This window comes from Pinus tabuliformis, chromosome 1_1 (genome assembly GCF_031772625.1).
Source record: "Pinus tabuliformis cultivar Carrire ecotype Pingquan chromosome 1_1, CPIR1, whole genome shotgun sequence".
Taxonomy (NCBI): domain Eukaryota; kingdom Viridiplantae; phylum Streptophyta; class Pinopsida; order Pinales; family Pinaceae; genus Pinus; species Pinus tabuliformis.
This window is the reverse complement of record NC_142297.1, coordinates 323194672-323266760: the sequence shown is the minus strand read 5'-3', so window position 1 is coordinate 323266760 and position 72089 is coordinate 323194672. Positions and strand designations below refer to the sequence as shown.

Genomic DNA, 72089 nt, shown 5'->3' with positions numbered 1-72089 from the left:
TAATTTCTAGGTAAGATTTATTTTCTTAGGAGATTTATCTCAAATCTAGTAGAGTTAATTAGGGAGTTAAATAACATGCTAAGAAAGGACTCATTAAATAAATGGACATTGGAGGCCAAAAAATCCTTCGAAGCTATTAAGGAAGAATTAACCAAGACTCCAGTCCTCATTAGTCCTGACTTTAGTAAGGATTTTATTATTTTTTCACTTGCTTCAGAACGTACCATTGCAACAGTCTTGCTGCAAAAGAACAATCAATGATATGAACAACCAATAGCATTCTTTAGTAAATCCTTGAGAGATGCCACCCTAAAATACAATATCATGGAAAAATAGGCATTAGCTTTGGTTAAATCTATCAAATATTTCAAAGTATACATTATGTACTCTCACATCATTGCTTATGTTCCAAACTCTGTAGTTAAGGACATTTTGACTCAAAATGGGCCTGAAGGAAAACGAGGCAAGTGGATTGCCACAATATTGGAATATGACATAGAGATAAAACCCACCAAGCTCATCAAAGGCCAAGGTTTAGCCAAACTCATGGCTGAATCGAACTATCAGGCCCTTGATATCAACTTCATTAGTGCTTTGGATGATCAGGAGGAGATGGCGACTCCACAGATTAGTGAATCCTTTACTGAATCACCATGGTATGCAGATATTACATTTGTATTACTAAATTTACAAGCTCCTCCTAGACTAATAAGAACCAAATCTAGATTCTTAAAAATCACGTCATTGAGATATTACATTATAGATAATTCATTGTTTAGGAAGGACAATAGTGGTATTCCCTTAACATGTTTATTAATAGATGAGGGTGACAAAATTTTCCAAGAGTTTCATGCAGGGGAATGTGTACGACACTTATACTGGAAGAGCACTACTGATAAGATTCTGAGGGCTGGTTTCTACTGGCCTACTTTGTTTGCAGATGTCAAAAAACATGTGACATCCTGTCACAAATGCTATATTTTTGAGGGAAAGAGGAAACTATTACCCTTGCCTCTTAAACCAATTTCCACTAAGATTCCATTTCAACAATAGACTTCATTGGAGAAATACACCCCCCTTCCTCAGCTCAACATAAGTGGATTCTAACAGCCGCAGACTATTTTACCAAATGGATAGAGGCCATACCTTCTAGGCAAGCCACAAACATTGTCATAATCACCTTCCTAGAGAGTAATATCCTTTCAAGATTTGGATGTCCACAGAATCTCATTATTGATAATGCAGTAGCCTTTAAGTCCAAAAGAATGATAGACTTCTGTAATAAATACCATATCACCCTTGGCCATTCCACAACGTATTGCCCTCAAGGTAATGGACTAGCAGAGTCATCCAACAAAACCCTGGTTAGTATTATCAAAACGTTAATGGAGGATACTAAAAAGACATGGAACAAGAAGTTAGTTAACGCCTTATGGGTAAATAGACTGTCTACTAAGAAGTCCATTAGAACATCACCCTATCAGCTGGTTTATGGGATGGATGCAGTTTTCCCATCATCCTTGGGAGTGTCAGTCATGAAAATCCTTCAGGAACAACAGCTGGAGCCGAATGACATTCAAAGAAGAATAAACCAAACTATACACCTGCAATAGACCAGAGAAGAGGTTTATGTAAAAACACAGATAATTGAGGAAAAAATCAAGAAAATATTTGATAAAAAGACTAAAGCAAATGATTTTCACATAGGAGACCAAGTCCTCAAGTGGGATTCAAGGAGGGAAGATAAAGGAAAGCATGGGAAATTTGATTTTCTATGGCAGGGGCCTTATGTCATTTTTGGCTACAGAGGCAAAAATTCCCTTTTCTTGAAAAACATAGATGGATCAGATCTACCAGGAGGGCCTGCTAATGGTATGATGCTGAAGCACTACTTATTCACTGACTTACAATAGTTCACTTTTTTTCCATCATTGTACATAACATTGCAGTGTGTAGATTGGATTGGATCGTAATCCTTTGAAGTTGAAGCCCAGACAGAAGGCCCTAAGCTTTAAAATATTTACTGTCATAGGTATCAATAATGCAGATTCACAAAGGACACTTTGCAAGGTAACTTCAGCCACAATTCAAAGGCTATTGATCTTTAGAGTTCTTCACATTTCACTAGGAAATGCGACCCCCAAGTGAAGCCATTGTTAGAGTCCTATAGTGATAGGATTCATAAATTTGAATTGGCTAAGTTTGAGTCTTGTAATATTGTACATACCTTTGCTTTCTACAAAATTTTTCCATATTAAAAATTTAAAAAATGTAAAGAATGTATGTCCTAAAAGAAATATCAAAGGACAAAAAGAATAAGAAAATATCAAAAAATGAAAATATGTGAACCCCAAAAACAAAACCAGATCATGAAAGTGTGCAAGTCTAAATTCCACCACTATTTTACTACTTTATTGTCCTAAATAATGGTTGTGTGTAGCTTGTCATACATGCCACAACCCATGGTAGTCAAACTATTTAATCTTGGTTATTTCATGCTTTGAATTTTATGTTTATAGGTAGAGAATAAAATTTGACCAAATAGTTTAATCTTGGCAGATCATTAAAGAGGTAGAGGAAATAAAAGGAGCTCACCAGTTTAATCTGAGCCCTTGGATGATATAAGGTTAGAATTAGATAGTTTACTTTTCAAAATAAAAAAGAATGGTAAAGGTTTGCTAGTCTAAATGCACCCAAATAAAATGAAGAAAAAATGGTAGGGTAAGTAATGGGTAAGTAGAATAAAGATTGTTGAAGTATAAAGTTGATTGGGTAAAAGCACATTTATCATGCTTGACTATATGTTTCAATGTGCATGAGTAGTTAAGAAGGCAAAAACGATGGTTTAAAAGTTCGTTTCATTAACTCACCTTCATACTTTTCACCCCTTTACTTACTAATTTCCCCATCCACAAGTAAGTTCTAATACTTAAATCCTTCAAGTCATAAAGGCTCAGAGCATTTCTCTGAATTTTGATGTGACCAAACCCTCGGCTTAATGACTTATGGACATCAAGTGTTAGAATTCGCTCCATAAACTTCATTTAACCTCATTACCTTAATAAATCCTCTTTTCATAAGGTTACTCTCAATTTGCCTATGAAAATTAAATAACCCCAAGTTAAAATTCCATTTCATTGAAAAACCCACAAAAAGTGTTTTATCCTAAGTGTAAGTGTATGTGAAGAAAGTGCATCAATGTTACATTTTGCTTAGTGGTATGTTCACTCTGCACATCCATTTCGTATTAATTTTTTAACTTAATTATATAAATCTCGATATATCTTTTCTTGTATATTAAATAAATCCCCTATATGAATATCCCAACCCTTAGTTTAGTTATAAATTATATTTTACCCCATATTCCCGACTTAGTTTACCAATTTTTGGTAAAGTTAAAATAACCCCTCATTAAGCCCTTCCCGATCATTTAATCCCATGATTAAATCCTAACTAATCCCAAACCACCAAAGATTAAAGCCCTGCACCCCCCTGACACCTCGGCTGATATCATCCATGCATATCCCATGCTCGACTACCATCCAATCATCATCGTCCTCATTCGACGGTCCATAGCCATATCGGCTTCACTCACTGTCCGACCTTTACTCGCCCGATAAGGTGGTTTTCCCCGACCCCAAAATTGCTATGTGTCGAGTGGTGGCATACATCGGGTGACCCCTCCTAAATACCACTCCCTCCATGAAAGCAGTGCGATGGCTTGGGAAACCATCTCCTCACTCAACCCAAAAAATTGCCCACTGTTCATGTGTAAAATTACCCGCCAAAATGTGACCGTTGCTCAATAAAAAGGTCGAGAAGCCATTTTTCACCTTTTTTTTCATTTTGTTTGTAAACCTCTGCAAACTAGTGAGACTCTTGCAAGCGCTGAATTCACCAATTGAACTCCAAATTCACAACTGAAGAAGCTGCAGAGACCCCAATCAACCTCTTAGTCCGTACCAGAGCCATTCAAACTTCTGTAGTGGCCAAGAACACTGAATTTGAAGCTAATTCACCCAATTTCAGGTATTTGAAGATGAATTTCCCAGACAACCCTTTTAATTTGAAAATTTTTAGTTTGTAAAGTGTTTTAATTAAGTAAAATTAATTGAAATTACCTTAAACGTTAGACTCTATGCCCAAACCCTTATGAAAGCTTCTAGTTTCCTTCAAAACCACTAAATAAACATGTGAAAGTTAGATTCAAATCCACAAGAACTGCATTATGGCTGCCCTTGTTACCATGGATGTTAGACCTATCACAACTCTGCATTTGGACCTGGACCACCTTGCCCTAGCATACAGGGATTTTCAAATCAAAGATATAAGTGCTTATGAAGTCCTGCTAAAAATTCATTATTTGAGAAAAGACAGATATATGAACCATTATGATGACATTGACCTTTGGGACTCCAATTTTCCTAAATATCAATTTCCCCAAGTACATATTTTCCTAAAATTGTACGTATATGCCATGCCTGTTACATTCACAGCCAAAGAGCTATAATGTCCCCTAACCGAAAATATTTTGTTCATAATTACATTTGAATCAATTAATGAGATGTTGCAAGTCCAATCAGGTCAAAACCTAACCTCACTCTCCATTGGGGATTTGTTAGACCTGTACACCAAGTTTGGTCCCTCTAGACCGGCCCAAATATTTCAAACTTTCATTATAAAAGAGAAGCACATTCCTAAAGATGCCCCTCCATATGTTTCTGCCATTTTCTGTGAAAGGGGAAAGCATATTGTGACTATGATATTATGTATTTTGGGATGTACCACTAATGAATTTGTTGGTGAGCTCATCCTGGCCTTCATTTCCATTTTTACCCCACGAAAGCCTCTTGCTACTTTGTACAATTATGGCAAGTTCATAGCTAAAAGGATGCATGAACAATTTAATAGAATGCACAATGAGAGAGTATTCAAATACTCATCTGTACTATACTATATGTTTTTGTATTATTAGTTAGACAGATTCCCTTCACCCTCCAGAAGCTTGATACTAGAGGCCAGTCGAGGTTTGTTATATTTTGGACACCACTTTTCCACGAATATTCATCACCATACACCTATACATACTTCATTAACTCTTTTTTCCATCTAGTCATGACCATGATGATAGGAAGTCCTCCACCTAGAATAAGCCAAGATATCAAAAGAGTCCTCCAATTTTCCAAACAAAGTAAGGTGGGATATTGGTACCTCTACCAAAACCACATTGAGATAAGAATCTATGGGGGCCAGCTTGCCCCATACAAACTACCAAAATACCTCCCCATGAGGTTATTTGCTCTAGAGTATTATAGGCGAATAATGAATTATGATGAAGTCAATTTTGTCTTAGCCAAGAAAATAACTCAGTTCAAAGTCAAAAATCAGTTAGGCCCTTTTATTTGCAATTCTAGAGAAGCAGGGCAAGAAGCAAATCATATTCTTCAACAAATTAAATTCCAAAACTGTTTCATGTCGAGGTACGACCCTCAAGGTTTTATGACCAAACTTAGACAAAAGGTCAAATTGGGGCCTTACATTCATCACCCCATAGCAGAGATAGAAAGTATGCTAATCAATCTGAGTGTTTGGAAAACACTCTTGTAGACAGGGACAATACAAATGTAGATGTAGAAAATACCTTGTGTGATTTAGAAAGACAGCTTGATCAAAGCTCATTCCTGTAGGTACCACAGCAAGAAGTAGCCATGAGTAACCCTTCTGTTTTACAGACTCCTTAGAATTAGGAAAAGAATCCCAAGAGGTTAGAGAGGGAGCCTCTAGTTCAGGCATGGACACATCCAATGTGCAGTATGAAGCCAGCCAGAGCAAAAGGCCAAGGCTTAATCCTGTTTCAGAATAGGAAGGCATAGAAGTCTCAATAGAAATAACAAATACTGAGTTAGGTATGAACAAGAGCACAACTCTATCTAGAAAATCGCATGAGCCATCTACGTCACACACACAAATGTTAGAAAGGCATCTCAATGTAGAAGTCTCCTCATTCATTAGGCCTGCGGATAAAGATAAGGACATTAAGGAAAGGTTTAAAGGAATCAAAATGAGAAATGAGAAACTGAAGTTACAATCTTATGCCCAATATCTCAAGCTTACACATACTATCAAACTAGGCTGATGTCAGCTTTTGACATCGAGGAGGGAAAGATGCAAATTTCCTTCATAAAGACAATTGTACAATAGCCAAGGACATCAGCAAATTACAAAAAGATTGATTTTGAGGTATTGGCAAGGGATATTCATCCCATTTACCAAAATGAATTTCAAAAACAGGTTTGAGAAATGACTTACTCCACCCTTACTAGAAAGGCCATAGCTTCCCATCAGTTGCAAAATTCATTGAACAATATTTCAGCCTAGTATCAGTTGGAGAAGGCCTCTTCACAGGTGAAGGACACCAGAATCAAGTCTTTGGATGACTTAGTGATTGAATTCGGACATAATCCCAAAGACATAAAAGCTACTGAACAACTGATAAAGAAAAATAATGATGACATTGCAACACATAAAAAGCAATTGAATATACCTCAGTTGCAGCATCCCCAGACATAGGAAGTCTTGGAAATCAAGCTAGTTATGAAGAGTTGATGGACTTAGTCCTAAAAGTAAATGATTACTTAAGGGAGACAAATAAGGAATTGGACAGTTTACTCCAATTGAATCAAAGTGATCTTGGCACTACATCAATGAATGTCATCCCAATAGTCTCAACAATTGTTCCTTCCACATTGGCAGCCTCATTGTCTCCCATAGCTCCTATGCCCACAACACAACAACTTTCAACAGAGTCTACATCAGTAGTAGGCACATCAGGTGAAGAAGCATCAAAGTTAGTTAAAGCTATGGAAGATATGTCCATACATGCAATAGAGATGAATATGCTGAAAGAGAAGTTGAGAAGCTTGGAAACTGATTACAAACTTGCCAAAATCATGCACAAAGAAGAAGTGCAAAAAGCTACCAGAGTGAGTGAGAGATTAAAAGCCATGGAGAAGGACCTAACACTGAAAGAACCCCTTGGGAAAGCTAAGGAAATACTATGGGCCATTATCATTGACTCTGTCAATGATATTTGGCCATCTATTCAGGGAATTTTTGAGCAGATAGATTTAATAAAGATGGCTACAGAGGCCATCCAAAGAGTAAAAGAAGAATTAGGAGAAATTCCAGAAGATGCTACTAGAATTATCCAGTTCCTTAAGAGTAAAAATAAGTATGAGCTTCAAGAATTGGAAATAAAGGTCAGAATAGAGGGAATTTTGGAGGTGAGAAAAAGTCCTTTCCAAGAGAACTTAATGATAAACTTGGAGGACAAGTGTCAGAATATGTAGGTAGCCATTGATATATTTACGACCAGGTTTCAAATTTTGAGAGAGAAAAGGTTACCCAGTCCCTTAGTAATAAATGACAAGCTCATGACACAACAGGATTATAACAACAAAATCAGAGAGATAGCAAAGGAATAGGTCAATACATCATCAGTCAAGGCATTGCCAACAAGAAAAGTACTTTATGAGACATTTGAAAACTTGTTTTACCTCCAGCATGAGGTAAAACACTTGCTTATCAATAAGCCTACATTTTCCAAGTACACTGAGGCATATGAAATATATAGGAGGATGCTAAAGATCCAATTACCTGATGCCGAAACATGGGAGAAATTGATTGATTTACTGTGAGAAATATGTAATAAAAAGGTTAATGTACAGGAAAAAAGTAAAATAACCAGGTAAAAGGATGAAGACGGTGTATTAGTGTCAAAGTGTAACAGATCAAAGCCAAAAGTAAATGAAGCTTCCAGCGTGAAAGATCAAACAACAAAGTGCATAAAGGGATAAAACCAAACCATAAAAGCCAGTAGTACCACAATAAAAGGGACAACATGAAGCAGTTCAATATTTGTCTCTATCTTCTTGCAAGAAAATATTTTTATTTCCTAGATTAAATCTCAAGTTATTTTGAGATATTTTGTAATAAAATTTTGTATAAATACTTCACAATTCGAAGTATATAGGGTGGACTATATTAGAAATTTCTATAAACTTTTTAATCAAGAAGAACTAGAAGGTTATTGTATCAGTTGATGAGCCAGCAAGCTGGATTGATTAATAATGATCAGACTGTTCCAAGGATTCATGTGTTGAGCAAATATTAGACAAGTATTTTCATGTGTCTTTGTCAATTTCTCAAAGTTATTCACAATCTTATATGTGTTTCAATCTAAATGCTATAACTGGAAATATATTTCAGAAATTGTTTAAATCACACTATGTTTTAACAGTTAAGCATTTGAATGTTTTATTCTGATATTTAAATTAAATAATTCTTAATTTCTCTTTAGTTTAAATTGATTTCATAAATAATTCAAATTAAAGGATTCTTAACTACCCTTTGATTTCGATTACCCCTGTCTTCCTCATTCATTATCCAGGTTTGAGAACCCTTAACTTCTCTCTCACCCCAAGTGAAACCCTTTCACCCCTCTGTCTCAAACATCTGAAATACACTCTATTATCTTGTCCTTGGAACATCCCCTTTAGTGAGGTTATCCAACATTTCTTCCTTATCAGTTGACTCCATAGCCCAATGGTCTGAAAGACATCAATTTATCCATCTGTTTAAGAGATCCCACCACACAAAGCAAAATCAAAACCCTTTGAACAATCATAGCTAGCCTAAAACATATTAACTAAAACAATGTTAAATCTTAGAGAGAGATCGCTCTCTAAGCATCAGGAAGGTTAGGTCCTGATCTCCAAAAGTGGATAGTGGTTACCTTTGGTTTTTCCTTCTTCTTACTTCAAAGGAATTATCAGAGTGATAACAACTTCCATAACATTAAAAATTACTCTTGGATATTTCTCCTGTATAAAAGCTAAAGGGAAAGATATTGTCCTTGTTCTTACTAAATAGAATCAACAGAAATATATGCCTGATGTTTATTATGTTCCAAATTTGAAGCATCACATCATTAGTGTAGGTCAATTGATGGAACATGGTTATGATGTAATATTCCAAGAGACGACATGTTATATTTATGAAAAACCTCCAAATAGAAGACTAATAGCAAAGGTTGAAAAAACCAAGAATAGGATGCTTCCCTTGTTTCTTAGAAGTTGAAATCTCTCATAGTTTTTCCCACAATGTGTCAAGAATAGATGAGTTTCAACTATGGAATTCTAGATATGGGAATATTCCATTCAAGAGTCTAAGTATTCTTTTGAAACATTCAATGGTCATCGGTCTCCTTCTTATGAATGGAAAAAATTGTAACCGTGAAATATGTATTCTAGCAAAGCACAAAGAGATAGCTTTTTGACATCTTCCACTAGATCAAAAAAGCCTCTAGAGCTAGTCCGTACAAATATGTGTGGCCAAATGTAAACACAATCTATTGGTGGAAATATTTATTTTCTTACATTCATTGATGATCATAGCACGAAGATATGGGTTTATTTTTTTAAAAATAAATCAGATACTTTCTCAAGATTAAAAAATTCAAAGAAGAAGCAGAAAAGTAGAGTGGAAATCCTTTGAAAGTACTCTAGTCCTACTGAGGATGAGAATACAACTCCAGTGACTTCAAAGATTTTTCTCAACAATAAGGAATCATCATGTAAAGCACAACAAGATATACTCCATATTAGAATGGAGTAGCAAAAGGGGAAAACAGGGCAATCATGAGTGTGGCCATATTTATACTACGTGAGAAGAAGTTTTCTAATGACTATTGGGTTGAAGCAGTTTCAACAATAATATATGTTCTCAATAGATCTCCAACACCATTCTCCAAGATGCAGTACCTCAAGAAGCATGGGATGGTAAGAATGTGAATGTATCTCACTTAAGAATTGTTTGATCTCTAGCATTTGCACATGTTCCTAAATAACTATGAAAGAAGCTTGATGATAGGAGTGAAAGATGTATTTTCATAGGCTATAGTGACCAATCAAAGGCCTATAGGCTTTACAACCCAGTTACTAAGAATTTTGTTTTAAGAAAATATGTTAACATTTTTGAAAATAAATCTTGGTCTGAGAATATTGATGAAGCTTTAAATCAGCATGTTTATCCACTAGTGCTACAAATATTGCAAGTTTAAGAAGATCCATACCACTATGAAAATGGTACCTCTTCATGGAGTGAATCCACTAGTGATTCAACATTTTCATAAGACAATCAGAAAACAAGAAGCATCAAAGAAATATATGAGCATGATCACAAGTTTGATCAACATAATATGTTTTCCTTCCTTTCATCTCAACCGAACCATTTTGAAGATGCAGTTACAAAAAAGCATTGGGTTGGTGAAATGAATCAAGAAATTGTTGCCATAAAGAAGAACCAAAATTGGGAATTAGTTGATCTCCCTAGAGATAAAACCATAACTAGTTTAGAATGGGTATATAAGAGCAAGCTGAATGAAAAAGTGGAAATTGAAAAACATAAGGTAAGGCTAGTTGCCAAAGGATTCTCACAACAATTTGGTGTCGACTATGATGAAACCTTTGCTCGAATAGCAAGGTTGGACATTTTTAGAACTTTTTTATCCACAATAGCTCAACAAAAATGGAAAGTCTTTCAACTTGATGTAAAATATTATTTCTTAAATGTTATATTGCAGGAAGAAGTTTACGTGGAGTGACTTCCTAGTTTTGAAGTTCCAAGACAAGAGCATAAGGTGTATAAGTTGAAGAAAGATTTGTATGGCTTGAAGAAAGCTCTCCCATCCTGGTACAGTCACATCAACACATATGTCATAAAAAAAATGATTTTTGCAGAAGCAGTCATGAGCCAATGTTGTATACCAAAACTAATGAAGGTAAAATTCTCATTGTATGGCTTTAAGTTGATGATGTTACTTATATATGCAGTATGATGTTAGAATACATCAAAGAAACAATGCAAATAAAGTTTGGTATGATTGATCTATAGGTCGTGAAATACTTCTTAGGCATTGAAATTCAAAAATCTGTTAACGGCATTTTTGCTGGTCAACAAATATATGCCATTGACATCCTCCAGATGTTTAGAATGACTAATTGCAAACTAGATGATACACCAATTTCTCGAGGCACCAAGCTAAGAAAATAAGATGTCGCACCATCAGTTGATTCCACATTATATAAAAGTATAGTTGGTAGTCTCTTATATCTCACTGCAACTAGACCTGATATCATGTTTAGAACTAGTTTTGTCTTCAGGTTTATGCAATCACCCAAGATTTCTCATTGGAAGGTTCTAAAAAGAATTTTAAGATATATTGCAGGGACACTAGAATATGGTTTTTTCTACACACATTTTGAAGATTGATCACTTTCAGGTTATACAGAAAGCGATTATGCAAGAAGTTTAGATGATCACAAAACCACCTCAATGTATGTTTTTATCTGGGAACCAATCTGATTTCATGGGCATCCAACAAACAACCAATCATTTCAATGTCTTCAGCAAAGGCTAAGTATGTAGTTGCCACTTCAGTGGCTTTTCAAGTTGCGTGGCTTAGAAGACTCTTGGAAGATATTTCAAATGTATAGAAGGAGCCAACTCCTATTTCCTGGGATAATAGTTATGCAATTTCTTTATAAAAAGTATGTCTTTCACAAAAACAAGCACATTGACACACATTTTCATTTCATCTATTAGTTTTTAATGATGGAGACACATTACTTTCTTTTTGTGGTTCAAGATATAAACTTCCAGATATTTTCACAAAGTCATTGGGCAAAAATATATTTGAATTTGAAAGAGAGAGACTCGACATTGTAAGGGCCACTACTTGTAGCAATTGAGATTAGGAGGAACTGTTGAGATATTAATCTCACTCTCTGCTAGGTGTCATGATATTTAATTCTATTGTTTGCTAGGTTTCATAGTCGGTTTTGATTCTCTTGAGTTTAGCTGAGTTTAGTCGAGTTTAGTTGGAACTTCTCAAGTCATTTATTGTTGCTTGTTTCCTCGTCTCTTATGTAGTTTTATTTAACTGATTTTGAGGATGAGAAGAGTTGATCGCTCCATTCCAGTTTGGAGTTCTTTCTCTTTCTATTTCCTCCCTTTGCATTATTTGTCACGGTGGACCGGTAAGGACCACAAGATGGTGATGCGGCATTACCAAAATGGACAAGCTTCATGAAATGGACTTCCCAAGGGTTGAAGGCTTCCACGGAGGCACCATCTAGGTCCAAATGGGTGCCAAGTGGTAGCACAATGCTAACTTGGCAAGAATGAATCGTGTGATTGTAAATGCCTATATTTAGTGATTTGGATGTTAGTTTAAAAGAAAAATTTATTGTGAAGTCAAACTCAATGGTGATGTCTCTTTTAAGTTTCATGAAATTTAAAAAATGATGAAATTCTAAAACCTCATTTCCATAACCATGCTTTGGAAATCTGGTTGATAATAATATGTTCTTTTACCCTCAATAGATTCTATTTGGTGGATGAAGGTGTTAAAAAATGATTAAAAGAATGAAAATTGGAATGGTTCATACACGTACAAATCTTTTTAAAATAAAATAGACACCTCAATAAATGTGTAAGCCTTTATTGATTTAAGCTCTCCTAGCTCAAAATAAATCCAAAATTAAGATGAATATTTTATATAAATATGGATCGGTGTCCCTATTTCCAATGAAATGTTTCTAACTATATGCATTGATATATCTCTTACTTTTTTCAGAAGAAAAAAAACCAAATAGATTATATTAAGGAAATATAATGGTCTTGTATTGGGCCGGGTCGATGCTCCATGTGTCTCTCGGATCATGAGACCAATGTTCACATGTTCTTCCAATGTGCTCAGACACTGAAAATCTGGTATGAATTGTCTATATCCTTTTGTTTTCCTTACCGCGTTGTTGCTTCTGTACAGGAGGGCTATAGGTGGTGGAGTGAGCAATGCTTGTCCCTACGCTCTATGTTTGTCACGGTCATCTGGCTTATATGGAAGTGGAGAAATAATTGTATTTTTCAAGATCTCAGAACTCCCCTTGCTTCTATCTTGCTGCGGATAACAGATTCAACTGTCCCTCCTGATATGTAGGGATCTCTCTCCAACAGTTTCTTGATGTGGTCGTTGTTGCTGCGCATCAATGGTTTTTGGATCTTTCTGCTTATGGAGCTCTCGCTCTATCTGGTGCATTATGGTTTACAAGGCTCATATGGAGTTATTTTGGCTTTTTTGCCTCTTTCTGGTGTGAGACTAATCTCTCCACCCATCTGGTCATCTGTAAATCATACACAATTCTCTCTTATATGGTGTTAATTCTGTTTTTGCTGCGGGCCTCCTGATATATCTCTTACTTAGCAAATGAAATGTTTTAAGTGCGAGTTAGGGTTTGATGGGTTTACAGGGTCGTTTACAATAGCGATAGAAAAAGCGTTCTGACAGCTTCGATTGGCTGAGAAAAAGTCTTTGAATCTCCCTCATATTCAACAACAAGCCAATGATATGTTTTAACAAGGAGTTGCGATAAAGCGTTCTGAGGGCTTGAAGTTGCTGAGAATAAGTCTTTGAATCTTCATAAATCATGCCTCAACATTTGAAATCAGAACGGTTAAGCTGATGCGAAGCCATGTTCTATCTCTAAACGCAGAGTGGCATATTTCTCAGGAATAGACCCATGGATGACCATCGGCATCAAAGAAACTTCTGAAACCTTAAGAACACCACCTAACAGTGTCGGGAGTCCAGAAGCTTCCTCAGTGAGATCCGATGGTCCATATGGCGAGTCCACTGCAGTGAGATCCGATGGTCCATATGGCGAGTCCACTGCCCGGCTATGTAGACGAGATATCTCCGGACCTGCCCCGAGATTCGAGAATAATGCTATATTTCCTTTTAATAATTTTTTAATACACGAATTTCAAGGTTCTACTCTTTTTTTGGTAATTATCACGTCAATGATTATACAATTGTTCATGAAATTTGGTTTTACGATAGTTGATAAGATTTTTAAAATCGTCATTCTAAATATACAAATGCATTTGGTATCTTAAAAATCCTTAAGATAAATTCACATCAGATCATAGTGTATAATCTCTAACAATTTAAATCTATGATACCATCATATATGAAAAAAACGATAAAAATTTAAAACAAGGCTCCTCCTTGCAGCGACTAAATAAAATTACACTTGTAATCGAACCATAACAAATCTACATGGTGAGAATCGTTAATGGAATACTAATGCTAAAAGTGGGGCGTATTTAATGAAAATTCAGAAGAAAGTACATCGTGAGAATCGTAAATGGAATTCTATTGATAAAGGTAGGGTGTTTTTTTTAAATGAAAATTTAGGAGAAAGTATATCTTTACTGTGATTTTTTGGATTTTTTGGTGCTGGAATCTCGCGAATATTTTTTAGTGAAATTTTGATGATTTGTGTTATTTAAATTGGTTTTTTGATTATATATATGGATTCAACACCTTATATTTTGATTGTGCGAAGGTTACCTATCAAGCTTGTAATTTCAATAACTTCTTACCAGATTCTAAAGAAAATAGACTATAAAAATTCACTGGAAAAACCTTAAAAAGTCTCACTAAACACAACTTGACTAGAAAATAGTATGAAATAAGTGTACATAAAAAACTGTTATAGATTGGATTAGGGAGGTGTACATTGGAAAAAATCTATTAGATGTTAAAGTTTTTAAAGTGTGTAATGAAGATTTAATTAAAAAAATTATACATTGAAAAAAAATTGTTATGGATTGGGTTAGGTGGGTGTACATTGGGAAAGAAAAAGTTGTTAGATGTTAGAGTATTTAAAGTGTGTATTGAAGATTTGATTAAAAAAAATATTACAAAAATTCTTATTGATTAGATTAAATTTATTAAGTTGAATTTGATATTAATAATGGTAAAATTTACCAAGTTGAATTTGAAATTACTTAGGGTAAGATAAGATAAGATGCGGGGATCATTGTTTTTGGTTTGACAAATGCAATCCCGTTTCGTGTGAAGGACGATGTAGACTCTTTGAATGGTTGTAACACGGCGAAACAAGAACGTCACGCATTCGTTCGATTGATTCAGAGGTTGAATGAATGTATGAACAAGGGAGTTTTGGTTGGAATTTGGGTAAACGTTGTTTTGATTTTTTCGGGTTATTTATTTTAAATGTATAAATATGTTGGGGGAATATGTTTTAAAATTGTTTTTTAGGTGAGGGTTAGTTTATTTAGGACATAAAAAAGAATTTTATCATACCAAAAGCAAGTTTATTTAAAAATTACAATAAATAATTTTAAGTGATATAATTTTTTTCATTAATGAAATGTGATAATGAGTCAACCTGCATTTTTTAATATTAACTCAGAAACTAACCACTAAAATATCCTAAATTTTATTACTATATAAATAAAAATTTAACTACCTAAAAACACTCCAAATACTAAAAAACTAGCACTCCAAATATTTGAATAACGCTCAAAACCCTTTCAATTATAACACTCCAAATATTTGAATAACACTCAAAACCCTTTCAATTATGCAAAATAAAAATCAAACTTACTTGCAAATGAAATTTAAATAAATGCAAAGGTAAAATAATCCCCCAAGAAACCTCCAAACATTTAACTCCGGTCAAACGATATCGGATCGTATCGTGGATTGATTTTTAGATACCCGTTATAAAGTGGGTTTCTCTTTGATGTTTATCTGGAAATATGGGACGTCAAATGTCGTCGTAGCACTCTTGAGTTGATGATATGATACTCCAAATCTTTTAGAGATTGATTTTGGCTTTATCTTCCTTCGGGTTAGAAAATTCAACGTGATAAGTACATTTTATCATTATATAGAACATACATTATTGTGACTCGAAGTCGGTGGAAATAGGCAGAGGAGTCACGTTTTTGTGAGATCAAAGTTTAAAAAATTTATATAGCAAAATTAAAAATTAATATTAGTATATAGTAAAATTAGTAAATGTGATTGATATAAATTTATAGGTGTTTTTTTATATATTAATTGGTGTATAGAAGGTGGAAAACGATTTTGATTAATATATATCAACCATTATTTACTAATGTATATAGTTGTGATAGTTGATGGTATGGTCGGCATGTATAACGAGAAATAGTAGGGGATGGTTAATTATAGCTAAATATGTTCAAGTTACAATCAAAGAGAGTTTTTTACGGTCAATATAGAGTTGACTATAGATGACCATGATTTTTCACAACTACTTATAGTTGAAATAATCAGTGTAGCTTCATAAAGTTTACTATGGAACGTGAAATCAATGAGACTCTGCCTTTTCTTGATGTCCTTATTTGGAAGAAGGACGATGGATCATTCTCACACCAGGTCTTTCGGAAGAAAACTCACACAGAGCAGTATCTTCATGCTAAGTCCCATCATTTTCTAGCTCAAAAGCTCGGTGTTCTCAACACTTTGGGCAATTGTGTGTTTAGAGTTTTTTATGAATGTCACCTTGAAGATGAGAAAACCCATCTCATCAAGGTTTTCAGAAATAATGGTTATAATAAGCTCCAATGTCTTGGGACTTTCCTTAAAGTTGGCAGGGGTTCCAAGATTAAAAAAGAACCCAATGGTCGGTTCTCTAGGGTGCGTATTCCTTTTATACAAGGGACCACCGACAAGATTGCAAGGATCCTAGGAAAGCACGAGGTTCTCTCAACCTGTAGACCCCTTAGCACCATTCAAAGTTCCCTAAGATCTGTAAAAGACCCAGTGGACCCTAAGAATATGAAAGATGTTTATGTCATCCCATGTTCATGCGATACACCCTATGTTGGTGAAACTGGCTGCTCTATAAATAAGAGGATTCAGGAATATACGACAGACATCAAACATGGGAGGACCCGCTCCTCGTTATTAGCCGAACATGCGGAAAAGACAAAACACCACATCTACATTGAAGATGCTCGGATCATTACTAGGATAGATCATTACCATCAGTGTAAGTTTAGGGAGGCTATAGAGACTGAAAGGAAGGAAAGCAATCTAAATAGAGACGATGGATGGAAAATTAACAATTATTGGATCCCTCTCATTTCCTCTTAAGATTTTATTTATTTCCTTTATCTTTATTTATTTATTTTATTTTTCTAATTTCTTAATTTTTATTATTTATTTGTATTTTTGAATTTCACTCCAATAAACTATTAATTTCTTTATTTTCTTCTTTATTGATTTATTTATTTAGTTATTCATTTAATTTAATTTAATTAATTAATTAATTAATTTTTATTTATTTATTTATTTTAATTTTTTAAAAGTTTGAACATTTATTATTTTTAAGTTTTTAGAATTAATTGTTTTGATTATTTAAGTTTGACCTAATTATTACTTTTATTTTTTAGTGTTTTGATTATTTAGGTTTGACTCAAATATTTCTATTTAAGTTTGACCATTATTAATATTATTATTTAATTGATTATTTAAGTTTGACCCAGATATTATTGTTATTTTATTGGATAGATAATGATTAGGTGCTATGTTAAGACACTCCTTGATGTGAAGTCACCGGTTCAATTCCCCGCCTCGATCGATGATGTATTGGACATGATGAATTTGTGTGTCATGGTTAGATGAGATTTTCTCCATGTGATTTTTATTGAAAATTTTGTCAAACATATTATGGATCACAAAAGCTTGAATTCAATAATTGTTTTATAGTTTTGATTATTTAGATTCGAACAAAATATTATTTTTATGTTAGATATTCATTTCATTAAAATTTTCATTTTGATTAATTATTTTTCTTAATTCAATATTAACTACTATATTCTAACAATTGTTTCCTTATATTTAAATATTATTTATCAATAAATAATATTTAGAGTCAAATCTAACTCTTATATTATAATGGATAAAAAAAAAATTCTCTTCATTTATTTAACTTGATGTGAGAATCTTGTTCTTCATCTTGTCCTGATGATGAACCACACTGAATGGTTCGAAACGCGATGAAAACACTCCGATGACGTGATTTGTATCAAAAAATTTCTTACTTTTCAGGCTATGGTTAATGATGGTCAACCATGGTTCTTCATGTTCGAAAATGGTAGACCATGGTTTACCATTATTTTCTGTCATAGATTATAATTAACTATGATTGACCACATTGATTCTTGTTGAGAACAAATAATTATGATTGACCATGGTTGACTATGGTTACTATGGTTAATCGAATGTGTTCATGGTTTCTTACAGTCGACTCAGGACAATAATGGTTGACCATGGTTATCTATATGTTGACTATGGTTGATTGAAGATGACCATGTTTTCTCATGGTTGACTATATTACTCATGGTTGGCTATGATTCATGAAGATTGACATAGATTACTATGGCCAACTATGGTACAGTTTAATTATCGACGATTAACCATACATTGATTTATGTTTATTGCATTACAATGTTGAATATTAGATAAACCCTTGAACCTTTCTAAATATAAATATTAAACCTTATTCACGAACCCTAACGTTAATATAATCAAATTTAATATTAGTATGGTTAATAATAATAATAATAATAATATTATTATTATTAATAGACAACTTTATTAATATTAATATTCTTTTATTTATTTTGTAATTCGGTTGAGCCTAGTCGGGGGTCAACTTGATTATTGGTTGGAAGAAGATTGATCTACCCATGATGGGATGCTTATCACGAGGATTGTGCAAGACTTGGTTGAGCCTGCAAACCTCTTGGGAAGTTTAATTCCCCCAAAGTGGCTTTCATTCCTCAACCCCTCCCCATGAGGTTTGAACCTGTGACTTGGAAAGAACTAAACCCCATGCAAACCAAATAGTCTACACCTCATAGGTTACTAATATTAATATTTTTATTATTAAACATTTTTAAACTTTGACTATGATTGATCAAGGTTGACCTTGGGTTTATAAGGTTGACGAAGGTTGATCTTTGTTAACTTTGGCCAACCATTTTCAAGATGACTATGAGTGAATAATGTTGACTATTATTAACTATAATAAACATAAGTTTGACCATGTTTAATCATGATTAACTATTAATATTATATTGAATTATATAATAATAATAATATAGTCAACATTATTATTATCGTTAGTTGTTAAGTTTATTAATATTAATATTTTTAAACACTATTAAATATTAGACTTTATTCACTAATCCTAATGTTAATGTTATTGTTAAATCTTATTAATATTAATACGTATTAATTAATATAGTCAACCTTAGTTGTAATAATAATATAATTACTATTAGTGTTATTAGTAATATATTCAATCATATAACAACAACAAGAATAATAATAATATAGCTGGCCTTATTATTATTAGTAGTCGTCAATTGTATTATTATTATTATTATTATTATTTTTTCCTTGACTAAGGTTGATTATAGTTTATCATGGTTGACTTAGCCTAACTATGGTTGATTATAGTCAACCAATGCAACTATAGTTGAACATGATTTACTAAGTTTGACTGATGATTATTGAGATTGACTAAGGTTGACTATATAAAGGTTGGCTATATTTTATTTGGTCATCATGTTGTAACATTGTTATTTCTTCATCGCAGTGTGGGACCATTTTTTTGTTCGTCACATTGTAATTTTGATTTTTTGTTTGTCATAATGTTACATTGATTTTTTGTTATTATTATTTAATATTTTTATTAATAGTATTAAACATTTTTAATGCCTCACTGAGGTTGACTAAAGTTAACTATAGTTGATAATGGTTGAGTAAGGTTGACTATGGTTTCATATGGTCAACCAAGGTTAACTATAATTGAATATAGTTTACTAAGCTTGACTAAGGGCGACTAAGATTGACCATGGTTGACACTCTAAATGTTTACTATAAAGGTTGACTATGTTTGACTATGTCATCATGTTGTGATATTGTTATTTGTTCGTCATATTGTGATGTTGATTTTGGTTCATTGTATTGAAAAGTTGATTTTTTGATTGTCACAATGTGACGTTGACACATTTCTTGTCATATTGCAACATTGATTTTTTATTTTTCATATTGAAACCTATTTTTTTCATCATTATGTGATGAGAATCATTTTCCTTTTGGATTATGTTCAATTTCATCTTCATGTTGTGACATTGTTGTTTATTCGTCGTACTCTGAGATCATTAGTTTTTTTCATTGCATTGCTATGTTGTTTTTCGTTCATTATATTGAAATGTTGATTTTCTGTTTGTCACAATGAGACATTAATTTTTTGTTTGTCAAATTGCAACATTAATTTTTTATTTGTCATATTGTAATGCTTATTTTTCCTTATCACAATGCACACAATTTTTATTGCCATATTAGATAGGCTTTCAATATTAAAAAATGTTATAAAATTTATATTAAAATTAAATATTATAAAAACTTAAATATTAATTAAACCTTAAACCTTATCTAATACAAACCCTTAAACTTATTAAATATAAATTTAAAGCTTATTAAATATAAACCTTAATATTAATATTATTAATAAACATTATTATTACACTTTACTACTAATATTGAGAGTAGTGTTAAACCTTTTTAAACCTACATATTAGATAAATCTTAAATTTAGTAAAATATAAATCTTAAACCTTATCGAAGAACATTAATAATATACTTTAGACATTTTTAATCATTCATTAAGGTTAACTAAAGTTGACTGATCATTGTTCACTATGACTAACTATAGCTAATTACACTCAATCAAGTATAATTATAGTTGAATATGGTTTATAAAGCTTGACTAAGTATGACTATGGTTAATTATGGTTACTATGGTCAACATATGGTTAGCTATGACTAATTAAGGTTAATTAAGGTAGATTATGGTTAACTATGGTCAATTGTAGTTCACTATGGGTGAACCTAGGTCAAATTAGTAAACCTAACTTAAAGGTTGATTAATAATACTTATGGTTGACTATCATTTTGGATACCATAGGATATATTTAGTATGTGTGAACATTGTTAATCATGGTTATCAATATTTAATATTAAACCTAATAATCCTAGGCCAACCTAGTAAATCTAAGTTAACTTACTAAATCTAGGTCAAAGGTTGACTAAGGATACCTTCTTAATTTTGTATACCTTAAAGGTTGACTATGGTTGACCATGGTTGACTAAGGTCAACCAATATGGACTATAGTTGAATATGACTAAATAAGATTAAGGATGACTAAAGTCAGCTATAGATGAATAAGGTTTAGTATGGTTTGGTTAGATGAATAAGGTTAAGTATGGTTTGGTTAACATATGGTTGTTTGTGGTTACTTGTGGTCAATTATGGTTTGCTCTCGTTGAATATTGTTGACCGTGGTTAACTAAAGTTAAAGATGGTTGACTAAAATTAACTATGTTTGACTAAACTTAATGACGTGCATTGGTTTCTATTTTACATTAATTCAACCATAAATAAAATACTTGAATTATCATTTTAAATAAGATATTCACTTACGTGAAACTTTTTCTACTTGAAATTGTAAATTATTTGTAATTGATTACATTTTTATTATCCCATTTTCCATCATTCAACATTGCTAGTCACTTTGCATTCAAATGAAGTAATAGAAACAAAAGTCACAATGATGGACTTTGGATAAAATTACTATTAATATTGGAGAGCAAGAGAGACAAGGTATGATGTTTACTACAATAGCTCGAGTTAAATATTTGAATGGTCTATTATTTCAACGACTCTTTTCATATGATTGATATGAAAAGATGGAAAAATTATAGATGTGACAATACGAACAATAGAATAAAATAGTTTGAGATTGGTCACAATGAAGACTGTTTGTAATTGACTACATTCTTATTATTCACATTTCTTATCATTCAACATTGTTACATTGTCACTTTTCATTCAAACTTTTTATTTTATCATTTTTCATCATTCATGTGAGTAATAGTATATATCATCTTAACAAACTGAGTAACTAAGAAAAGTTAAAATTAAATGACCAAATTGCTCTTAGACAGATTTTGTGTGACCATGCACAATTTAAACCAGCCTAAGTCCATTTTATCCCCACAACAAAAGGGTTGAAATCTATGGAGGTGTAAACATTTCATCCCATTTTTACTCAAAAAAAGGGATTGCACCTCAAGAGATTTGATTGATCCATAAATGGATAAGGTAATATAAGAGTTTCAATGTTTTACATTTTTCTTAACGATTATCCTTGTAATGGTTACACAATAATTTATGATTGCAATAGCTATACAATTGTTTGTAAAATTTATTCTTAAAAAGATTAATGAATTTTAATTTAATTTTTTTAATTCTTGTTTTAAATATATAAATGAATTTTAAATAAACTATAATTTTTATTTTAAATATATAAATAAATATAAAATTTAAAAATATAGATAAAATTTTGTAATTTTAACCATTTAAATTTATAATAACAACCTGATGGTAAAGAATATGCACTTGTAATCTATTCGTAACCTATACTTGAGTGTGAGAATGGTTAAGATAAATGATGGAAGCAGACGGTAAAGGCATCTTTTAGATCTTGCTTTGCTAAACACCAAAATGGAGACAATCTATGAATCCTAGACTTTGCGTATTGGCACTGGGTTCTCAACCATTTTGATGTCACGTTAAGGTGGTGTACTGGGTTCTCAACGATTGATGCCATGTTCAGGGGTTTATATCATAGTTACTGCATTTGGCCGAATGGGTTCGAATAATTCAACAATTCGATGTGATTCGGCCATTAATTCGCCAAAATTCGGTTCGGTATATATCAGGGTCTCTCAAATTTGATTTTTAAATTCGGTTCGGTATATATCAGGGTCTCTCAAATTTGATTTTTAAATTTTCTTTAATTTGTACTTTTCCAGAAGTCGCGGTCCATTTTTTGCGCATCAGTTTCCAGAAGTCGTCCATTTGATAATTACAGAGTAGTTGTGGCCTTCAATTATTTTGTTTATGCTGATGTTTACGAATATTGACGGGTTGAAACATAATTTATATTGGCGGATGTATTGAGTCAGAGGCAATACTGAATAATATGATGTGGATGTAGTGAGTCAGACAATACTGAAGAATGAGGCCACAAGAGTTTCTAATCGCATATTCAGAAAACAGAAAACTTGTTATTGACGGTTTGTTCTACAATATAGCAAATTGATTAAAATTTTCATAGCTATCCATCATGTGTTATGTTATTAAAATGTTAATATAGAAAAGTAATAAACAGGTGTGATATTAAATTTCCATTTTCACACTAAAAAAATATTTTTGGTTAGTTTTCTTAAATTTTAAACTCTTTTTCATATTGGTGTGATATTAAATTTCCATTTTCACACTAAAAAAATATTTTTGGTTAGTTTTCTTAAATTTTAAACTCTTTTTCATATAATAATTTTTTTTAATCTGTGAATAAGGAAATTTGAACTATATATTTATAATAAAATTTGAAATAGTTTTTTTTTTAAGAATTAGAAAGATATCATATTAATTCTAATTAGATGTTTTTTATCTATATTTTATAAAGTTAATAATTAGAAAATTATCCAAAAATCCTTACAAGGAACAATTTATTGGCTACTATTTTTTGATTGATCAATTAGCAATTTTAAGAATATAAGACATGTATATTTTTTATTTGTGCTAAAAATATTGTTCTTCTCATTGCATCTCATTCACTTCCATTGAAAAGTTCTTTTTACTAATCTCTTTATTTAATTTTATTTGCAACTTTTATAATATAATTGAAAATAATTTTTGAGAAGTATTTGAGATTTTGAATGTAAAAATTGTTAATTTAAATCATTCAAAATTAAAAAAAAATGATTAATAATAACAATAAAATATATATTGCCAAATTTTTTCCCATATTTTTTTTAAGTATCAAAACTAATTCAACTAATTTTATAACACAATTGGAAATGTTCTTATACATAAAAATGATAAATAAAAATGAATTTGTGATGAGTTATCAAGGTTACATCTAGATGAATTTGTGATCAACGAAAATATTACAAAAGCTAAGTAAATCTCATAGTTATGGCAGAATTTTCAATATTTTGAAAATTTGAGAGTCAAAGCTAATCAGAGAAATTAACTATTTGACTTTACTCTCTCAAATTTCCTAATTATTTATAAACTTGCAATTGAATTACTCAAAATTAAATTACCATTTCCAAAATATTTTGCAGTTTTCGAAATTGACAAGACAAAAATCTAAAGGACTTGGTTAACAGAGAAAATACGATGAAAATATCATTGAATGGGTTTTAGAAAAGAAATATTTCACCTGGAATGCATTGGCAACCTGCAATGATATCCCCAAAAGAAGCCCAGCTATATCATTTTCCTAAATGAATCCTCCCATATCCGCTATTTTATATTAATGTTTACATCGGTTTACATTGCAGTTTAAGGTGATGCTGACAGAAATCAGCGACATCAATGCTTATATCAACTCCAATATCTTGTCCGACTCCATATTTGGTACCATGGAATCCTTGTTTCCCAAAACAGAAGTTACATATTCAAAAGCCACTCTCTCACAGGGAATGGTAAGTCCCATCAGGTGATGGAATCCATACTCTTCCTCGGCCTTCTTGAGCAGCGCTTGAAAGAGAGGATGATTCAAATAAGTTATAGGAACTATAAACCGAGCGCGCTCGCTCCCAACGTACAATGCAAAATATCCCTTGGGAACATCTATCGAATTGCTGCCATTGATATACTCAAATTCATTACAGTTTCCTGTGAAATAACTCATTCTCTTTTTTCTTGGACAGCAGCTGCATCCCAGTGCCTTACTGGCAATGGCAAACCTATATAATTTTGTTGTTATTTTCTTGGGAAACACTACATGAGCTATTGTGTTTCCCATGGAAACAATTCTCAGCGGAGCAGACGATTCATACATGGGCATGGAAATTGGCTTTTTATTATGTAAGACCATGGGAAAGTGGGAGAGCACATGAGTTTGTTGAATTCAAGCATGGAATCGTAGAGGCAGAGCGTAGTGCGTGTGCTGACGCGAACGCTGGTCTATTTTTTAGGTTGATGTCAGTTACTGTTATTAGGTAAGATAAGATGCGAGGGATCATTGTTTTTGCTTTGACAAATGCACTCCCCTTTTTAATTTGGAGGACAGTGGAGCCTCTTTGAATGGTCGTAACAGGGCGAAAGGAAAACGTCACGCTTTCGTTTGAATTTAGAGGTTCAATGTGTGAACAATACTTATCAAGTTCAAATTCGAATTTAGATTCGGATTTAATTGGACCAAAAAAAATTATTGCAATATATATCTTAAAATTGAAATGAAAAAGAAAAATTATGAATTCTCTGACATTTACTTCTCTGTTCAAGATGTTATAGACATTTTCTGTTTACAATAATTTATATTAAATTTATTAGTATTATGAAATGCTAAAAATATAAAATTTGATAATATTAATAATAAAATTTTAAAATTAGAGTATAATGTAAAGAATGAAATCATAAAGGTCTACAGTATGTTTTAAAATTGTTTCGGCTTGGTTAAGAGAGCTTGTTTTCTTAGGACGTAAAGAAACAGGTGAATGGTCCAAGACTCAAAAGCATTTGGTGGGAGCGAAACACTACCCAGTTACAGACCACGAGCAGGTTTTCCTTGAATAACATTGATGAGTCAACCTGCATTCGCTGATAACAGCTAGAAATAACTGTCTTCACTACTAGTTTAACAACTAAGTTATGATAAATTTTCTCACATGTAAAAAAAACATAATAGTTTTAGTATACTATTTTTTTTCACCCATAAAACAAATCCAAACCTGAATAATACGAAGTCCGTCTCCCTCTGCATACATAACAATCTAGTTATCAAATTCAAATCTAATCAATAATAACAATATTGGGATCAACTAACTAACGATTCTTGTTATTATCCAACTAGATTGGAATCAATAAACTAACCCTTCTTATTATGATCCATTGAAAATGGAACGCGCTAATTAAATCCCACACCGTACTCAGACAGGCAAATGGTAATAGTCATCTTCCAAAAACATGTTCCGCTAAACAGGTAGAGGAATTTTATAGTTGTATCGTTTTTTTTTTTTGACAAATCACCTCTTTTACAATTTTTTAAAGACAAAATATTAATCAATTCAGTACTCATGCTGAACTGAAACTAGCATATCTATCGTTGAAAATTCTTATTTTTAGGCCCATTTGGTCAAATTCGGTGCAAATTCCCTCCTTTTATATATTTTTAGAGACAAAATATTAATCAATTCAATATTCATACTGAACTGAAACTAGCATATTAATCTGTGAATATAATCGAATCATTGAAAAGCATATTAATCTGTGAATATAATGGAGTCATTGAAAATTCTTATTTTTTGGGCCAATTTGGTAGAATTGATAACTATGGTGTGAAAAAAAAAATTATATTATTATTTTTAATTACATTTTGATATATAAATGGATTCCTAACTTGAAAATTGTGAAGAAATTAAATTAAACTTATAATTTCGGAAAAAAATTCAATTAAATTTAAATAAAAATGAATGAAAAACAAAATTTATATTTATATTTATAATTAATTTTTATATATAAATAGATTCTTAACTTGAAAACATTAGATAACACTAACAACGCTTAAATTATGTGAACAAATCAAATTAAACTTATAATTTCGAAAAAAAAATCAACTAAATTTAAATAAAAGTGAAGGAAAAACAAAATTTTATATTATTATTTTTATAAATAGATTCTTAACTTGAAAACATTATATAACACTAACAACGATTAAATTACGCGAACCAATCAAATTAAACTTATAATTCCGAAATTTTTCCAACTAAATTTAGATAAATGTGAAGGAAAAATAAGCCAAGAAAAAACTCCAAACATTTAACCATGGTCAAACGATATAGTATCCTGCATTGATTTTTAGATACCTATTATAAAGTGGCATTCTTTTTAATGTTTATCTGGAAATATGTGACGTCAAATGTCGTCGCACTTTTGAGTTGATTCGATGATTATCCCTTTGATCTTCTTTCCCCTTAAAAAATTCCACGCGATAAATGCATTTTATCATTATTAGAACATTATTGTGTCTCGAGGTCCTCCTTTCCACATTGTAAGTGGAAGTAGGTAGAGCCTAGAGGTGTCACATTCATGACGCATCAAAGTTTCACAAAGCCATACCACAGTATTTGTTGTTAATTTCCAATTAAAGATATAATTGGAAAGGAATTAAATTCTATAAATCACATTTATAAAGATTATAGGTTTAAGATTTTCACACTATGCATGATATATATTATTAATTAATTTTATTATTGTAAGGCATTCATATGGAGATGAGAATGATATGATTTAATTTTACTGTGTCAAATTATGGTATTCCCTTTTATTAATGGGTTGATTACATGGAAAAATGACCTAATGTACATTAATATGCTTATATGTTTAATTACCTGGTGTGTAGTTAATGTAATATTTAAAATAAAAAATGATATGATATTACGCAATAATTTAAATCATGATTAAAAAATGGTATAATATAAGTATATAATAGTAATTATTGAGTGGAGAGGTATATTTTTGGGTTGAGAGGTTCATTCTACAACCTAGTATGATGTGTAACTTTGTCCGTCTATAACCAAAGTTGAATCATGGCAAAAAAAAAAAACTCTAAAAATAAAATAAATAAATAACTATACAAAACATTTAAATAATGGACCATTACATGCGGCTTGGTAGGTGGCACATTACATACACACCTCCAAAATAATCACTTGGAACTCTATCAGTTTGGCCATTTTCAGTTTGGCTTTGTTTGCCCAAATAGAAATTGATTTTAACCGATTAACATAGAATCATCAACCACTCATAACTTTGAAGAGAAATGTGACCCATACCCTCAAAATTTGATCATTGTTTGAACTGGAAAACCTTCATTTGGGAAAACAATGAATTATTGAAAAATTTTCCTTACAAAGAATCCCTACAACCTCTACTCCACTGCGGCATTAACTTCATATGCTCTCAAAACTCTTCATACATGCAATTCAGAAAGGAAGGTTTGGTAGAAGCCTCAAAGAAAGCCGAATGCTTTTCGGCTTGCCATAATGAAAGTCTCTGCAAGTGGTGGCAGTCAGTCCTAGCAAGTATAATTGAATCCTCTAGTGCACAACATGCTTCTTGTCCAAGATTTGCCATCATGGGATGCCATGCATCTCCTGCTAGTGCAACACCTCCTAATGTTGACTTTGGACCCACAACAGGCCACAACCATCTGTCCACTAAAGGGGTCCTCACAAAGTTTCCAGCTAGTGTATTCTCAATAGTCTCAACAAGTTCCTTAGGCCAGTTCTGAACAAGTTGAAGAGCTTCCCTCTTCAAAATATTTGGGTTTGTTATCTTTGGAGTTGCCCAATCAAAATTGGGAATTAAAACCTAAAAATAAGCAAACAAAAAATATTGGAACATTTTAATTTTTTTTTATTTTACTGAAGGCTAATCACCAAATGTCAATCTTGTGTTGAGCATGTAATATGAACCCATTAATTTGTAATGTCGATTGCACTGAAATAAAGAAGCAATGCTAGAATGTTATCTATCAATGTCCTTCGATTTTCAAGACAAGGGTACTATATGCAGAGCTTTTGATGAATTTGGGAAATTGACCTGGAGAATGGTTCTTGAAGACAATAAACCAATAGAATTTAGTAGAAGAAAGAGGCACATAGCTAGCACAGATTCCCTTTCCATAGATGTCATGCACTTTTTGCTCGTAAGGTTGTCCACTGGCATTAACTCCCAATCCACGATAAGCAGAATGTCCAACACAACGAGGTTCTGAGAAGCCCATCCATTTTGCCACCACTGAGTGGACACCATCACAAACTATAAGAGCTTGTACAAATCAAACCCAGATTTGCTCTAAGGGACTAAAAGGAAAAGCGTTCAACAATGTGAATCTGCAAACAATATCTGACTTATAAAATGTATGTTATAACCCAAATATCATATTTTTGTGAGAAGATGCAAAAGCTCTCAATTTAGAACTGTACTGAATTCTACAAGGTTGAATCAAAATACTTTAATTATGATATCTATCAAGTACTCTGAATGCCCTACGTTTATAAGAAGATTATGTTTTTTATTGGAATTTAAGAAATATTTAGAAACTTGCAATTAACAGACTTTTCAGTGCTCTAATCACCTAAGAAATAGGTAAAGACATGAGAAAGGAAGAAAGAAATTAATTTACATTGATGTCCTAATTACCATAATAGGTTAATAGGACTCTAAAGTAGACAGCCACAGTGGAAATGTGATAGTGCCAAAGGCATCTCCTAAATATTCAAATAAAGTAATAGCAAAAATAGAATTAAAATAACAAGTACCAAGGGGTAGACCTATGAGGTCAACCTAGACAAAGAAGAAGAGACTAACCCTGTGCAAGAAGAGAGACTTTAATCTTACTGAAATCAAAAGAGAAACTAGCACCATTGTTAAGGTACCAATGCAGAGCCAGAGAATGTCTTCAGCGTAATGGCCTGGGATAAGAGGGCCGAGTTGGGTTATCTTGGGGAAGCTTTCGTAACATCCAAGGCCAATGAATCCCTAGTACAAACAAGAAACTGATGAATCACAATTGTTTCTTTCAAATTCTGACAATTTCAAATCCCATTGTGGCCGTTGGAAAGGTGACTATATCACGAGGACACCATTACTCCCCCCTAGCTCAATCAAGAAATAATCAGTGCCCCAAGTGTTGATTGGCAGATACTCCTCCCTCAACTTAATTCCCAGCTTTTGGACTCAATTAAATGTTTCTTTAGAAGTCATAACTTTCACAGGCTCTCAAACAGTTCAGACCTAATACTAGAAGTCTTCAATATTTCTACTTTTTCTGTTGTCCTATTTTTCTTTATGCATTACTAATTGAAAAGGAAGACATTAAAATTGAAAAGGAAGGCACCCGGCCTCATTCCTTTTGACATGTCATTAGAATGGGGCAGACCACAGAAAGAATGGAGCTTGGTCGATGGCTCAATATTTTCAACCACACAAGTGAACTAAGGCCCTGCTAGAGTTCCTTTGACTTAGATGCCAAAATCTAGAGTTTCTTTGACTTAGATGCCAAAATCTAGTCTGCCAAAGTCACTTAGGAACTACACCAGGCCTCATCTTATAAGAAGTCAATGCATACAATCCACTTCCAAGGTAGAAACTCCTTTTACAATAAATACAATGCAAGACAAGATATGATGGCCGTGAGACTAGGTACCCTTGTTATATATATTGGAGACAAAGGGTAGAGTAATAACACTCCACCAATCTAAGGTAGACTCTACAGCTATCTTTGGGTGATAAATGTTAAATGTTTATTAAATATATGAGGATCTTTTTATATGTCAAAATTACTGAGGTTCAAGAATTTTTCTTTTATGTAAAAGATTAACATAGCTCATTTATGTTGTCACTTGTATTGCTTACAATTCTACATTATGCAACCTGTACAATCATCTAATATACTGTTCAAAAATGGAATTTCTATTACATTAAAGGATGAGATCTCTTACCTAATTCTCGGGCATGATCTAGGAAGTCAATTTCATGTTGCAAATTGCAGTGCCAATTTATATGAAATCGTGAGGCTTTTGCATGTTATGTTTGGTAATATATTGCCCCTGAACAAAATTTGGCAAGAGCTCTCACTAAATTTCTATCACTATATGCATAAACTTGCTTCAAGGACAATCAGAGAAGGAATTCCTAGAATTTTGTAGCAAGAATGTTTACAACATTGATCCAGACAAAAATATCCAACTCTTTGTTGCAAGCAATTCCAATAAAGTGGTGATTGCTAGATGTGTTTTTTGTAGAATAGTTGCCAATATTGAAAGTGTTGCAGTGTAAATGAACACAAATTATCTGATTTTTTGAATTATATATTATTGAAAAACATGTTGAGTATTAGGAAATAGATAATTGTCTACTTGTTTAACACGAATTGATTGTTATCTTGTTTTTTAGGTTTTTGAAGCGTAAAAAATGGTGCAAAAGTGGTGTTTATGCATTGAAGTGTCCTGCCTTCCAAATCTAGGTCGAGCAGTTATTAAATTTGTCCTTTACAATATGGAAACAAATCATTTATTCATGGAAAGAGAGAAGTTCCTGGAATGACGAAAAACAATGAGGCATATTACATTGCCCTTGTTGAAGGGTTAAAAGAGGCAAAACAACATGATGTCAATGATATTGAAGTCTTCACCAACTCAGAGTTGATATGTAATCAGATGAAAGGCATCTATCGGGTTCGGAAGGACAATTTAGAACCTCTTCATAAGGAAGCAATAAATTGGAGTTGTCAATTTCAACATTTTACCATCAATTGCTCTACAAATATAGAAAATATGTCCACTGATATAATGTCCAGAGCATTTTCAAGCACATATGTATATGTCAAATATGACATAGGATCACCATCCACTGCAACAGAAATAATTGATCACCATCAATATAAATCCCCATTGTGCGAATGGGTTGTTGTTATCATTTTTCTGGGGTCTATCATAGCATGGTTCTTTCACTAAAGAAGAACCTATTAATGTTTTATTTTTCCCCAACAAGCAATGATTACAGTTTTTTGTATGGTAGAAAACTTTATGGACAAATGTAATATATTCCATGTACATGGCCAAATGTATTTTTAGAAAAGTAACTGGTTCATGGTTTTGTGATTATCATTAATACATTATGATTTTGTTTGATTCTTCCAAACACCTTCTCAGATCTTTTTTTCTGGAGAGATATTGATATGCTATGTGATTTGTTCGTTGGTTGTTGATCAGTGATGAAAGGTTTCTTTACTATGTTTATAAGGAATTTATTCTTAATAACACTTATTTCTCAATCACCCAGACACTCTTCCCGTCTCCACCTTGGATTTCATCCCAATAGTTTTCCCAGATCCCAACTCTATTTTTGCTTGACTTCTCTATATTTCAGTTCTTGTGCTTGTGGATTTATCATGATAGTAAGGACCTAGTCTTTTTAAATCAAAGCAAATATTGTTCATGCTCAATCTGTCATAAGTAAGGAAATGTCAATATTTCTCCAAGAAATCACATCGATGATAATGGTCTACTATGCTACATCTCCCATATGACCACTCCACTTCCTCCAAATCTTGCACTAGTTTTTCCTCTACAGAGGGATTCTTAGATAAAAACTAGAAAATATGCAGTTGGTGTTCTGGCTGTTCTTGTAAGAGAGCTAAGAGGATTACTTGTAGTTAGCAAAACCTCTGCAATCCCTCTAATAGTCAACCATTTAAAATTGGGTTCATCTTCAACTAAATGCAAGGAAAATTTATTTCTATTTTTCTATCATTGTGTTGCAGTGGAAGTGACATAATTGTAAATAGTTTGTTGAAGTTTCCATCATTAATGCCTTTTTTGTATAATCTTCTCACATTTGGTACTCCTAAAGCAAAAAAGAAAGCTCGTTCTCTTCTTAGAATCCTTCACAGTTGGGACTCTTCAAGAACTGCTCAACCATTCTCTTGTCTGAGACTGGAAATTCAGTCACTTCAACATGCTAGTGAAGCAGCTGCTAGTTTTCCACCAATTCATTCAGGGGCCTGGCTTTTAGTTTTACAAATATTCCTTGGCAGACAAGAATCAAAACAAATGCAAATATCTTTGTTATTCGATAGGATTTTGTTTTGTACAATATTTAATCAGTCACAAAGAAGATGGATGACATAGAAATTCGTGGTGTCCAACTCACCTCTGTAATTTACCCTTCTAGGAGATGCCTAATTGCTCCCACATGGTCATTGTAGCTTGATGTACCTTTGGGTCCCATTGACCTGATTTGATCGTTTGTGTAATTGATATAAAATTTCTATCTTATCAAACATATATATTTGAGTTGTACTAGCTTAATTGATATGTGCCCACTTTTGCTAAACAATACACATTTTATGTCTGGAATCTAGATTAGATATTCTCACACACAACCATCATACCATTATCAGCAAGGTCATGACATTTGTTGTTTACATTTTACTCCTTATCAGTAAATCTATGTTTAGGTTTTACCCTCTACTTTTGTTAGTGAATAGATTGAGGAATGTGATTGCACAATCTTGCTAGAATATTTCTTTCAACATGTATGTTTTTTGTTTTTTGTTTTTGTTTTTTTGTTTTGTTTTGTTTTTTGTTTTGTGTTTTTTTTTTTTACTAGAGGAATCGGCAACGGCGGTGGTATCGTACTCACGTTACACGGGGTCGAGTCCCATCAGCTACCTCTATAACCTCTAGGAGGGCCGTAATAGCCCGCCTGAACATCCCCCGAGTAATCTTGGGGTTTGAATTCGTGACTTGCATAGTTGCACGAACGACTTAGCAAATCGTTCGCTTGCTAATAGACCATACCCCTGTGGGCCCTCAACATGTATGTTAACCCAAATAAAAGGTTACAATTCATAAGAGTTAACATATTTCATGCATAGTATGAAAATTTATTAATATAAATGTTTTTGCATATATGTAGTTTTGGCCTAATTAAATTATCTCATACAATATTTTGGAATGGGAAATTTCCCACCAATGTTTCTAAATTTTTTTTGTTTAGTCAATGGTTGTGAAGGAGGATTTTGTTTCTAAATCCTTTTTGGCTGAACAATGTGAACATATGTAATATGTAATGTTTTGCTAACCTTAAAAAAATAAATGTAACAATTGTAATAGTAAGGTAGCTATTCTGGCTGCTGAGATGTGGAAATATTGATGGTTCTCATTTTACATAGGAGCAGATGGAATAGAACTGATTGCTGTAAATTCTCTCTGGTTTATTTGAAATAAATTGAGTTGTGCAATTTACATTGAACATTACCAATGGTATGATGCTATGAGTGGATGATATCTAAACTAATACTAAACCAGAAATAATTTGAGTTGCACAATTTACATTGAACATTACCAATGGTGTGATGCATTGGATGGTTGTTTTGTTTGGTAAATACCATTCATTTTTCAGATAAATTTCTTGGCAAAGTCACAATTTGCATAGTCACAAAGCAATTGAGATTGAAAATCTTGAGATTGAATGCTTGTTGTTTTTTTTAAATAACATTTTTTTAAGATAAACATCTTGGCAAAGACTATCCAACATGTAAAATTTGCAGCAATCGAGGTTGAAATTGCATGCCTCCCCTCCCCTCGGATGGATGGGTGCAAATTCAGCATGGCAAATAATCTTTGATCATGGCAATTGTGATCATGTCATCTTTAATAATATATGCTAGTCTTCCATAACATTTTTGATCATGTCATCTTTAGTAATATCCCTACCAAGTTTCTTACATAGATAATCGTGGGAAAGCTTTTGTATTTAAGGACTTTTGAACATTTCTTATAAAATTCTTAAAGATTGATTTCTCCTTCTACTTTGCCACATCTATCCCTTAATCTGTAAAGTTGGTTAGTCTAAAAAATCCATTGGTAAAGGCATTAATTGTGGTTGTGGGTTTTGCTATTGCCGTGTAGTTGTTGCTGGCCACTTGCAATAAGTTGTGGTCTTCTATGAGCTAGTAAATGAGTAGGTGCTTCTCCAAGAGCTGAAAGAAGTCCTTGTGGATTTTTGATCTTGGTGTACTCTGGATTGACTTGGAAATTGACATTGGAGTTTGATTCTTGAAAGGAAATAAGATTCATACTGCATCTTACCCTTGGGAAAACCATGACCATCGATTGGCCCAACCTATCCATGTTTGATAGCAACAAATAGTGCCCACTATAGCATGAATAAGAAAACGAAGATTAGGATATCTGAACTTTTTTATTATACTACTTGCAGATGTGTCTCAGATGTTTTTAGCCCTTGAACAGTTATGGCATGTGCTTAATTGTCCCACACATAGCAAGGGCAAAGTCACCCCCACAGGATTTGAATATGGGTTGATGGGAGTAAATACAGGATTTGAAAATGGATGGATGGAACTAAATCGATGTGCATGGATTTTTTTAAGGGTTGAATTTCGGGGATTAACTGATTTTTTTTATATAAATATCCTTGTAAAAAAATGTGTCATTTTCAGAACCATCCATTAATTTCACATAAAAGATATCATCTATATTGCAATTCTAAAAAAAAAAGTTTCAATCAATTTTCAAAGCTTGTGAGTATGGCAGGAAGCCAAATGAAGTTAATTTGAAGTCTGACAATATTTTAACTTGAAGGCTGACCAATTTTAATCATGATTAACTATTAATAATATATTCAATTATATAATAATAATATAGTCAACCTTAATATTATTATTATTAGTTATGAACCTTATTAATATTAATATTAATATTGTAACATTATTGAATATTGGACTTTATTCACTAGTCGTAATATTAATGTTATCGTTAAATATTATTAATATTAATGCATATTAATTAATATAGTCAACCTTAATAGTAATAATAATATAATTATTGTTAATGGTATTAATAATATATTCAATCATATAATGAAAACCACAATAATAATAATATAGTCAATCTTATTATTAGTAGAAGTCATCAATCTTTATTATTATTATTATTATTTTATCCTTGACTAAGGTTGATTATAGTTGATCATGGTTGACTTATGCTAACTATTGTTGATTATGGTCAACTAGGGTTAACTATAGTTGAACATTGTTTACCAAGCTTGACTGAAGATTATTGAGATTGACTATGGTTTACTATATAAAGGTTGACTATATTTGATTTGGTTATCATGTTGTAACATTGTGATTTCTTCATCGCAGTGTGAGATCATTTTTTTGTTCGTCACATTGTCATGTTGTTCTTTTTTTCACAGTGTTACATTGATTTTTTGTTATTATTATTTAACATTTTTATTAACATTAATATTGATATTATTAAATCTTTTTAATCCCTCACTAAGGTTGACTAAAGTTAACTCTTGTTGATCATGGTTGAGGAGGGTTGAGTATGGTTGATTATGGTCAACCAAGGTTAACTATAGTTGAATATAGTTTACTAAACTTGACTAAGGAAGACTAAGATTGACCATGGTTGGCTATATAAATGTTTACTATAAAGGTTGACTATGTCATCATGTTGTGACATTGTTATTTTTTCGTCACGGTGTGAGATCATTATTTTTGTTCATCACATTGTGATGTTGATTTTGGTTCATTGTATTGAAATGTTGATTTTTTGTTTGTCATAATGTGACATTGACTCATTGCTTGTCACATTGCAACATTGGTTTTTTATTTGTTGTATAGAAACCCATTTTTTCCATCACAATGTGATGAGAATAATTTCCATTTTCGATTAGTTTAACTCTGTCTTCATGTTGTGACATTATTGTTTGTGTGTCGCCGTCTGATATCATTAGTTTTATTCATTGCATTGCTATGTTGCTTTTCGTTCATTATATTGAAATGTTGATTTTTTGTTTGTCAAAATGGGACATTGATTTTTTGTTTGTCAAATTGCAACATTAATTTTCTGTTTTTCGTATTGTAACGCTTATATTTTTCATCACGATGCACAAAATTTATATTGCCATGTTCAATATGCTTTCACTATTGAAAAATGTTATAAAATTTATATTAAAATTAAATATATAAAAGCTTAAATATTAATTAAACCTTAAACCTTATCTAATACAAACCCTTAAACTTATCAAATATAAAGTTTATTAAATATAAACTTTAATATTAATATTATTAATAAACATTATTATTACACTTTACTACTACATAGTAGTGTTAAACCTTTTTAAACTTACATATTAAATAAATCTTAAATTTGGTAAAATATAAATCCTAAACCTTATTAAGAGAATTAATAATAATATTAATAATATACTTTATCATATTCATATTATTAGACATTTTAAATCCTTAATTAAGGTTGACTAAAGTTGACTAATCATTGTTGATTAAGACTAACTATAGCTAATTATGCTCAACCAAGTCTAATTATAGTGGAATATGATTTACAAATATTGACTAAGGATGACCAAGCCTTATTATGGTTAACCATGGTCAACATATAGTTAGCTCTGACTAACTAAGGTTAAATAAGGTAGATTATAGTTAACTATGGTCAATTGTAGTTCATTATGGGTGAACCTAGATCAAATTAGTAAGCCTAACTCAAAGGTTGGCTAAGAATACCTATGATTGACTATCATTTTGGATACCATAGGATATATTTAGTATGCATGAACATTGCTAATCATGGTTATCAATATTTAATATTAAACATAATAATCCTACACCAACCTAGTAAATCTAAGTTAACTTACTAAATCTAGATCAAAGGTCGACTAAGGATACCTTCTTAATTTTGTATGCCTTAAAGGTTGAGATTTTGAAGGTCAAAATTGTTAATTTAAATCATTCAAAATTAAAAAAAAAAATTAATTAATAATAACAATAAGATATATATTGCCAAATTTTTTCCCATGATTTTTTTTGGGTATCAAATCTAATTCAATTAATTTTATAACAAAATTGGAAATGTTCTTACACATAAAAATGATAAATAAAAATGAATTTGTTATGAGTTATCAAGGCTACATCTAGATGAATTTGTGATCAACGAAAATATTACAAAAGCTAAGCAAATCTCATAGTTATTGCAGAATTTTCAATATTTTGAAAATTTGAGAGTCAAAGCTAATCAGAGAAATTAACTATTTGACTTCACTCTCTCAAATGTCCTAATTATTTATAAACTTGCAATTGAATTACTCAAAATTAAATTACCGTTTCCAAAATATTTTGCAGTTTTCGAAATTGACCAGACAAAAATCCGAAGGACTTGGTTAACAGAAAAAATACCATGAAAATATCATTGAATGGGTTTTATAAAAGAAATATTCCACCTGGAATGCATTGGCAACATGCAATGATATCCCCAAAAGAAGCCCAGCTATATCATTTTCCTAAATGAATCCTCCCACATCCGCTATTTTATATTAATGTTTACATCAGTTTGCATTGGAGTTTAAGGTGATGCTGACAGAAATCAACTACATCACTGCTTATATCAACTCCAGTATCTTTTCCGACTCCATATTTGGTACCATGGAATACTTGTTTCCCAAAATAGAAGTTACATATTCAAAAGCAACTCTCTCACAGGGAATGGTAAGTCCCATCAGGTGATGGAATCCATACTGATGCAGGAGCATCCAGCTCCGAGGAGACTAATGACTATTGACGACTCACGGGAGAACAGAAACAAGTCAGAGGCTACAGGATTGGGTGGACAGACCACCGAGTTGGTTATTGTTTTTTTAACTATTGTTTTATTTCCTTTTATCTCATAGCATTTTAGATTACAAAGTTGTTTAGGCCCAGGAAGGGAAAACTGTTTAGTTAAGTTTTTGTTAAAGAATAACTAAAATGACAGTTAGAATTCAGGTAGAGCAGTTTATCAATTAGTTATGTATCCATGTAGATTAAAAAGGAAAATAAACATTTGTACAGGGACTTCTTCCCTTCATGAAAAGCAAAAGAAATAGAAACGAGAACAAGAAACCCTCTGTACAGAACTACTGTTATTTTATCTGAGATAATCTATTGCTAACGACTCTTTTCATTATTATGCACATAACTGTTACTGTGTATTACTGTATCTAAAAGCAAATTAAAATAGGAGAAATTGTTGAAATGCAAGAGCGTTACAGACTTTGAATCAAGACCATAATATTACCAGAACCAGCATACAAAACGAGACAGAGTAAGGCGGTCACAGCACAGCGTATGAGCAAGGTGGATTTATTAACAGCGTAAAGTTGCAGAAGAAATACAAGAACGAGAGCATTACAGGCATTCAAGGAAAGTCAGAATGCAACTGTAATAACCAGAACCCGTATGCCAAGCACGAGGAGAATGAGGTCTCACAAAGTCCATATACAAGATTACAAAAAAGGTACCAAACCAACCATACTGTGTCCATTTAACTTAAATTAAATATTTCATAGTCATTGTGTACAGTAAGGACGAAAGCCTTACAACTTCATGTAACAAACCTCGGCATCGCTGTAAAGAAACACAAGTTCGAAACCCTTGCTATATGACAACCATCGACTGACACAAAAGAGCAGAGTACAGAGATTGCAAACGCCGGCAGAAGGCACGGCCAAACCCTAACAACCCAAACAAACTAAGATCTACAGCCACGGTCATAGTAAACACACTACAGGCAACTGTAACAGGAATAGACCCTACCCGTTTGCAAAGGGTACGAGGCCTGGAAAGATGTGAAGACTGCACAGCTCGGAACCCTCGTGAGCCAGCCCTCGGTTCAAACCTGTACACAGAAGCAACGAGAGGTTAGAACCACCAACAGCATACAGAAAACGAAGGAACAGACAAATGCAAGCGTGAAGGAACTCACCCACAGGTCGACGGAGAGCTGTCGAGGCAGAAACCCATTCCATAAACTGTAAACGGCACAGAACCTGTAAGTGTCGATAAAAGACAACCAAACCGGGTGAATCATAGCACGAAAGTTTACCTTCAAGGGCGGGAAGAGATTGGAAGAGCGGCAGCTTCAAGGACGTAGCTACCTGTACAAAGAATATAGCTCAGTGACAGAGAATGCAAACACTTATACAGTGAACCCACAAGACATAAAGCAGCTTACCATAACTTCAGAACAGAAACCCTGAGCTATACAGGCCCACACAAATCAACAGACAGCATCGAAGATAGAGGAATAGCTCCTCAACAGAAACTGCAACCAGTGTAGCCATTGACTGAATGTAGAGTTCATCTGCTGGATGTCACAGTGACCAGGGTTCGAAACCGGAAGCATCGCCACAGGATTACAGAAAGAGCAGCGGCCGAGTGATAGGCGGAAATGAGCCAAAGGCAAGACCTGAGGGTTTAACAAAGGCGGGAGTTGACGGAACCAGCCGGTAACTAAACCCTTAAACCGGCAGAGGTGTGAATTAATGAGCCTTGGGTTGAGGGCCGGGTAAACCGCGGGAGTTTTGTCCGCACATAAAGTGACCACCGGGCCTGAGGTGAGACCACGTGGTCTCACGTGACTGTGTGTCCACGTCACCAAGGGCTGGGCCATCAAAAGTGGTATCAGAGCAGGTTTTGAGTAAAGGAAAATGGAGGTTGGCAGAAGAGGAAGAGGAAGAGGAAGAGTCCGGAGGGTAGCAGAAGAGGGACTCCGTGAGGAGGTCCGTGTCTTGCGAGAACGTTTAGAAGCAATAGAAGCTGGGGGAAGAAGAAACCCGGCAGATAACAGTGATGAAGATGAGGCAGAACCAGAGGAAGAATTAGAGGGGGTGACACCAGAATTCAGACTGTTGAAGTCGGTTTTGCTGTCAAGTCATAAGCCAAAACATGAGCTGTCAACTTATGACGGAAGTCTGTCCGCAGACGTGTTGTTGGATTGGCTGAGTGAAGTCAATAAATATTTTGAATTTGAGGAAACCAGCGAGGATAAGCAGGTGAAGTTCGCTGCCACCAAACTAAAGGGACATGCATCCTTGTGGTGGGACAGCATTCAGGCGGAACGGAGGAGGCTCAATAAACAGCCTATAAAGAAATGGTCTAGGATGGAGGCCAAGCTGAAAGAGAAATTTTTACTGAAAGATTATCAGATTATGTTGTACAGGCAGGTACAGAATCTAAAACAGAGGGGAATGACCGTTAAAGAATTTACAGAGGAATTTTATAAGTTGAATTTACGAGCAGGATATGTGGAAGACACCCCGGAGAAAACAGCTAGATTTGTGAATGGCTTAAGGGGGGAAATCTTGGATGAAATTGGTATCCTTTCACCCCGGACATTGGATGAAGCTTATCAGTTTGCGCTGAAGGCAGAAGAAAAAATTAACTAGAAGCAAAATACCAGAAGAGGAGGTGGAACTGGCAGGGGGAAAGGTAAGATGTTTGGAAGAGGCCGAGGTGCAGGTTCAGGTGAAGAAAGCAGCAGCTCTAAATCTGCTGGAGCAGCAGAAAAAGACAATAGCACTAGAGGAGGACGACCACCTCAGCGGGGGCGAGGATATGGTCGGGGCAGGGGAGCTGTCCAGTGCTATCGCTGTCACAAATGGGGACACAAGTCGTATGAATGTCCTGAAGGTGAACCAGCAGGTGGAAGAGGAGCTTATGTTGCTCAGCCAGAGGATGCTGAGGCAACACCTCAAGAAGCGGAAAATGCACCTGAGACAGGTGAAGCCTTGGTGTTGAATAAAGTGCTGTTGAAACCAGCAAAGGAGGTTGCAGAACCAGATCAACGGAAAGCGTTGTTTCGCACTGTCTGCAAGTCGCGAGGCAAATGTTGTAAACTGATCATAGATAGTGGGAGTACTGACAATTTAGTAGCTGTGGAGATGGTAGAAAAACTGGGATTAAAGAAGTTAAAACATCCCACTCCCTACAAAGTATCATGGCTGCAAAAAGGGCATCAACTGTTAGTTGACGAACAGTGTGAGGTGGAGTTTCAGATTGGTAAGTACAAGGACAAAATCCTTTGTGATGTCATGCCAATGGATGTCTGTCACCTACTGTTGGGGCGACCTTGGCAGTTTGATAGAAGTGCAGTTCATGATGGGAAAAGCAACTGCTATAAGTTTGTGAAAGATGGGATCAAGCATACGCTTGTACCCATCAAGGAGGAAAATACAGCAGAAGCTAGTGGAGTGAAAGCACTGCTGTTAGGCGGAAAAGAGTTTATAAGACAGATTGAGGACAGCGAGATAAATTTTGCTGTCATAAGGAGACCAAAGACAGTGGTACTTCATACACAGGTTTCGGATTTACCTGAAGAAGTACAGAAGCTACTGCAGGATTTTGGGGATATTGTGGTAGATGATCTTCCAGATGAATTACCACCAAGGAGAGGTATTAGTCACTGTATCGACTTTATACCAGGAGCAAGCCTACCGAATAAGGCAGCTTACCGCATGAGTCCCAAGGACCATGAAGAAATCAGGAAACAGGTCCAGGAGTTGTTGGACAAAGGTTTGATTCGGGAGAGCATGAGCCCATGTGCAGTACCAACTGTTTTGGCTCCAAAGAAAGGAGGAGAGTGGAGAATGTGTACAGATTCCAGGGCTATTAACAAAATTACTGTTAGGTACAGGTTTCCCTTACCTAGGATGGACGATATGATGGACTGCTTGAGTGGGGCAGCTTATTTTTCGAAGATTGATTTGAAAAGTGGATATCACCAGATCCGGATTCGGGAAGGAGATGAATGGAAGACCGCTTTCAAGACAAACGAAGGGTTATATGAGTGGCTGGTGATGCCATTTGGATTGAGCAACGCTCCCAGCACATTCATGCGATTGATGAATGAGGTACTGAAGGAGTTTAACGGTAAGTTTGTAATAGTTTACCTGGATGATATTCTGATTTTTAGCAAGACTAAGGAGGAACATTTCAGGCATTTACAGAGTGTGTTGAGGAAGTTACAGCAGAACAAGCTGCTGATTAACCTGAAAAAGTGTACCTTTTTCCAGCGAGAGTTAGTATATCTGGGATTTGTTATTGCAGAAAATGAATTGAAGATGGATCCAGAAAAGGTGGCAGCTATAGTTAGCTGGCCTTCTCCAAAAAGCTTGTTTGAAGTCCGCAGTTTCCATGGACTAGCCAGCTTTTACAGAAAATTTATCAGGAATTTCAGCGAGATTTGCGCACCTATGCTGGACACAATTAAGAAGGTAAATCAGCCTTTTCACTGGACTGAAGCAGCAGAAAGTAGTTTTCAAACTCTGAAAAAGAAGATTACAGAGAGACCGATATTGAGGCTACCTGATTTCAACAAACTTTTTCAAGTTCGTTGTGATGCCAGTGGGACAGCCATTGGGGCAGTCCTTAGCCAGGAGGACAGACCGGTCGCCTATTTCAGTGAAAAGCTAAATGAAAGCAGGCAAAAATACTCAACCTACGACAAGGAGTTTTACGCCGTTGTGCAGGCTTTGAAACATTGGAGACATTACCTGTTAGGTAACGAGTTTGTCTTATACTCTGACAATTCTGCGTTACAGTACATTATGCAGCAGCACAAATTGAATCATAAACATGCAGCTTGGGTTGAGTATTTGCAAAGTTTCACGTTTGTACTGAAACACATTAGCGGACAATCAAATAAAGTAGCAGATGCACTCAGTAGGAGGACGTTGCTTCTCCAGGAAAGCACGATGCATATTTTGGGATTTGAACACCTAAAAGAGCTGTATCCGACCGACACTGAGTTTATGGAAGCCTATGAGGCTTGCCAAAACCCGCTGTTACGAAATGACAGCAAGTGGCTAGACTATAATCTACAGGAAGGATTGCTGTTCAAAGGAGGGCAGTTATGCATACCCAACTGTTCTATGCGGGAAAATATTGTACAGGAAAAGCACAGTGGAGGACTGGCTGGACACTTTGGTATAGACAAAACGATTGCTCAGGTACGACATTTCTATTTCTGGCCGAAATTGCAGCGGGATGTGCAGAGGTACGTGAGCAGATGTAAAGTGTGTCAACTAGCAAAGGGTCACAGTCAAAATACTGGTCTTTATTCGCCATTGCCGATTCCAAGCCGACCATGGGATTCAGTGAGCATGGACTTCGTTCTGGGTTTGCCGAAGACACAACGAGGTTTCGATTCAGTAATGGTTGTAGTTGACCGATTTTCAAAAATGGCACATTTTGTACCGTGTAAGAAAACCAGCGATGCTACTTATATAGCGCATCTTTTCTTTAATGAAATCGTTCGGTTGCATGGACTCCCGAAATCCATTGTCTCTGACAGGGATGTCAAATTTACTGGTCACTTTTGGAGAACTCTGTGGAAAAAGTTAGATACTCAATTGCAGTTCAGCTCCGCTTACCACCCGCAGACTGATGGTCAGACGGAGGTAGTGAACAGAAGCCTAGGAAACTTACTTCGAAGTTTAACAGGGGAAAATTCCCGGACGTGGGACCGTGTACTTGCTCAAGCAGAGTTCGCGTACAACGATTCACCGAACCGCAGCACCGGGTACAGTCCGTTCCAGATTTTGTACGGCATGCATCCGCGAGGAGTGCATGAATTGCGAGATTTGGGGAAACTTGAGAAACGGAGCGCTGATGGGGAAGAATTCGCTCAAGCTATGAGCAACTTGCACGAACAAGTCAAGCTGAAATTGCAGGACAGCAGCCAAAAATATAAACAACGAGCTGACACAAAGCGTCGGGAAGTACAATTTAATGTTGGGGATGAAGTACTTGCATACTTACGTAAGGAGAGGTTTCCAAAACGGGAGTACAATAAATTGAAATTCAAGAAGATCGGTCCCTGCAAAATTGTCCGAAAGTTTTCTGCGAACGCTTACGAGATACAGTTGCCACCTGGAATTGGGATTTCTCCCATTTTTAACGTGGCAGATCTGTTTCCCTATGTCGCTGGTTCGGAGAATGATGCAGCAGCAACAATGCCACAGAACACCAACCATGGAGAAGACACTTGGATGAGACAGTTGCCAACAGCACCACCCCTTGAGGTCGAAAGAATTCTGGATACGCAGGTAGCTAGACGCACACGCAGGAAAGAGTATCTGCGATATTTAGTCAAGTGGAAGAACCGTCCAATAGAGGACAGTTCGTGGCTCAACTCAACGCAGATACAAAAGGCGGGCTATTCTATTGACGACCTCATGGAACGGAGCCATGACTTTTTGCCACCCCGGGAGCCTGATGCAGGAGCATCCAGCTCCGAGGAGACTAATGACTATTGACGACTCACGGGAGAACAGAAACAAGTCAGAGGCTACAGGATTGGGTGGACAGACCACCGAGTTGGTTATTGTTTTTTTAACTATTGTTTTATTTCCTTTTATCTCATAGCATTTTAGATTACAAAGTTGTTTAGGCCCAGGAAGGGAAAACTGTTTAGTTATGTTTTTGTTAAAGAATAACTAAAATGACAGTTAGACTTCAGGTAGAGCAGTTTATTAATTAGTTATGTATCCATGTAGATTAAAAAGGAAAATAAACATTTGTACAGGGACTTCTTCCCTTCATGAAAAGCAAAAGAAATAGAAACGAGAACAAGAAACCCTCTGTACAGAACTACTGTTATTTTATTTGAGATAATCTATTGCTAACGACTCTTTTCATTATTATGCACATAACTGTTACTGTGTATTACTGTATCTAAAAGAAAATTAAAATAGGAGAAATTGTTGAAATGCAAGAGCGTTACAGACTTTGAATCAAGACCATAATATTACCAGAACCAGCATACAAAACGAGACAGAGTAAGGCGGTCACAGCACAGCGTATGAGCAAGGTGGATTTATTAACAGCATAAAGTTGCAGAACAAATACAAGAACGAGAGCGTTACAGGCATTCAAGGAAAGTCAGAATGCAACTGTAATAACCAGAACCCGTATGCCAAGCACGAGGAGAACGAGGTCTCGCAAAGTCCATATACAAGATTACAAAAAAGGTACCAAACCAACCATACTGTGTCCATTTAACTTAAATTAAATATTTCATAGTCATTGTGTACAGTAAGGACGAAAGCCTTACAACTTCATGTAACAAACCCCGGCATCGCCGTAAAGAAACACAAGTTCCAAACCCTTGCTATATGACAACCATCGACTGACACAAAAGAGCAGAGTACAGAGATTGCAAACGCCGGCAGAAGGCACGGCCAAACCCTAACAACCCAAACAAACTAAGATCTACAGCCACGGTCATAGTAAACACACTACAGGCAACTGTAACAGGAATAGACCCTACCCGTTTGCAAAGGGTACGAGGCCTGGAAAGATGTGAAGACTGCACAGCTCGGAACCCTCGTGAGCCAGCCCTCGGTTCAAACCTGTACACAGAAGCAACGAGAGGTTAGAACCACCAACAGCATACAGAAAACGAAGGAACAGACAAATGCAAGTGTGAAGGAACTCACCCACAGGTCGACGGAGAGCTGTCGAGGCAGAAACCCATTCCATAAACTGTAAACGGCACAGAACCTGTAAGTGTCGATAAAAGACAACCAAACCGGGTGAATCATAGCACGAAAGTTTACCTTCAAGGGCGGGAAGAGATTGGAAGAGCGGCAGCTTCAAGGACGCAGCTACCTATACAAAGAATATAGCTCAGTGACAGAGAATGCAAACACTTATACAGTGAACCCACAAGACATAAAGCAGCTTACCATAACTTCAGAACAGAAACCCTGAGCTATACGGGCCCACACAAATCGACAGACAGCATCAAAGACAGAGGAATAGCTCCTCAACAGAAACTGCAACCAGTGTAGCCATTGACCGAATGTAGAGTTCATCTGCTGGATGTCACAGTGACCAGGGTTCGAAACCGGAAGCATCGCCACAGGATTACAGAAAGAGCAGCGGCCGAGTGATAGGCGGAAATGAGCCAAAGGCAAGACCTGAGGGTTTAACAAAGGCGGGAGTTGACGAAACCAGCCGGTAACTAAACCCTTAAACCGGCAGAGGTGTGAATTAATGAGCCTTGGGTTGAGGGCCGGGTAAACCGCGGGAGTTTTGTCCACACATAAAGTGACCACCGGGCCTGAGGTGAGACCACGTGGTCTCACGTGACTGTGTGTCCACGTCACCAAGGGCTGGGCCATCACATACTCTTCCTCGGCCTTCTTGAGCAGCGCTTGAAAGAGAGGATGACAAATAAGTTGTAGGAACTATAAACCGAGCGCGCTCGCTCCCAACGTACACTGCAAAATATCCCTTGGGAACATCTATCGAATTGCTGCCATTGATATGCTCAAATTCATTACAGTCTCCTGTGAAATAACTCAGTCTCTTTTCTCTTGGACAGCAGCTGCATCCCAGTGCCTTACTGGCAATGGCAAACCTATATAATTTTGTTGTTATTTTCTTGGGAAACACTACATGAGCTATTGTGTTTCCCATGGAAACAATTCTCAGTAGAGCAGACGATTCATACATGGGCATGGAAATGGGTTTTTATTATCTAAGACCATGGGAAAGTGGGAGAGCACATGAGTTCGTTGAATTCAAGCATGGAATCGTAGAGGCAGAGCGTAGTGCGTGTGCTGACGCGAACGCTGGTCCCTCGCGTGTGCTGATCCCTCGCATCTTATTAGGTAGGATAAGATGCGAGGGATCATTGTTTTGCTTTCACGAATGCACTCCCCTTTTTAATTTGGAAGACGGTGGAGCCTCATTGAATGGTCGCAACAGGGCGAAAGAAAAACGTCACGCTTTCGTTTGAATTTAGAGGTTCAATGTGTGAACGATACTTATCAAGTTCAAATTCGAATTTAGTTGCACTCTCTTAAAATCACGCAAAAAAATTATTGGAATACATACCTTAAAATTGAAATGAAAAAGAAAAATTATGAATTCTCTGACATTTACTTCTATGTTCAAGATGTTATAGACATTTTCTGTGTACAATAACTTATATCAAATTTACTAGTATTTTGAAATGCTAAAAGTATGGACATAAGATTTTATAATATTAATAATAAAATTTTAAAATTAGACTATAATGTAAAGAATGAATGAAATCATAAGGGTCTAAAGTATGTTTTAATACTGCTTCTGCTTGGCCAAGAGTTTGTTTTTCTAGGATGTAAGTTTCTAGGATATAAGGAAATGGGTTAACAGCTCAAGAGTCAGAGAGTGAAAGCCTGCCCAGTTATGGACCACCAACAAGTTATTCCAAGTGACGTGGTTTTCTTTGAATAACAGTGATGAGTCAATCTGCATTCACATTCACAGATAACAATTAGATATAGCTATCATCACTGATAGTTTGACAACTAAATTATAATAAATTTTCCCACATAAAAAAAATTAAAATCATAAATATAAAAAATAAAATAATTTTGGTATACTATTTTATTTTTTTATTTTTATTACCATAAAACAAATCCAAATCCAAACTGAATAATATTAAGTCCATCTCCCTTTACGTACATAACAATCTAGTTATCAAATTCAAATCTAATCAGTAATAACAATATTGGGATCGACTAACCAACCATTCTTGTTATTATCCAACTAGATTGGAATCAATAACTAATAGTTGTTATTATGATTCATTGAAAATGGAACGTACTAATTAAATCCCACACCGTACTCAGACAGGCACATGGTAATTGCCATTTTCCAAAAACCTGTTTAGTTGCTAAACAGGTAGAGGAGTTTTACAGTTGTATTTTTTTTCAAGACAAATTACCTCTTTTACAATTTGTTAAAGCCAAAATATTAATCAATTCAATATTCATACTGAACTGAAACTAGCATATTTATAATTGAAAATTCTTATTTTTAGGCCAATTTGGTCAAATTCGATGCAAATTCCTCCCTTTTATATTTTTTTAGACACAAAATATTAATCAATTCAATATTCATACTGAAGTGAAACTAGCATATTAATCTGTGAATATAATGGAATCATTGAAAATTCTTATTTTTTTAGAGCCAATTGGGTAGAATTGATAACTATGGTGTGAATAAATTTTATATTATTATTTTTAATTAATTTTTAATATATAAATGGATTCTTAAGTTAAACACATTAGATAACATTAGCAACGCGAACAAATCAAATTAAACTTATAATTCCAACAAAAATTCAACTAAATTTAAATAAAAAAAGGAAAAACAAAATTTTATATTATTATTTTAATTAGTTTTTAATATATAAAAAACAAAATTTTATATTATTATTTTAATTAGTTTTTAATATATAAATAGATTCCTAACTTGAAAACATTAGATAACACTAACAACACTTAAATTATGTGAACAAATCAAATTAAATTTATAATTCTAAAAAAAATTCAACTAAATATAAATAAAAATGAAAGAAAACGAAATTTTTATATTATTATTTTAAACTGTTTTTAATATATAAATGGATTCTTAACTTGAAAACATTAGATAACACTAGCAACGCTTAAATTATGTGAACCAATCAAATTAAACTTATAATTCCGAAAATTTTCCAACTAAGTTTAGATAAATGTGGAGGAAAAATAAGCCAAGAAAAACCTCCAAACAGTTTAAGCGAAGAAAAACCTCCAAACATTTAACTATGGTCAAACGATATAGTATCCTGCATTGATTTTTAGATACCTATTATAAAGTGGCATTCACTTTAATGTTTATCTGGAAATATGTGACGTAAATGTCGTCGCACTTTTGAGTTGATTCGATGATTCTCCTTTTATCTTCTTTCCGCTTAGAAAATTTCACGCGATAAGTGCATTTTATCATTATTAGAACATTATTGTGTCTCGAGGTCCTCCTTTCCACATTGTAAGTGGAAGTAGGTAGAGGTGTCACATTCATGACGCATCAAAGTTTCACAAAGCCATATGACACTATTTGTGGTTAATTTTAGAATTAAAAAAATAACGAATGGAATTAAATTTTATAAATCACATTTATAAGGATTATAGGTTTAAGATTTTCACACTATGCATGATATAGATTATTAATTATTTTTACTATGCATGATATAGATTATTAATTATTTTTATTATTGTAATGCATTCATATTGAGATGAGAATGATATGATTTAATTTTACTGTGTCAAATTATGGTATTCCCTTTTATTAATGGGTGGATTATATGGAAAAATGACATAATGTATATTAATATGCTTATATGTTTAATTACATGGTGTGTAATTAATGTAATATTTAAAATAAAATAAACTGATACGATATTACCTAATAATTTAAATTACGCTTTTTAATATTAAAAGATGGTATAATGTAAGAAGTATATAATAGTAATTATTGAGTAGAGAGGTATATTTTTGAATTGAGAGGTTTATTCTACACTCTAGTATGATGTGTTATTAAATTATGTTTCTGAATATTAAAAGACTATAATGTAAAAAGTATATAATAATAATTATTCAGTGGAGAGGTATATTTTTAAGTTGAAAGGTTCATTCTACAACCTAGTATGATGTGTAACCTTGTCTATCTGTCATCAAAATTGAATGTCCATCTAAACAAAAAAATTAAAAAATATAAAAATAAAAATAAATAAATAACTATACAAAACATTTAAATAATGTAGGTTCATAAAAAAAATTGCACGTGAAAGAAATTAGATCCCTCTCGGCTCATGTTAGATCGGTATATGAGGGAGATGTGTAAGTTTGTCCATCCATTTGTGGAGTAGACATGTGCCACTTTAAAATAAAAATAAAATATGCTCTAAATAGAAAAAGAAGGTTGGCTATAATAAAAAAAATATGAATATGTTGTAAAGTAATTAGAAGTAAAAAAATGTGTGAGTAAGATGTTTAAACCTTATACTTTTCAAAAATATTTCAACAAGAGATTTAAATAAACTATTTGAAGATCTATGTTAACTAATCTATGTCGATGTCAACTTCATATAAATTTGTATATAGACAAAAAATATATATATATATATCATAATATTGTATATAAAAAATATTCAATATGGGTCATCAATAAAATATTTTAATATAAATTAATATTGACATATACTTAAAAATATATTAATAATAAAAAAATCATTTTAATTTGGGTTGATAAAATGTCTCTATGTATATATCATGTAAAATATTTTAATGGAAATTATACATACATATATATAACAACGTATATATCATGAAAAAAAACTATGATTAAAATGTTTATTTGATCTTATATATTATATATAACATTTAAAAATACAATTTAAAAAATGAAAAATTATCTATTGCATCTTGTACCTTAAAGAAATTTACAAATGAAAAAATTTAATCTCTTTCGCCTTATGGTAAATTCATAATTGAAATGAATCTATATTAATAATAATATAAAATATAAGTTATGGATTTAATGTTTCTATTATTAATTATTAATAAATAAGTAATAATATAAGTAATAATTTAAAATTATGAGGAAATTTAGAAAAATTGATAAAATAAATAAGTTAAAAGAAATAACGATACAATACGTATCTACATATTTATGAGTATTATATGAGGTCAGTATGAAAAAATTACGTGATGAATATAATTATGCACATATTTAAATAAAAAAATATATTTCCCAATTATCTTAGGGCTATTAAAAAAACACATTTAAAAGAAGAATATAATGTATTTTGACGTATCTGGACTTACATGATAATAATATTATATAGTTTTTTTCCACTGGAAAAATCGTAATTTTTCATTATAATTGAAAAATTACATGTTGTAGATGCCTTTCAGCATATGCTGTAAACAGATTTCAAAAATGGTGCTCAAAAAAGATGCATTGATCCTTCATTGCCATGCAAGGTGTACGGATTTCAAGAAATAAACATGTAAAGCTAAAATATTAATGTATAGGTGGGGAAAAGTCAGACTGTTTGCCCTTTCTTCTTCTCGACTTTTCTCCAACCCCCTTATGACTTTGTTGGAGTTATAAGTGATGATGCTGATTCAGCCACAGGTTGTGGATTGTCTTTATCAGAATCTGATGTGTCTGATATGTGTTGACGTTTATTTCTGCCCATATCCATAGTATCTGATATCCTTGCCAGTGCTGTGTCTATATTTTCCTGTGGATTTGTGTCTTCTGCTGCTAGTTCTTTGTTCATCTAATTGGTCTGATAGGGGTTTGTAAATTCCATCTCTTCTTCCTCCTCGTCATCTGAGGGAGGTGGAGGAAATTGCCACCCCTTTACTCTTTTTTTCGTTTTCTACTTTGTGCGATTGTCTTTTTTGATTGCTGGACACGTGCTTTGTAAGTGTCCCGTTTGCCAGTGGGTTCAGCATCTGAATGCAGTATTTTCATAATCTAGAACCTGTGTCCAGCTCCTCGTTCTATGCTTTAGTTGAATCTGGTCTGACAAGCCTTTATTGAGGTCTACTTCCACACAAATTCGTGCAAAAGTAAAAATTATTTCCTCCACCTGCTGGGTGTCCATTTTGATGTAGCGCCCAATAATATTTCCAATTCCAGCTAATACTTGGTGATTCCAGAGATGTATTGGGAGATTGTGTAGCCGCACCCAAATTGGCATCTTGGAGATGACCATTGTGTTTGCATCAAAATCGGGAAACCATGGTGTGATGAAGAGTCCAGTGGATCCCCAAAACCAAGGTCCTTCCTGTATCACTATGTCCCTGTCTATTGTTGATGAAAATTTCACTATGAAAAAACCCTTGGAACAGAGATGTATTTCGCATTGCGTGGTCCAGTTTGTGAAGATCCAATGAAATAGATCAACCGGTTTGGGCCAAAAGCAGTTAAATCTACATATTATTGCTTGTCTTTCATATATAGTGCAGTGCTCATCTATTTCTGGTGTATTTATGTTGTATTTTGGGGTATGATTCAGTCGTTGCACAATGTATGGCCTAACATCCATACCTAATTGTTTCGATGCTGCTCCTTCTGTGCTTTTCCCTTGTAGAATGTTTTTGAAGGAAATGTTGCCTGGTTTTTTCCCTATTGAACGAGTATCACTTCCTTCAGCCTTGTAAGGATTTCTGTTATTGTCGGTAGCACCCCCTCTTATCCTCTGATTGAGGATGACTGTTGACAAGGGTGCAATTTTATATTCCCAAAGGTATTTTGTGTCTTGTAGCACTTTGCCCCCATGTATTAGATTTTGTGATCTGATGGGGTATCCCAGTTGTTGCATTATAATTTTCTGCATTTGCTTAACAAAATCTGTCTCTTTTACCCAAATTAGTTTTGATTTTCCTTCCATGGTTTTTACAAATAATATTATATAGTTATAATAACAGTAAATATAATATTGACATAATGTGGATTTACATGATAAGGATAATGTAGGAGTACATTTTGGACTCACATGAAAACTTCTATTCACATGAAAATGATATAATATAAATATATTAATTTAAAAGAACATATATGGCTAATGAAAAATGCTCTTCATCTTTATTCATTTATATTTTAAACTTTCTTTATTGAAGATAAGTTTTCAATATAAAAGTATTGAAGCTTCCATTCATGAGACACTTGGAGGAACATGTGGTTTTTGTTGGAGCCTCACCTTGTTACAATGTGTAGTCAACTATGAAAAGCAAATTAACAATGAGGGATTTGGTGAGGAAATGGAATCAAATAATCACTCACTATACATATGAAATTGATTATGTCTATTTGCTTAGTTTAGATCCACATTTTGTAGATACTTTTGGGAAATGTAGTTTGATATATTAAGGGTTTGTTCACCTAGACAAATCCATATATAGATAATTTCCTAGAATTTTCCCCTTTTAGGCCATTGCATAACACTAGTTGGTATAGTCACTGAATTGTTATATGGAATTATGGTGTGAAAGGTTGATCACACTAATAGATTGATTAGAGCATAGAAAATACAATTGATTACTAAATAGTTGGTACTATTACTAATTAATGTAGCAGTGGATTGGTTGTGTGGATTCTAGATTAAATATTGACTAACTTGAATTTAACTTCACATAATAAACCAATGGTGAAGGTTAGATTAATTGGAAGATCTAATGAACTCATTTGACATATCTCCTCTTCTGGATCCTCCTCTCCCAATTTGGGCTTCATCTTTCTCATGGTAGATCAAGTGGAGATGGAGAAAAAATGGTGGTGGAAGGTCGTATGGAAAGTGAAATTCCTCCAAAAATTGAAATTATTCATGTGGTGTCTCATGATGATGAAGTTTCCTACCATGGAAGTTCTCCAAAAAATATTCATGTATGGGATTAGTTTGTGCTTATTATGCCAAAACTACGGGGAAAGTGTTGCTAATTTATTTATTTCTTTTCCTTTCTATTGATAGGTATAAAAGGTTTGTAGCCATTATTTATGCCACTATATTCCATGGGAAGGGGAGGATATGGAGGCTATTTGGAATTCTTGGTTTGACAACCCCAATTTTTGATCATTCAAATCTCTTCCCCTCATTGTTTTTTGGGGGGTTTGGTTGGCAAGGAACATGATGGTCTTTCAGGACACAATTTCGGTTTCTAAGCATATTTGTATTGAGGGTTTGACCATCTTGTTATCCCTATAGTGATTACTAATGGATGTAATACTACTTCTAAGTTGTGGTCTTTCTTTGATGTTGCTTAAATCAACAATGTTTATCTCTATGGAGGAGTATTCATCTTGTCCCTATCTCTGAATCACAACTTCTATCTCAAGATGGGGTTGGGTCCCAACACAAATAATCAAGCAGAGCTCTCAGCCTACAAAAAATTTCTCTTGTTTTATGATGATCCAGGTGGATATTGGTGGCCATCCTCCTATTCCTCTTGTGTCCTCACCATTGTTTCTTTTAGTTTCCTTAATTATAGCAAAATTTACTATTTTTGGCATTTTGAGGCCCTAAACGATGTTTTTTTCGAAAACAGGCAAACCCATAGCCTGTGGTAGGGATTTGTAGTTGAAAATATTATTCCTCGGATATATATTTCTAACAATGTATTGTACACGTCAAAAGAAGATTGTATGCCAAAGTTACGACCCTAGGAAGTTGATGTACCAACTTACCCCAACGAGGCTTGTTATTCAGAAATGTCCTCTTGGCTCTGAAAGAGAAATTCCTATGGTAACCTTTTCAAACCAATCTAATAGATTGAATGCTAGCCCCTTCAATCTAGAGAGGGATCTCTCTGACAACCTAATTACTAATCTTAGCAATTTTCTCTGGCTTTAAACAATGGCTAGATCATTAGTAGGTTTGTGCTAACATAGGGTTTGGTTGGGATGAATCAATTAATCTATGGGGAAATAGGGTATACAAATTAGTTTTTAAGTTCAATTACCAAGATCTTGATTGTATGAATCAAGATGGCCAGAGGCAGGGTAGATGGAAAATTATAGACATATCGAACATCATTTGAATGGTAGTACAAGGATATAAAAAAACATTATAATAGGGCATGAAACATGAATCCTACAAGCTTTAGAAGAGGGTGCAGATGTTTAGACCATATGAACGAGAGCATTAACTAATGAATTATGTCACCTAATTTTATTTAAACAGTAGAAGATAAAACATAAATTGACATCACTCAGAAAGGAAATTGTCATTGAAGAAAACAGACTGAATACACCACCATAAGAATCTTTATATCATTGATCATAATATTCTAGTCATCTTGGCACTTGAAAAAGACAAGTAATTTTACAAACACGTAGAAAAGAGACCTTTTTTGTTTCAGAGCTCAACCTTTTTTCCTTCTTTTTGATACCTTATATAGGAAAATTACATAAAGTTTTCAGTATCTGCCAATTCTAGAATTTTAATTGTTAAATATTATAAAACCTCATAATATAATTTACAAAATGTAATATATCCTACTATTCTAGTTATTATAGCTATTCAAGTCTTATCTTGACATCTAAACCAAAACAAAATATCTATGCAAATTTTTGTGAGACCTCTATTGATTGTTTGGAACAAATTGACGAGTCACATGATAGACTTCAAGATCTTGAACTATTTACTGCTTTGTAGGGTCATTCACCTTTTAGGCAATGTGTAGATCCTTCTTGTAGCTATCCACGAGATACATTGAACCTGTAAAAAAATTCCTCAAGTTATGCAATTGAATTTTCACTTATCTCCCTTGTCCTAAGGAATTTCCTTTTCATTGAATTTGTGACCAAAACCATAATTTGTGAGTATTCAACCAACAAAAGCTTGTATAATATCATCGTTAGGCCTTAAAGTATGATGACTAGACTATCAAAAATCTTCAGCAAAGTTTTATGAGATATATTAGTCAAAATTAGGGTTTTTTACAACAAATCCCATTTCCCGTGTTCTGGGCTCAAGGAATTGCTTCAAAAATAAAATTTTGTTATTCCTCCATGGCATCAGTAGCTTGAGAAACCATGCTCAACTTGTCTTGGTTTTTTCTTGATTTGGTAATCCTTTTACCTCTTTGTTGACTGTATTTGCTGACTCTTAGGCTTTCATGTTCCTTTGATTTTGTAGATTCTATTTTCCTCTTTTTTGTGGTTCTCTTCTTACCTTTGGAAGATTATGTATATTCCTCTTCATCAATGATTATTGGCTCTTTTATTTTATGGTTAAATTGTGCTTTAAATCCTAGTCTCAAATTATTGGTATCTCTGGTGTGAGGCTTTCTCAAGTAATTAACCCTAGACTCTGTTTCTCGGCTTCTATCCTCTGCCCCCATTTTTTGCTGATTTCCCCTTTCATTTTTTGCTCCTATATGCCCTGACTCTTACTCCTTTTTCACTTTTTTTTTGTTCTTCTTTTGTTTTTCTCTCATAGACCCTAGCTTATTCTTTAATCGTATGATTTTCTGTGTTTTCTTGTACAAGGATCTAATCACTAGGATCCCCTACCTGTATTTCTAGAGCTAGGATTTCAACACTAGTTATAGCCCTAACTTTTCCTTGTCTTTTAGGTGAAGGATTCACCAAATTTCTCCTTCTCAACTGGTCTATTTTCTTATTCAATTATTGTATGTACAATATCTTGATTAATCCATGATGGGATATATCATGAGGTAATAACTCTACTATGGCTTTAACCTTGTTAGATTCGGTCTTGTCAGTCCTCCATCCGAGATCAAAACTCTTTTTGCATTTCATTTTTAGGTGTCTCGCTCCATTCACTCAGCTGCATTCTGCTAGGGGCATGCCATAAATCAGATGGAAGGGTCTTGCCAGTCATTAACCCTCATGCTTTGTACCTGCTGGCTCAGCTTTGTTCATCAAAGTTCATTAAATGACAGTCAATATTTGGTATTTTAATGGGCAAAAAATCATATTAGTCATAGGTCTAGGCTTTCATAAGTTGTGTTTTCCGAGTACCCAAACATGCCAACAGGCCAGAGGGAGGTTCAACAAGTTTCATCTCTAGATTTTCATCATCCATGATGCTCAAGGGTGATTCCTCTTCAAAACTCTGTTTTGAAGAGGAAATCGTCAAATTAATGTTTATGATAAATATGTAAAGTTCTCCAACATGAAGCACTTGAAAAGCTGGTTTTGGTCATCCTTTGCCAAATGCCATGACAACTGCTCCTGCAAAAAATGGCCAAAAAATCTCATCATTTTAGTCAAAAATCCAAAAAGAGAAGGTGAAATACGGAATTGTATTAAGTTGTGGAAAAAGTGCCAAAATGAAACATTGCAAAGTGGTTTTTGACGAAACAAAAATCAAACCCATGACTCCATGCCTTTATATAGATTTTCTCATACGAATCGAAGTCATTTTACATGCCAAGGTCGGAGAGAAATCAGTTCAAACGAGTTTGGTGAGCCAACACGAGTTTTGGGTGAGTTTGAAGGTGTCTTGACAGGCACGACGCACAGGCGGAGTGGTGCAGCGCACTGAGGGAGCGCGGCGCACTGGGCGCGACCACACAGTGTTAAATAACACAGGCGTGGCACACTCAAATAGCAGAACGCACTAGGTATGTTGTGCGGCACATACACATAAAAGCCCGATTTTTCTCAGAATTGCAACAAATTGCCTTTTAATCCCTTGAATTTGCCAGGTGGGGTCGATCTCTCAGTGTTTCATCCATTTTTGTGTTAGTATGATGATGGTTTATAGCTGCTTATGTTTGCAACAAAAACTCTTAAACCCTACCACTTAAAGTCATCGAAACAATTGCTGTTAGGGTTGCAAATTCATTGTGTTTGTGCCAAGGTTCCTCCTCCATTTCATTTTTCCCTTCTTTCCATCATTCCCTTCTTCCCTATTCCATTTTTCCCATTTTTCCATATCCTAAAATGTTACTAAACTCCTATTCCCTATCCCCTCTGCTCATTTGTCAAATGTAAAACCCCAAACCCTACGCTATATAAAATTTCCTAAACCCCCGTACATGTCCCTAAATAAAACTCCTCCTCATAGTCCCTAATCCCTTCATATTATTACCCTTCCTAATAGTCCCTTGTTGCATTTTTCCCCTTGGTGGCAGATTTCAACACATCACAAAAGCAGTCCAAACACAGTTTTATCACTAGCATCTTTTTCTCTAAGGCGGTGGAAAAACAGCAGTCATGGCATCTGAGAATGCATCGGACTATGGAATGGAAACCCAAAGCGAATCATCCTCAGAAGAACAGGCTCCCTGGAGGCCTCACAAAAGTGGCAGACATGTTAGAGAAGAACCAACCACCCTTACAGAATTGCAGGCCTGCCCTCTTGCTATGTCGTGTTTCCAGCGTCAGTCATGCTTTGAGTTTTGTGAAAAGGTGGCTAGTGTTAAATTTAATCATGAGCTGGCTCGTCTATTCGTGCTGCACTTACATGGAGATCAAGCTACTTTAGCTGGTGTCACCTTCACACTTACACCAGAATCTGTCTCATTAGCAACCGACATACCGAAAATTGGGGAACTATGGAACAAGAAGCAGAAGATTGATCGGCATCATTATGAGCCATATATTAAAACCACTTTCTTGAGGCAGCTCAAAAGAGTCTTTCCATTTCGATATCTGAAAGATGAATATGCTCCACTAATGAGATTGATTATGAAATATTTCAGCTGTGAGGGACGATTCTCTCGTCTTTATGCTTATCACATTAGGTTGCTCATGCATTTCACCAGGGTACAGATGATGAACATTCTGTATTTCACTTGCTGGAACATAGAGAGGATGACCAGCTTTATACAGCATAAAACCCCTCAGCAGCAACTTAACAGTGTTTATCATTTTGCTCTGATTAAGATTTTGGTGGTTCATCAGCTTGGATTACAGGGCATCACTTGGGAGGATTTCATCTCTCGTGACTTCTTCAGAGTGTCGCAGGGATTATCAGAGGTTAAGCGTGAGATAGGGGGACCTTCTCGTTAGTATGAATTCCATGAGACTGCTAGTGTGCCGGTATTCATCACATATCAGAGGGGTGCTAGACATTTGTTTGCAGTAGTAAAGCGAGTGTTATCTCCACCCGTGGTGGAAGGGGCCTCACTTCCGAAATCAGCACTACAGGTACATGACAGAGGTAAGGAGCCAATGTAAGATGAGGAGCCATCAGGTGAACAAGAGACCGACTTCGTTCTCCTTCATGATGATGATACAGATATGGATCCGCAAAGTGTACAGCTTAAAGAGACCATGCAGGAGCAGCAATCAGAGATCCAAGCCTTATCCATTGACTTGGAGAGAGCCAAATGGAATATGACATACCTGGAGCAGAGAAACAAACAACTTGAGGATCGGCAAGCTGAGATAGAGTTGCAAATGATCAAGGAAAACTAGCAACACATCATCGCAGAACAAGGTAGACCTATGGAGCAAAGAGATGAGGACCGGGAGTATGTTTTAGAGAAATTGAACATCCACCTGGAGCAGTTGTTGGAGAAGGCTAATAGGGAAAAATCAATGTTGAGGTGCATGACTCACCATTACATTGCCCGAAACATGAGCTCCAAAGCGAGAATCAGGAGCGTAAAGGCAAAATTAAGGAAGGTGACAAAACACAAAAGAGGCAAAAAGAGAAATATCAGCTCCGAATCTTAACCGGGGATTCTTTGGTCCAGCATGACATGTGATAGAGAAGGTACAGCCCAAATTTCAAGAAATTTGGAGCACATTTTGGCATTTTGAAATTTTGTGCACAATAAACAGGTTTTTTCTCCATGTGCGCCGCGCCACCTAGCGCGCGCTTTTTCTAGGGAGCTCTAAATGACTAAAAGTTTATATTTTTGGATTTTCCATGGAAAATTACAACTGCTGGTGCATGGCCAAGAGGTTTGGGCAAGTTTTGAGTCCTCACGAGGTCAAAAACACTCAAAAAATGACCTCTCTACCCCTATTTTGACACACAGGAAGCAGTCTTGGGAGATTGCATTTTTGGAGGGGTAAATTGCTTCCAAATCCAAAATTTCACTTGGGTTGGAAGTTAGACAGGCAGGGCTTTCCAACAAGCACACTTGGGCTCAATTTGGAATTCAGGAAGTGCCTCAAAACCACCTCCAAAGTGGCATGACGCATACATCTTTTGGCGAGGCGCACAGAGACCCAAAGACCAAAATCACTTCCGCTCCGTGAGATGTCGATTTGCAATTTTCTCCAAATGGGCCCGTTCATTAAAAATACATTTTTCCCGACATCAAAGGCAAAGTTTAAAAACATTTTCATCAAAGGTTGTCTTCTATCCAAGTGGCAAAAGGAAGGCGAGCAGTCACCCAAAAAATCTACGCTCCATTTTTGTTTTTTTTGTAACGCTGCACCTGTCACTAATGGTTGGCTTTTCATTTCCAGTTTGTAATGATTTAAAAAACTCCTCAACTTTGGGTCGATCCATTTCTTGATGGCAGAGTCTATTTATTGTATGAAAAATCATTTGTAAAGAGTTGGTTGGAATTTTTGGGAAACTGTGGGAGAGATACCGAGTCACTCACTGTACATTTTGAGAGAGAATTAATGAAAGGTTGCAACTTTGGTTCATGAGATTCCAGTGGCGTGAGTTTAGCAATTGTATTTTCTTTATGTTTCATATGTATTTCATTATGTTTCATAGTTCATTCATATTCGTTTCCAGTGAAAGCTTCTAAGTAAGAAAAGGTAGAATTTAGTGTACTGCTCTTCCTTGGGAAAGTTTTCACGTTCTATGTTTTATTCTGTTGAAAAGGATTCATGTATTTATGACCTTTTCACCCTCTTAAACAATATTTGCATTTCATATTATTTCAAATCTAATTGCTAGACTTTCTGCCTATCTTGCCTCACGAAATAATCTACGTCTTTGAGTTAAATTCTCTGCTCATGTTGTTCCTTGGTCCCATACATCCCAGAAAACTCAATCATTCATCAAAATACCTCTTTCATATTTATTTACCTAGCCTAAAATCCATATCCATTTTAAGTCATTCTCAGACCCTACTCGTTTAATTTTCACTGAGCGTGACCCGGCGAGAGCGTTCTCTTGTTCTGGTAGGGCTAGCTACCAGACTGAGCGTGGTTTGTGGTTACACTAAATTTTTCCTTCTTTCAGCGTAAGGCAGATTTAGGTGCTAACATAGTGGTGACTCCACTGGGGACAAAATGGTTTTCTTGTAGATTGTCTTTCCCTAGTACATATCTCAAGTTCAGAGCTGATTGTTGATGGTGAACAACGATCAGACATAAGAAGGCTTAAATCATTCACCTGGCGACTCCATTCACTGAAGAATCCAAAAATCAATCCTGCATGGTGACTCCACTGCAGAGAGATCAGTAGCTTTGAGATTTTCAAAATGGAGCGGGTTGCAAGAAGATATGCTCCCATGAGCCGAGATCACATCCCTGGTTTTCCGAATAAAATGCCCAAGGTGGATTGGCTTCAGAACTTCCCTATGTTAGGAAATGTGGAAGGTAATGACGCTGCTCTTCATCTGGTGAAATTTCAAATTCATGTGCACAAACAAAAGATCAATTTTCCTGAAGACTGTTTGATGAAAATGTTTATGGCTACTCTAGAAGACAAAGCCCGATCTTGGTATGAAAGTTTTCAACCTACTTCTATTCATTGTTTAAAAGATTTTCATACAATATTCTTTGAAAGGTATAAAGAATCGCATCCATCCTTGGCTTTAGTTCAGGACTTTTGTAGCCATGTTCATAGTTTTATTGAAGATCTTGAGAATTTTTATGGGCGTGATGGCTTGATGGACGGAGAAATCATGGAAGCATTGTATGAAAAACCACTTCAGCAGCATAAAGACGATCATGAAAATTTGCAACAGAATCAAGATTTTTGTACGGTGGAAGATGAAGGGATTTTGCATCTTGACAGTCAACAGGAGTTACATGAAATGGATCAGCAATATGAGGAAAATTTGTATACTCCTTCACTTGAAATTAATGAATACAATCAATGTTTGAGCATAATAAAACAAAAAATATTATCTCCTCTATTTGAAGGCGAGATAGATCAACTCTTGAATGGTCATGTTCTAGCTCAGGTTAACGCAGATATGGAGTGTGCACATGGTTAAGAAGGTGATGGTGGAACTTCTTCCTCTTTTGGAAAGGATGACAGTCCTGTAAGCAGCTTTATAGATCAGTAGGTTGAATATTTCCATATGGCTGAACGTGATGAAAGAGAAAGTGTTGTTTCAAATCTGTCCATAAAAGAAGACAACATGCAGAGAATTCAAGTTTCAAATTCAGAATGTGATAATGTTAAGACAGCCATTTCAGATGTAGATTCAGATTGTGATGACCAAGAAAACCTTGTACTAAGTCCCATGAAAGAGAATTTTGCTATTAAAATCACCTGGAATGAAGAAAATAAAGTTATGAATCCAAATGTTCTCATGTCATCAGAACAAAGCCTTCGTAAAGAGACAATCCAGTCAGTTCATGAACAACAAGATGAGAATTTTGTTCAAGTAAGTAAAAAAGTTTCTGTAAATGAATTTGTGGTAGATGATATAAATGATAGCATTGGGTTTCAAGAATCATTTGAAGTTTCTTTTCTCATGATTGATGAATTCAAAGACAATTTGGCTATCATATCATATGAAGATGACCTACAATATATTGAGACTACTGAAGATCAGATCATTTAGGACTCCATTTCAGATTCTTCTTCCTATGTTTCATGTTTTGAAATGTTCTTTGAAGAGGAAATTTTCTCATCCACTTGTTCAGAATTTTTTGAGGACGAGGAACATACTATTATTGAAGTACAGTGTGAAGAAAGATCAGAATCAAAGGAGAAAGACATCTTGTTTCCTCAGCAGGAGGGAAATCTTCATGTTTTTCATGATCCAATGGCAAATCTGTTGCAGCCAACAGTGAAGGTGATTATTGCAGTATTCGGTGATGAAGGAGATCAGGGTCAATTAGCTTTTTGGATACCCAGTTACAAGTATCTACTGTTGACCTAGAGATCTGATCAGGAGAATCAATCAAGAAGGCATCTGCTTGATTGGTTACATTGGCATTTTGATATAGTTTGATCATATATTTCCTTATAAGAAACACAGGTGGCCATGTACTGCCACCAAGCTGTAAGTTTTAAGTTCAGGTGTTGGTATTTTGAGTTAGTTTGTTAGAGTCAAGTTTTTCAGTCATTTTGGTTCGCATTGAGTCAATTTGAGTCAAGTTTCAGTCAATAAATTGAGTCATGTTGGTTTGTCGGAATAATGGACTCCATAGCCCAATGAACGAAGGCACTATCTGCTCTCCCAAAGATCTATTGTTCTTGGCACCTCCAAGGAGCTACCATCCCCATTGGAGCCAACGTTAGAGTCGGTCTTGCTAGTCCTCCATTCGAGATCAAAACTCTTTCTGCATTTCATTTTTAGGTGTCTTGCTCCATTCACTCAGCTGCATTCTGCTAGGGGCATGCCATAAATTGAATAGAAGGGTCTTGCCAGTCATTACCCCTCATGCTTTGTAACTGCTGGCTCAACTCTGTTCATCAAAGTTCATTAAATGACAATCAATATTTGGTATTTTAATGGGCAAAAAATCATATCAGCCATAGGTCTAGTGTTTCATAAGTCATGTTTTCCGAGTCCCCAAACATGCCAGCAGGCCAAAGGGAGGTTCAAAAAGTTTCATCTCCATATTTTCATCATCCATGATGCTCAAGGGTGATTCCTCTTCAAAACTTTGTTTTGAAGAGGAAATCGTCAAATTAATGTTTATGATAAATATGTAAAGTTCTCCAACATGAAGCACTTGAAAAGATGGTTCTAGTCATCCTTTGCCAAATGACATGACAGCTACTCCTACAAAAAATGGCCAAAAAATCTCATCATTTTAGTAAAAAATCCAAAAAGAGAAGGTGAAATACGGAGTTGTATTAAGTTGTGGAAAAAGTGCCAAAATGAAACATTGCAAAGTGGGTTTTGAAGAAACAAAAATCAAACCCATGACTCCATGCCTTTATATATATTTTCTCATACGAATCAAAGTCATTTTACATGCCAAGGTCGGAGAGAAATCAGTTCAAATGAGTTTGGTGAGCCAACACACGTTTTGGGTGAGTTTGAAGGTGTCTTGACAGGCGCGACACACAGGCGGAGTGGCGCGACGCACTAGGCGCAACCACACAGTGTTAAATAACACGAATGCGGTGCACTAGGTATGATGCGCGACGCATAAACATAAAAGCCCGATTTTGCTCAGAATTGCAACAAATTACCTTTTAATCCCTTGAATTTTCCGGGTGGGGTCGATCTCTTAGTGTTTCATCCATTTTTGTGTTAGTATGATGATGGTTTATAGCTACTTATGGTTGCAACAAAAACTCTTAAACTCTACCACTTAAAGTCATCAAAACAATTTCTGTTAGGGTTGCAAATTCATTGTGTTGGTGCCAAGGTTCCTCCTCCATTTCATTTTTCCCTTCTTCCCATCATTCCCTTCTTCCCTATTCCATTTTTCCCATTTTTCCCTATCCTAAAACGTTACTAAACTCCTATTCCCTATCCCCTCTGCTCATTTGTCAAATGTAAAACCCAAAACCCTACCCTATATAAAATTTCCTAAACCCCCCTACATGTCCCTAAATAAAATTCCTCCTCATAGTCCCTAATCCCTTCATATTATTCCCCTTCCTAACAGTCCCTTGTTGCATTTTTCCCCTTGGTGGCAGATTTCAACACATCACAAAAGCAGTTCAAACACAGTTTTATCACCAGCATCGTTTTCTCTAAGGTAGTGGAAAAACAATAGTCATGGCATGTGAGCATGCAACGGACTATGAAATGGAAACCCAAAGCGTCTCATCCTCGGAAGAACAGGCTCCCCGGAGGCCTCACAAAAGTGGCAGACATGTTAGAGAAGAATTGACCACCCTTACAGAATTGCAAGCCTGCCCTCTTGCTATGTCGTGTTTCCAGCGTCAGTCATGCTTTGAGTTTTGTCAAAAGGTGGCTAGTGTTCAATTTCATCATGAGCTGGCTCGTCTATTCGTGCTGCACTTACATGGAGATCAGGCTACTTTAGCTAGTGTCACCTTCACACTTACACCAGAATCTGTCTCATTAGCAACCATCATCCTGAACATTGGAGAACCATGGAACAAGAAGCAAAAGATTGATCGTCATCATTATGAGCCATATATTAAAACCACTTTCTTGAGGCAGCTCAAAAGAGTCTTTCCATTCTAATATCTGAAATATGAATATGCTCCACTAATGAGATTGATTATGAAATATTTCAGCTGTGAGGGATGATTCTCTCGTCTTTATGCTTATCACATCAGGTTGCTCATGCATTTCACCAGGGTACGGATGATGAACATTCCGTATTTCATTTGCCGGGACATAGAGAGGATGACCACCTTTATACAGCATAAAACCCCTCAGCAGCAACTTAACAGTGTTTATCATTTTGCTCTAATTAACATTTTGGTGGTTCATCAGCTTGGATTACAAGGCATCACTTGGGAGGATTTCATCTCTCGTGACTTCTTCAGAGTGTTGTAGGGATTATCAAAGGTTGAGCATGAGATAGGGGGACCTTATCATCAGTATGAGCGCCATGAGACCACTAGTGTGTCGGTATTCATCACATATCAGAGAGGTGCTAGACATTTGTTTGCAGTAGCAAAGAGAGTGTTATCTCCACCCAAGGTGGAAGGGGCCTCGCTTACGACATCAGCACTACAGGTACAGGACAGAGGTAAGGAGCCAATTCATGATGAGGGGCCATCAAGTGAACCAGAGACCGACTTTGTTCTCCTTCATGATGACGATACAGATACGGATCCGCAAAGTGCACAGCTTAAAGAGATCATCCAGGAGCAGCAATCAGAGATCCAAGCCTTATCCCTTGACTTGGAGAGAACCAAATGGAATATGACATACCTGGAGTAGAGGAAAAAACAACTTGAGGATCAGCAAGCTGAGATAGAGTTGCAAATGATCAAGGAAAACCGGCAACACATCATGGGAGCACAAGGTAGACCTATGGAGCAAAGAGATGAGGACCGGGATTATGGTTTAGAGAAAGTGAACGTCCACTTGGAGCAGCTGTTGGAGAAGGCTAATAGGGAAAAAGCATTGCTGAGGTGCATGACTCACCATTACATGGCCCGAAACATGAGCTCCAAAGCGAGAATCAGGAGCGTAAAGGCAAAATTGAGGAAGGTGACAAAACACAAAAGAGGCAAAAAGAGAAACATCAGCTCCAAATCTTCACCGTGGATTCTTTGGTCTAGCATGACATGTGATAGAGAAGGTACAACCCAAATTTCAAGAAATTTGGAGCACATTTTGGCATTTTGAAATTTTGTGCACAAAAAACAGGTTTTTTCTCCCTATGCGCCGCGCCACCTAGCGCGCGCTTTCGCTAGGGAGCTCCAAGTGAATAAACGTTTATATTTTTGAATTTTCCATGGAAAATTATGACTTCTAGTGCATGGCCAAGAAGTTTGGGCAAGTTTTGAGTCCTCATGAGGTCAAAAACACTCAAACAATGACCTCTCTGCCCCTATTTTGACACACAGGAAGAAGTCTTGGGAGATTGCATTTTTGGAGGAGTAAATGACATCCAAATCCAAAAATTTTACTTGGGTTGGAAAGTAGACAAGTAGGGCTTTCCAACAAGCACACTTGGGATCAATTTGGACTTCAGGAGGTGCCTCAAAACTACCTCCAAAGTGGCAAAACGCATACATCTTTTGGCGCGGCGCATAGAGACCCAAAGGCCAAAATCACTTCCGCTCAGCGAGATGTCTATTTGAAATTTTCTCCAAATGGGCCCGTTCATTAAAAATACATTTTTCCCGGCATCAAAGGAAAAGTTTAAAAACATTTTCATCAAAGTTTGGCTTCTATCCAAGTGGCAAAAGGAAGGCGAGAAGTCACGCAAAAAATCTACGCTCCATTTTTGTTTTTCTTGTAACGCTGCACCTGTCACTAATGGTTGGATTTTCATTTCCAGTTTGTAATGATTTAAAAAACTCCTCAACTTTGAGTCAATCCATTTCCTGATGGCAGAGTCTATTTATTGTATGAAAAATCATTTATAAAGAGTTGGTTGGAATTTCTGGGAAACTATGGGAGAGAAACCCAGTCACTCACTGTACATTTTGACAGAGAATTAATGAAAGGTTTCAGCTCTGGATCATGAGATTCCTATGGCGTGAGTTTAGCAAATGTATTTTCTTTATGTTTCATATGTATTTCATTATTTTTCATAGTTCATTCATATTCGTTTCCAGTGAAAGCTTCTAAGTAAGAAAAGGTAGAATTTAGTGTACTGCTCTGCCTTAAGAAAGTTTTCACGTTCTATGTTTTCTTCTGTTGAAAAGGATTCATGTATTTATGCCCTATTCACCCTCTTAAACAATCTCTCCATTTCATATTATTTCAAATCTAATTGCTAGACTTTCTTCCTGTCTTGCCTCACGAAATAATCTGCGTCTTTGAGTTAAATTATCTGCTCATGCTGTTCCTTGGTCCCATACATCGCAAAAAACTCAGTCATTCATCAAAATACCTCTTTCATATTTATCTACCTAGCCTAAAATCCGTATCCATTTTAAGTCATTCTCAGACCCTACTCGTTTAATTTTCACTGAGCGTGACCCAGAGAGAGCCCTCTCCTGTTCTGGTAGGGCTAGCTACCAGACTGCGCGTGGTTTGTGGTTACCCTGAATTTTTCCTTCTTTCAGCCTAAGGTAGATTTAGGTGCTAACAAACCTTAGTAGCTATTTTAAATAATCTTTGATGCAAGAAATAAGGCAAGCTCATTTTACCAAGCCTAGCTAAATGACATAAAAATATCATATGGTATAGGTAGATTTTGGAATTCCTACCTTCACATGTGAAGAATAATTGCAAAATATTTAAGGAAGTATACCATTTGGGCTTCAACATCTTCTAAGGGACTCCCATGATCTAATTAAGCTTTTAATACTCTTCCTTTAAGAAGAAATTGAGACCGACATTTTGTGTTATTTTTATAAACCACTTCTCACCCTTGGTAGGCAACCTTGTCGCTTATGCTATTGAATCTTCAGTAACTGCAAACTCCACATCTCTTATCCGATCTTTATTGCAATCGAAAGAGTAAATAAAATCATGACACCAACTTAAGTTATAATCATTAAATCACTGGAAAATTGGCTCCCATCTTGTGTTTTTGAATAAAGGTGAAGTTTCATCATAGACCTCAAACCATACTCCATCTGGTTCCTATCATCTTACATGGCCTCACTTTCCCATTGCTTGACTAAGAAAAAGTGCAAACTTTACCAGACACTGTAAAAAACTACTAACAATTCCACTGTTTGTTGCGAGAAAATCACCTAGGTTTGATGGAAATAGTTCATTTACGCACAATTTTGGTTTTAACACTTTACCTCTCAAAACCTCCTTTAACATTTTGAAACTACCTCAAACATCACAACAAGTCATATCATCATAGAAAATTTTAGGGGAAAATCTTTGCCCATGAGCTAAATTTAGGGGCTTTCTATTTTTAATGGGAGAATTTTTTAAATTACACCATTTTTCTATGGTTTGCCAAGAAATTATGTAAACAGTTAGAGATGAAAAAAAATTAGCCATCAATATTATGGAAACAGTTAGAGATAAAACATATTTCACCTCTTCAAATTTTCATTCCAAGCCCCAATTCTCCTTGAAAAAATCTTTTGCGGGTGGGATTTTCTTCCAATCGTCCCCTCCCCTAATTTTCAGGAATGGCTTGTAACTCATTCCAAGCCCCAGTTCGCCTTGAAAAATAGTTTGCATGCAACACAATGCAGGTGGGATTTTCATTTTCTTCTAATTAGCCCCTAATTTACAGGAATGACATTGGTTAGGGGCTATTTTGCCCTTGGCTATGGTTGAATTTGTCCTATATTTTAGGGGTTTTCTTTCATTTACAGTCTAATTCCCCTGTATAAATGTGTATGATATCTACACTCAGAACAGATCCATCCAAATCACCAACACATAGTTAAGGGAGGAGCACCTCGCATGAGGACACTTGGGTAGCAGACAAAGTGTAGCAACTTTGTGATCGATTGAGTCTTCATAGCAGTCATTGGGCGTTGGGCTACAGTCTCGGTCTGGTCCATTGATTGGTGGCCTGGATGACTGGAAATTTTTGGATGCTTCAGTCTCAGTCTGGTCCTTTCTGTGCAGATCAAACAAAAGGTACATCCATTTTTTTCCTTTTAAAAGACATGATGGATTGTTTTGGTTTAGTTGTTTTGTTCACCAGCACATAGTTAAGGGAGGAGCACCTCGCATGAGGTCCATGCATTGTTCTGGCTCAATTGTTTTATGTTTTGTCACATGTGCCTCTAATCTTGTTGGTGTAAGAATAACCATTAACGATGTGATCCTCTTAGGATTCAAAGGTGACGTCATTGTTTTTGATGAGCTGTAAATGATTTAGCGGGCTTGATCGACATTTAACTTGCGTGAGTATTTAGAGAAGATCGATGGATGAATCAATCCAACATTTGGTATTAGTTTGGGACATGCAAAGTGCATGATTGTTAATCCTCAAAAAGTATCCCACAAGGAGTCTCGTGGTGCCACATGGCAACTGTTGGTGAATGTGGGTGATGCAAGAGGCATTAAAGAACGAACTAGTTAGAAACCTACGATGGTTGTGGACCATTTACCTAGATAGCCGCAATCTCCAACAATCAAATGGTGGACCCACCAAGCTTCCCGACGCTTGATTTATTGCATACAAAAGAAATATAATAAAATTTTATATTTTTTGAAATTTCAACCTCTATCCTTTAGATTTTTTGAAATTTCAATCTCATTGTTAGAGTTATCTGATTTTGTAGAAATCCCTAAGTTTGTATTGCTTATTATTCCTCCAGATTCATTCATATCCAACATCCCTATAGTTACTTCTTGCATCTCACTCATAGTATTGATCTCCTTAATATTTGTAGTATTAATCTCTTGACATGGTTTCTCACTATTAACATCAATATCCTTACATTTTGTAGCATCATACTCTTCCACCTTCTCTGTCAATAATTTTTTCCCCATGTTTCCCTTCTCTATTTTCTCATTTCCTTCTACCTGAGTGGCAATATGGATTTTATTTCCATTTTCAAATTGTTTGTCTTGTTCACATAAACACTTGGACTTCCTTGAGTCAAGTGTCTCAATGTGGGGATATCTCAATCTCTTTGATGTGGATCTTCCCTGAACTACAAATTTTTGTTTCTGCTGAGCATATTCAATTTCTTCACCTTGTGCTAGTAAATGGTAGGACTCCCCAGAGGAAGCAAGCTGCAATATATGTTCTTTCAATGTTTTCCCAAGGGATGATGTTGTTTCAATGTTATACAAATGAATTATTATATTTTATGTCTTAATAGTTTCCCATTACCATTGTTAAACAAGATTTTTTTGTGAAATTGCATTTTGCCTCAAAATTCAATTTTTGATATATGTTCTTTCAATGTTTACTCAACAATTCTTTTGCAGAGTAGAATTATATTTTCTATGAACAAGTGAATTTATATGGAGCATATCGCATTGAAGTAATTTGGGTACAAATGGGTACACATAATGATGAAAGGAAAATGTAAATATTTTTCTCTAAAATCTTTGAAACAGTAAAAATCTATTGTACCTTGTCCCTAAGTGAGTTCAAGAAAAAAATGAAAACGAGGCATAGAATGTATATTGGTTCTTTAATTGATGTTTATTTTTATGGGGTATGATTAAATCCTTTTTTATTCATATCTACTTTTGAATTAGGCCGTATAGTATATTTTTAATACTACCCACAAATCTGGTAATTCTCAACTCTTGGAAACTATTGATGCAAGTTTCTAGATCAATTTGAAATTTTACTTTTCGAATATTCAGTGAGATGTCAAAAGCTAATCATGGGAAGAAATGATCAAGGAAAATGGATGTATATTCATACTTCCACAAGTATCCATCCAATAATACACAGTTTCATCATGCTTCAAGCTAATTTGAACGATCTGTTACTGAGAGAGATGCTAAATCTTATGAAAACACATCTAATATCCATATGATGGATGAAAGAATAGGTTCCTCAAGTGATCAAGGTGATATAAATGTAGTTTCAACAGAAATTGGTGATGAAATGTTGAATATTTTTCCTTTGAAGGTGACACAATCCATTCAAGGAAAAGGGAAAAGGCCAGTGGAGCAAAGGGAGATGATTTCTTGAAGCTTGGATCTCAAGTTTTCCACTTATTAAAGAAATACCTTCTATAAATAAGGATGAGGTTTCCCGAGAAGTTACATGTAATTCATGTAGTTGGAAAACTACCAAGGTAATGAAATTCTAGATGAAGCTAGATACAATATAGAAGCATGCAAGAAAGGTGTATGAAAAGAAAATTATAAATGGTGAAGAGAAATATATTCTCATATGGAAATATTCTGAGGAATGTCGACATATCAATATGTAAAAGAATACAAGAAATATTTAATAAGTAAGAGGAAACTTGAGGCGAGTGGAGGAAACCTTATATCCCTATTTGGAAAGACGATGGAAAGATTTTTTTTATCTAAATGATACAATTAAGCACTATATGTCATATCTTAACTAGAGGTCATCCTCTGATAGATTACCTAGATTACATGAAAGATATATACTTTCTTCAAGTGTAAAACTTTCCATATTCTCATTGGTTTGTAATGAGTGGTTGGGAATGGGCAAGATATCTAGCTCAAGTAGAAAAGGATTATTTGAAAGAGAAGATTGTGATTTCTATGTTTTTGGCATTGTATTTGTTTGAGGTTAAAACTATAGATAATACTTCATGGATTTGCTTGATCATTTATATGGTTAATGACCATATTTGGCATTCCTATATACTTGGGATTAAACAAACAAGAGAGACTTCTACAACTCAAAATATTTATGAACTTGTTATTACCATTTTGAAGGAAAGTTGTATGGATCATTTAACGATTACAAAAAATTTGGTATGTGTTGGAGAAGTTGAAGCATCGGTAATGAAAGGACAAAGGAGTGGCCATTGTGTTATACTACAACTATCAGCCTTGCCATATATGCTTAGTATTCATTTTATGTAGGATGAATCTTGACTTTAAAATAGTAAGCATTTTTCCATTAGTTTCAAAAGTTGAATATCTTGTGCGTGAGACTCATGCATACTTTTCTCTAAATGATTTGTAGAGTTTCAACATTTTGCATATGGTGTTACG

At 34.8% G+C, this 72089-nt stretch overlaps 1 protein-coding gene, 1 long non-coding RNA gene and 2 pseudogenes across 2 annotated transcripts; all 4 read right to left on the bottom strand.

Annotated features, from left to right (window-relative positions):
- Positions 1-24426: 24426 nt before the first annotated feature.
- On the bottom strand, positions 24427-24897 carry LOC149212855 (auxin-responsive protein SAUR50 pseudogene; annotated as a pseudogene).
- Positions 24898-28013: 3116 nt separating this feature from the next.
- On the bottom strand, positions 28014-33373 carry LOC149212854 (monooxygenase 2-like). The gene is made up of 4 exons (XM_089388848.1): positions 33264-33373; positions 29259-29326; positions 28655-28883; positions 28014-28395 (listed from the first exon to the last, which is right to left on the bottom strand). The coding sequence occupies exons 1-4, from the start codon at positions 33371-33373 to the stop codon at positions 28014-28016; spliced, it is 789 nt and encodes a 262-aa protein (XP_089244974.1).
- A 4675-nt stretch (positions 33374-38048) lies between these two features.
- Positions 38049-46950, bottom strand: LOC149212852 (auxin-induced protein 10A5 pseudogene; annotated as a pseudogene).
- LOC149212853 (uncharacterized) lies at positions 45457-46173 on the bottom strand. Its single transcript, XR_016250276.1, has 2 exons — positions 45924-46173; positions 45457-45836 (listed from the first exon to the last, which is right to left on the bottom strand). It is a non-coding gene; the product is annotated as an uncharacterized LOC149212853 (long non-coding RNA).
- Positions 46951-72089: the final 25139 nt, after the last annotated feature.

Bases quoted from the DNA above. Each gene is read 5' to 3' on its own strand.
- LOC149212854 (XM_089388848.1), bottom strand. From the start codon at position 33,373: ATGCAAGTCACGAATTCAAACCCCAAGATTACTCGGGGGATGTTCAGG. The intron at 29,327-33,263 runs GTGAGTACGATA...TTGAATATTTAG, and splicing joins GGGACTCGACCCCGTGTAAC to GAGATGCCTTTGGCACTATC. The intron at 28,884-29,258 runs GTAATTAGGACA...GATTTGTACAAG, and splicing joins AGTCCTATTAACCTATTATG to CTCTTATAGTTTGTGATGGT.